General features: G+C 57.8%; 1 protein-coding gene and 1 long non-coding RNA gene across 2 annotated transcripts; one reads left to right on the forward strand and one right to left on the reverse strand.

Moving 5' to 3' along the window:
• Nucleotides 1-6,509: 6,509 nt before the first annotated feature.
• On the reverse strand, nt 6,510-11,977 carry LOC123632532. Its single transcript, XR_006733388.1, has 2 exons — nt 11,465-11,977; nt 6,510-10,044 (listed from the first exon to the last, which is right to left on the reverse strand). It is a non-coding gene; the product is annotated as an uncharacterized LOC123632532 (long non-coding RNA).
• Nucleotides 11,978-12,163: 186 nt separating this feature from the next.
• On the forward strand, nt 12,164-55,754 carry FAM20C (FAM20C golgi associated secretory pathway kinase). Its single transcript, XM_045542907.1, has 10 exons — nt 12,164-13,452; nt 15,159-15,337; nt 24,261-24,339; nt 49,809-49,901; nt 51,368-51,483; nt 52,620-52,800; nt 52,952-53,061; nt 53,337-53,418; nt 54,037-54,096; nt 54,752-55,754. The coding sequence occupies exons 1-10, from the start codon at nt 12,848-12,850 to the stop codon at nt 54,999-55,001; spliced, it is 1,755 nt and encodes a 584-aa protein (XP_045398863.1). The 5' UTR covers nt 12,164-12,847; the 3' UTR covers nt 55,002-55,754.
• Nucleotides 55,755-69,212: the final 13,458 nt, after the last annotated feature.

The raw sequence follows: 69,212 nt of genomic DNA on the forward strand, positions 1-69,212 counted from the left end.
CCTGCCTCCTGCGGGGTGGGACCCCCGTGAAGAAGGGTCCAGACCTCCTCACCCCTGTCCTGACTCCTGCTTCCACTCCGTCCCTCCCCAGCTCTTGACGTAGGCATGGTTCTTTCACTGTCACCTCCACCCTTGCTGCCCGACTCTCTGCCCTGGTGGCTCAGCCGGGGCCCGTCCCCGGTCCCCACAGGACACTGGCTGTTAGTCCCACGCTGCCTTTTCTTTATGCGCTTGGAGTGGAGTGGAGATGGCTTTCAAGGATGTTTCCTGCCTCTTTGGGCCAAATGCAGGGATTTCCCTGGGACTAAGAAATCAATCCTCCTTCTCAAATTCTGTTGCCAAGCCAGTGTGGGATGGGGGGAGGCGCAGATCTGAGCCACGATTAACTGGAGCCCAGAAGGACACAGGCTGTTCAGCAAGCACCGCTGGAGCCCGCGTTGGGAGATCAGACACAACAGAAGGAATGGATTTTATTCATCTTCTGATCAAGACAGCAAAGTGTGGCCAAGGAAACTCAGGCAGATGACTGCCAAGCCACGGAGGGGGAGGGACAAAGCCCTCCCATGCGGGAGCCCAGGACAGCAGCACCAGCCCCAGCCCCTTGGGGAGCAGCCACCCCTGGGAGACTGCATGGGGGAACCAGCCATTGTTCCTGCCACTGTGGCTTGGTCCGAGGGACATCAGTGTGAGAACTAAAGCCATGAGGCATCACACAGGGTCCCGACCTGAGGCCAGAGGGCAGATTTAGCCCAGGGCACCCTCAGGTGCCCACGTCTGCAGGGCGTCTGCACAGTCCTATTAACATACATGACAATGCAAAGGTGTGATAAAAACCATCTGTCACTCATGAAATGCGATGATGCCTTTCTGTAGAGCCACAAGCCACCCGGGGGCTCAGCTGAGAAATGCCCATAAAATCCTGCATAATGACCTCAAAGTACTTTTTAGTATAAAGAATGTTCCAGGCAGCTGTTTCCAGAATTTATCTCTGTGTAATAATCTCTCATCCTAAACTATACCTGTCCCTCTGTGGCATTCCCTCCCCCACCCATGGCACAGAAGTGTCTCTGACATGCTGATCAGTTTGGGGCCTTCTCTCTGGGTGACAAGAGGCAGCATCGTGTGCAGCTGCTTGTGGCTTTGCCTCGAAGTTGGAGGGTGGATAACCTGTGGCCTTGGGGCTACATGTGGCCTTCTGGATTCTTGAGCGCAGCCTTTTGACTTAGTCCATATTTTACAGAACAGATTTGTTCTGTGAAGTTTGCATTCGGTCGAAGGGCCGCATCGGCGTGCAGGTGCCTGGAGCAGCACCCGGCATGTGATCTCCCAGGTCGCCAGGAAGGAGGAGCCCATTCCTGTTTCCTCTGGAAGTGTTGGGAGAGCAGGTTTTGTGTGGCTTGGACCTGGACCCTGATTGGGGGCCCCCAGGGGCAGGGTCCTCCCCTGCAAGGGCTCGGTGAGGAGACCCGCAGGCCCAGGCAGACCCACAGCAGGAGGGGCCTGCGGGCGCCAGGGGCGGGCACACCTGGGCTCACACTGCATGGAGGACGTGGCGGGGTTTTCAGGTTGGCACAAGGGGAAACAGAGTCCCACCGGAACGGATTGATCCGGTGGGTGGGTCTGTAGCACAGCCACCGCGCTGGAGAGGGGAGGCTGGAGGCTGAGCGATGACCCGGCGTCGCCCACACCAGGCCAGACCAGCGCCAGGCTTTTGCTCCAGACCCAGACATTTGAGGGTCTGAATAAGAAGTTTCCTTGTCATTTATTCTCTCACTTGAATCTTGCAATTGCTTCTAAATATCCAATCTTATTTGTCTAATATTTGCATTTTCATCTCTAATCACCAAATCTGCAGATTACATTCATGCATAAACTAATGTTTGGTGAATACCTTTTAATTTGACAAAATGCCTCCTTCTGAAATGACTGCACCCTACCCGGGGAGAGACAGGATGACGTCGCTGGCAACTTGAAGAGGAAAGTATTTTGCAAGTCTTGCTAATGTTGGCTTTCTACATGAGGTTAGCCAGTGTTGATGAAAACCAGAGTGACTTCTGCCTTTGAAAGGAAAGAGACAGTTTAATTGGTGACATCTTCAATCCCTGTGTCCCCTCCCTCTCCCAGGCCCCTCTGGCTGTGGGGGGCTGTGGCCTCTGAGCAACGCCCCAGAACATCTTCACACGCCTTCCGATCTGGCTCTGAATGCGTCTCCAGTGTGATGTCTGCCTGTTCATAAGGAGGAACGTGCTCTGAAGTGGCCACTGAGAACACAGCAAGGCGGCTGCTCCAAGAGCTGCAGAAGCCGGAGCTCCTGGGAAAGCCGCTGCCGCAGACACACGAGGGTCTCCACCTCCACCGCGGAGGCCCATCCCGCCTTGGCTGTCCTTCGGGACTGCTCCCTGCCCCTCTGTGAAGGCTGCCCCGCCTCCTCCTCCCCCTTCAGCTTTGCACCCTCGGACACTACAATGTTGCCTCTGCCCCTCCGCTTTTGCCGAGGCGGAAGAGTCCCCAGGTGAGAGCAGGACACAGGGCTCCCGCTGGCCAAGTTCCCGCCCAGGACCTGGCCCTCGACAGAGGCTGGACATGCACTTAGGGAAGGACTGAACAGCCCCCACGTGTCCCCACTCAGCTGAGCCCTGCATTTAGGAAGAAGGAGAACAAGAGGCTGTCACTCAGCTTTTGTCCTTGGGGCTCTGGGCTCCACATGGTGGCTTAGACAGTGCCCTCTGCCCTCCTCGGCCCGTGGGGGAGGAAGGTACCCTCCAGCTGTGTGGCAGGGAAGCCAGGGCCCACGAAGGCCAAGCGCCTGGCCCCGCAGCTCACAGGTAGGGTGTGGCAGGAGGAGGGGGTGAGCCTGGCCTGTGGACGCCAAGGCCTGTGCCCTAACAGTCCTCCAGGCTCCTGGGAGGTGCTCAGAGCCACGGACCAGAGTGCTCAGGGCTTCACTGACCACGTGAGCAGTGACATGAGGCATGTTCACAGACGGCAGCCGATTTAGCCCTCACAATGTGGAAACCTCAGCTTGGGACAATGTAGACACACGCTCAGCATCATTTGGCCAGTGAGGGACTCCAAGCCCTCCCGGCCCCTCTGGGCACAGCCCTCCCTCGGGGTTTCCCATCCAGGGTCTCAGTCCCTCCTCTCTCCCCCGCATGTCAGGAGAGCCCCAGTGAAGGGTGGAGCCCCTGGGATGAGAATCCACGCTCGTGTCCAACACATATTCAGAATTTCCAGACGGCGTCAGTCCAGCTCAAACTGAGGACAGGGCACCAGTCCGTGAAGCTGGCTGGCGAGGTGCTCAAGTTTCCTTATAAAAATTAGCAACTGTAATAATAACTATTTCTCCTTTATAGCAAGGATGCAGCGAGACTTTCTGTGCAAAGTGCTGAGGGCCACACCCGGCTTGTGGCCCATGTCCCCGCCAGGTGTGCCTCACTCGGGCAGGTCCCACGTCTCGTCTGGGCCTGGTCTGCTGCTGTGGCCCTGGGGGGCCCCTCCGGGCGTCACCCGGGGACATGGAGCTGGCCGTGTCCCTGGGCTCTGAACGATCACCTCTGCCTTCCCAGGGGCCCCTTGGACCCGTCTCCTCGAGTCCAGGAGGGATTTGACAGTGTGATCCCCCCTCGAGGGCCCAGGAAGCAGAGGCCCTGGTCAGTTCTGAAATATTATACATAACTCTAATTTGTAGGCCTAGAAGTCATTGCTATAAGTGACTTCTCGGTAGAGAACCAAGTTACTCCAGCTGCAGACTTACGTGCGTTGGGGGCCTTGAGCTGGGGCTGCATGCAGCTCTTTCCCTCCCTCCCCTCTGCCCCTCGAGGGGGAGCCTGATGGGGTAGATGTTCAGCAAACGGCTGCAGAATGACCAGGTTTCTGGGTCCTTCTCTTCACCCGCTCCAGTTCCCTGGGAGAGTCGTGGCCGAGTGACTGCGAGGGGCTGGGTGATGCGGGTGCAGTGGACCCCAGGGTGCTCCGGGCAGTGACATCCCGGCCCCCTGCAGCCTCTGGTGGCTGGTGGAGGAGAAGCAGGTGGAGGTCACCGTGGAGAGTACGCTGTGGCCAGACAGCGCAGGGAGAGAGTCGCACTCCAGAGAAGGCGACATTGAAACTGGGCCTTGAAGAGAGAGGAGGAAGAAGCACGTCTGCAGCCAAGGGAACAAGGCCGAGGGGCTGGAGTGTGGCTTCCACAGGTGGACGGGGAAGGTCACTTGGGCTGGACAGATATCAGCGTGGTCTCCTGCCCCTGTGACCCGCCAGGCTCTTCCCAGCAGACTTGGCACAGACCCTGAAACACAACCCTCCCTCCCTTCCCTCCTGCAGACTTTACACGGGGCCAAGGATGACCCACTGGTGCCCGCTGGGGCATCACTAACGGCTACTAAGCAGGCACCGGACTACAGGGTAACACGGTGCTAGGGTTTTCTGGGGACTCCACCTCGCCAAGAAGCTGGTGGAACCCAGGGCTGGGCTGGGGATGGCTCTTTCCGCCCACTTGTGGACACTTAATTCTTGCACTGCCTGGGGGGAGGTCTCAATGTGGCCAGTTGGCCAACGCGGTCAGCTGATCCTGTTGTCCCTCTGATTATGAATTATGGATGCCTTTTTGCTTCATCAACACCAATTTAGCTTGTGAGAGCCATTCGGTGAACCCCTCAGGGAGCACGTTTCATACTTCTGACCTGCGCCTGCTACTCCACAGTCCTCTGACTGTTTCCAGGCTCTGTCCTGCTGCCTGGCGGGCCCCGGGTTGTTTCTGTGCAGGACGGTGCCCAGTGGTATGTGATGAAAATAAGCACAGAGTAGCAGATGGAGGAATATGTAGCATAGAAATGAAACGACGAAAATCACACAAGTAGTGTCAGGTGGTGGTGAGCGCCGAGGAACAGAAGCTGGGTGAGGGACACAGGGCCTGGCAGGGAAGGCGCCAGGGAAGGCCTTGCTGGTGGGACAGGGTCCAACATGGAGGTCTAAGGACCTGTGGGGACTCCCCAGCTGTGCGGAAGGACGGCTGTGGGCACCAAATTCCAGGCCCCGAGGAGGGAGCCTGGTGGCCAGGTGGGCAGAGACGTGGGCAGGTGCTCGGTGGTCTTGTAGGCCTTGGCCAGAAATGTGGATTTCATTCTGAGATGGGGAGCGACTAGGGGGGGCGTTGGGCAGAAGACCCACTCTGTTTGTCTCCACAGGATGACTCGGGTGCTGCGTGGGGCAGGGGACGCTGCCCTAATCCAGGTGAGAGAGGGCTGCAACTTCAGCTGGCAGTGGAGGTGGTGAGAGTGCTGGTTTGGGGACATATTTTGAAAACTGGGTTGAGAGCTGCATGCAAGTGCAGTGTTTCTGATTTCAGGTTTTTTCAGATTTTGGAATATGAGCATAGGCGTGATGAGATGCCCTGGGGCTGGGGTCCAAGTTTAAACACAAAATTCACTTATGTGTCTCGTACACTTTATGCACAGAGCCCGAAGGTTACTTTACTCAATCTTTTTAACAATTTTGCACACGAACGGGGTTTTGACTGCATTTGACTGCAATCTCTCACGTGAGGTCAGGTGTGGAATTTGCCACTAGTGGTGTCATGTCGCTCAAAAAGTCTTAGATTTTGGATTTCTGCTTTTCAGATTAAGGACGTTCAACCTGTGGTTCTCGAGTCAATTTTGGTAATTTGGCTTCTAGTTTAAAAATACCCATTTCATTTACGTTATCAAATCTTGCTGTGCGGGGTGGTAGGGACTGCTTTAATGTCCCTCTCATGTCTAGTCCTATTCCCTTCTCATTGCTAAAGACACTAATCTTTCTCTTACAAAGTGTTAATCTTGAAATGTGATTTATTAGTCTTTTCGGAAAACAACTTTAGTTCATTAACCAGCTCCACCATTGTTTGTTTTCCTTTGAACTCGTTTTTGGCTTGTTCCGTATAAATTTGTTTCTTCTTTACTCGGCTTACTTTATTCTTTTTCTAGTTTCTTGAACGGAAAGCTTAGTTCGTGTATTTTTAGTCATTATCTCATCATTTTCTGATAAATGCAGTTACCCCTCCAAGTTTCCTCCAAGCACCACTTTGGTGATATCTTGCAGCTTTATTATAATAGGTTCTCATTTGCGTTCATTTTAGAATAGTCTGTAATTTCCCTTTTGGTTTCCTTCATAACCCAAAATTATATGTGAGTTTATATTTGTGACATTAATTTCCAGGTAGAAATATTTTTAAAGCTTAGCTGTTGTCTTATTACCCTGCATTGTGTTCCAGGAGCAGACCGTGGATTGTGTGTGCACATACACCTGTACACACCTGCCTACATCTGCAGACCCAGTAAATGGACTGTGGATCATGTGTGCACATACACCTGTATACACCTGCCTACATCTGCAGATCCAGTAAACAGACTGTCAATATTTGCCTTTTGGAATTTCTTGACATTTTTCTTATGATCAAAATAATGGTCAGTTTTTGTGATTAGTTCATGTATGATAGAAAAATATATAAATCATGTATTTGAGGGATACAAAATAAGTCAAGCTTTTTAATTGTTTTATTTGCAGGTTTTTGGCTTGTTTATCTAATTAGTACAAAGAAATTCTAGTTTCCAAGCCCCTTCAGGCTGTGGTTGGGGAGGGAACAGACCAGAAGTCCAGGCAGGAGGGGCTCTGGTGGGTGAAGGGGCTGGCTGGCCAGAGATGGTGGCAGGAAGGACAAGTCCACTCTTGTTCACAGAACAGACCCCAGCTGTCCCCCGAGTTTCTCAGACGCAGCCCAGAGGACTCAGATCCTGCCCGGCTCCCTCTCCTGTGACAGCATTTCCTCCTGCAAATGGCCCCCTGACTCCCAGTGTGAACCCTGACAACCAGGCCCAGCCCCACCAGCTCCACGGTGGCCTTGGGAGAGGCCCTAATATTGTCACATTCCCTGGCTCCAGACAAGAATTAAATCACACGCCCCATAAAGCGCTTGGTCCAGCACCTGGCGCAGGGTAGATGCGCAGTAAAGACGCGATGGCCTGGCCCTCCTCCTGCCATCCAGAGCACCAGCCTCCTCCAGACCTCAGCCAGCTGCCCTCGAGCTCCCAGAATAGCCTGTGGCCAGGCCTGGCCTGTGGTAAACAGGCCGGAGCCTCCGGGTGGGTCCCGGATGAGTAATCCTTGGGAAAACAGCGCGGGATCCGGAGAGTGCAGGTGCCAGGCCTGAGCTGAGTGGGCCTCACTGTTCCACACTCCCGGGCCCTGAGGGTGGGCCGCTTCCCTTTCTACCCCCCCAGGAAGGAGCCCTGTCTCCCGAAGTGGTGGGTCCTCGGCGAGACCTGTGGGCACAAGTGTGGGCTGGGGTGGTGAAGCCTCGCCCTCCGGCCTGCAGTTCAGGATGCTTTTGCTCCGGCTCCTCCTCCTCCTAACCCATCATGCACCCACAAGTCGCTTTCCCACCCTCGCCCTCAGCACCGGCGCCCCACAGATGACCACCCTGTTAGCCTCAGTTCTGCTCCGACATCCCCCATGCAACTGTCCGCAGACGCGCTTCTCGTCCCCTTCCTCACACAAGGGCGGCACGTTGACTGCTGCTCTCACCTCCCTGTTTCTACTTCCTGCTGACCATGAGCAGCTCTCTTGGAAAGATCACCAGGGGCTCCCCCAGTCCGGCTGGGGGCTTTGAGTTCATTGGAGGGGTCACGTGCTTTCTCAGCTGCCCTCCATGGTAGCAAGTGGGTACCTTTCCTGGCCATGAGTCCCAGGGACCCACGGTGATGGACCCCACCCCTGCCTCCTGTGCGAGTTCCTCCTTCTGCCCTGGTCTCCTGGGGACTCTGAATGTGACTTTCTGGCCAAGTGCCTGCACACCCTGGGCACCTCATCCCCTCCTCCTGGCTGCTGTAGGGTAGCCACCGCACCTTGTCAAGCCCTGGTGTCCTGGGCAGGTTTCCTTGGCATGAGCTGGTGGTGGGATGATTCGATGGGGGCAGTTGCTCCCCCTCCAGCTTATTCATCCTCAGAAACCCCAGCAAGACTCGGGTCCAGGAGCTGGTGTTGGTCCTGCCCTCACCCCCATTTCTCTGCACCTTTCACACGGAGGAGACTAGCCTATGCCTCCCCAAAATGTGACTGCAGAGACCAGAATATGCCACCCCAAAATGTGACTGTAGCAGAGACTAGAATATGCCTCCCCAAAATATGCCTCTTTGGCATTAGGGTTATTTTGAGCTGCCTATTTTGAGAAGCCACAGCCGCAGGAGAAGCTCTGAAAACAGGATGGACGTGACCCTTTGTGAGAGAAATTTACATCTATAAAGGAAATCTCCACTCACGGTGTCTCCCACTCTGTCCCTGAATCAGCAGGGCTGTCACCCACGGAGAAGGCACCACTTATGTGTGGCAATTTCCTGGGCCCTCCCCACACCTCTTTCTCTTTGTTTCCGTTGAATGTGGCATTTAAGGCTGAACTCAGAGCCATGTCTTTGAGATGTGCTCACTTTTCCCTGAGAATCTGCCATGTATACTGGAGACACACAGCTTATTCAACTTGTTTTTCTCTTGTTAATCTGTCTTTTGTCACAGGGTCTGTGTCTGCTCAGACCTACCAAGGGAAGAGAGATGATGACTCTTGCCCCCGACAACACAAAGCCCTCTGCTCCCGTCAGGACCCCTTCAACGCCTGCCTATGCTACGCCAAGACCACCCGTCACGGCCGCCAATGACCTTGCATGGCCTCACCGGCCCGTGGTCAGCATCCTCCCTTCCCCCGGGCTTCTCACTGTCTTAGGGTCACTGTCACGGCTTCCTGAGCCTCCTGACCACTCAGGGCAGACAGGGCTCAGTTCTCAGGCCTCTGCACCCCTCATTCCTGGGGAGCCCACCCCCCCACAGGCTTTGCATGCTCCGAGGACACATAGTCCAGAGTCAGGTTCCTAATCCCCAGCACCCAAAGCTGCTCGTCAGAGAACAGCCGGATAATAGTGGCTCCTCCCCAGGGCTCTGGCTGGGTCACCTCCCCCTTCTCGCTGCACAGCTGGTCTCTTATCCCACCTCTCTTATTCCACCATGGCTGTGGCCCAGCCCCCATCCAGTCTCCCTGCGTCCGCCCAGCGGCGAGCCTCCCCCATCTGGGCCCATCTGCCTCTCCGTCCGCAGCCCTTGAATGGCCCCATCCCACAGCCTGGCCACCACGACCCCAGCCCTGTACCCCCCAAGTGTGTCGTCAGGCAGCCCCAGCCTGGGCCTTGGCATTTTCAGCTTCTCTGCTGAGGACACTGCCCCGCAGACCTCCAAGCCACTTATTCCCTCAGGAACAAGTTTCAGTTACAGCCACTCTCTGAGCCCAGGCTGTGAGGCTGCAGCGAGCTATAACGACCCACTGCATTCCCGCCCGGGCAACAGAGCAAGATCCTGTCTCAAAAAACAAACAAAAAAGTCACTCTCTCAGAAACCAACCGGTATAAAATAGCCATCTCTTCATACCCAGAATTTATTACCCTTCCTGCAGTACCCAATTTTATGTTTCTACATAATTCCTGTCACTGTCCGACATATTTTACATTAGCTTATTGGATCCTTTGGCAGAAAAAAGCCCCCAGAACCCATGTGGTCTCTGATGGGGGCCACGTGTTCACCTCCACGAGCCTTCCTGGACAGCCCAGCCTGGCCCGGGGTGGTGGGGCAGGGGGGGCTCTGTCCACGAAGCCACAAGGCAGAGGCCTCAGGGAGGTCCAGGCTGTGTGTGTGTCTCTGTGTGCGTCTGTTGTTTGTGTGTAGCACTGTGTGTCTGTGTGTGTGTAACCGTGTTTGCTCTCTGCAATTTCCAAATCAAATTACCGATTGAACCAAATCGAATTACTCCTCAGAGCACTGCACAAAGGAGCCAGGCAGAAAGATCCAGCCAAGGGTGCTGCTCAGTCCCCTCTGTGGGGTGTGCTCTGTCTTCAGACTGTTGTCACATGTCTTCCCTCGGCCTCTCACCCCCGGTCCCAGGGTGGATGGTGGCGTGTGGTCCCTCCTTTGAGTGCCTGTTCTGTGTTCAGCCCCAGGCATCACTGGAGGCTCCTGCCTCACTGAAGTGCATGCGTGCTGGGCAAGACAAACAATAAATGGGAACAGAAGAAAGTGTCTTCAGACACGGGGTGGCAGGGAGGAAGGCGGCACTTCAAAATGACCTGGTGAGTCAGCCAGGCTTTTCTAAGGAGGTGACAGCTGGGCTGAACCAAGAGCCACTCGAGGGAGCCCTCCAGTGGTGAGTGGCAGAGTCCAGACAGTCACCTTGGCTCCCACAGAATGCACTCTTGGGGGGGGGGCGGGGCAGGGCGCAGTAAAAATAAGTGTGCAGGGAGCCCCCCCACACCTGATGGAGATGGTTCATCAGGTCAGGCCACCCCCACGCCTGCCCCGAGGACACCAGCCACAGCTCTGCCATCCAGGGCCTGTGGACAGGGAGGGGCGGGAGGGCTGGGAGCCCACAGAACCCCAAGGCCAGCGGAGACACTTGCTGGCGTGGGGTGAACACCGCCTCAGACCCACCCTCCTTCTTGTCACAAGGCATCTGCCGCTGATCTTGGTAAAGGGTGGGGAGGGTGGGGGGCTTCCTTCCCATCCTCCATCATCCCCTTGGTCTCTCTGGGTAGCCCTGTCTACACCCAAATGTGTTGTCCATGTGAGTGGATGGAAGGAAGGAAGGGATGAGCTCCGCTTACACAGGTGACACTGTGTCTCCTCAGTGGCCACTTCCAGGTCAAACCGACCTTCCCCCTCCCCCCACACAGCCTCCAGCTACAGCTGCAGGAGTTCGCTGATTTCCAATGGCCTCAGACTGTCTGTTTCACCGCCCAGCTGCCTGGGACCCCTCTTCTTCACTCAGCAAGTGGGTACCACTCATCTAGTGGGCGCCTACTGAATGTCAGGCACTGGGCCAGGTACCGAAATTCAGTGCTAAGTCTGCAGGAATGATGTGCTCAGTGTCCTAAATTCACATAAGAGGAAACTGAGGCCTAGAGAGAGCAGTGAGGCCCGAGGTTACACAGCAAGTGAGTGACTGCAAGAGAAGGGGGCTCCACCCCATGCCCTCCCCCAGGACCCCTTCCCCTCTCAGTTCTGCTAGATGGGGCAGATGGGCTGCTGGGTGGGGAGGGGCTCTTCACCTCCCTGCTTTGGAAATCTGCGGGCACACTGAGCTGAGCGCCTGTCTGCTGGGCAGTGGGGGTGTGTGTGACCCCTCCTCCCACACGCGCCTTCCTACCTAGGATTTTAGGCTGACATTCACGTTAATTAATATTCCCTGCTGGAGGCTGGAGACCCAGAAGTGCCAGTTGCAGAAGCCACGTGTAGAGGTGTCGCTCCCCTGTGTGTGGGGGGGGACCGATTTTGCGCACTGGGAAGGGAGTTGAGAAACACACAGACACACACACACACACACACACACACACACACACACACACATACACACACACTGCCCCGCCCAGAGGAGGGAGGTGCTGCCCCCAGCACACTCGGGTACCTCTCAGTGCCAAGCAATCCCAGCTGCACTGCCGGCGCCGCCAGGGTTAAGGCGCAGGCGTGGTCCCCCTGGGGTGGGGTGGGGCCCAGCCGGGTGCAGGGGCTTCGCCGCCTGCTTGTGCCCTCTGGATTTGGTCCCCAAGTCGCGCTCCTCTGGCCTCTCCGGCGGCCGCAGTCCTGTCGCCTTTGCCTCCTCCTCCTCTTCCTCGCCCGCTGTGGGGCCGCGAGACCGGCCGTGGGGCACAAGGTCGCCTCCCGGCGGGGGCTCATCCGGCGGCGCAGACGCCCAGCGGCTCCGGGGAGGGACTTGGCCTGGGCTCTGGGCCTCGGCTCATCTGGGGAGGAGCCGAGAGGCTGCAGCTGGCGGCGGAGGTCCTAGCGCAGCGGCCAGGCCGAGAGCCGCCCGACAGGGCCCGCCCGCCTCGCGCGGGTCTCCGCGCTCTGCAAACCGCGGAGGAAGGCGCCCTCTCCTTAGCGGGCCGGGAGCTGCAGAGGCATCGCGGGGCGCGGCCGATGGGAGGAGAAAGGAGAGAGGGAGCGGAGCCGGCCCGGGCCCAGCCGTGACTCGCGGGGCTGCGGCTCCGCCAATCTGCGGGCGCTGACGCGGGGGGGCGGCTCCGCGGTGCTCGGATATCTGCCCGCCCGGGGCGCGGGGCGCCGAGGCTCGGCTGTGCGGGAGCTGCGCTCCGAGACCGCCGCTGCACCTGCCGGGGACCTCGCCAGCCGCTCCGTGCGCCCCCCTCCCGCTCCCCGCCCCCTCCCCTTCCTCTGTCCCCGCGGCCCTGAGCCCTCCCTGTCCCCATCTCCGGGCCGCAGCGTGAGGGAGCAGAGCCCTGCCCGAAGGAGCCGCCCCTTCTCTGCCCGCCCAGCGCCTAGCGCGGGCCACGAAGCTCGCGGAGAGTACCGCACTGTGGATCGGGTCGCCTCGCCCAGCCGCCGCCACCGCCCCTGGCCGGGATGGGCTGCCGCGTGGGGCCCCTGAGCGCCTGATGAGCGCGGCCGCAGCCCCGGAGACCCGCGCTGGCCTTTGGGTGCGCGGGGCCTCACCCGGCTGCTCCCCCTGCCTCCTGGCCAGCTGCTCCCCGGGCTCCCAGCTCCGAGGAGGACGCGGACCAGTGGGCCCGGCCGCCGAGGGCGCGGCCCCCCGGGAGAGACTAAGAGGGAACCGTCCCGACATGGCCCGGAGAGCCGGCGCTTCGGCGGCAGGCGCCCTGCACGTTGTCCGGGCCCGGGAACAGCCCTGGAGCTGGTAGCTGCCTGGGCGCCGGATGGACCTTGACCCGCGAGGCAGCGCCGCGTTCGTAACAAGCCGCAGCTAGAGGGGCGCGGGCGGAGAGCGCTCCAGGAGGTTGCTGGGGTCCGAGGCCCGCTCGCCTGCGCGGCCATGAAGATGATCCTGGTGCGCAGGTTCCGCGTGCTCATCCTGATGGTGTTCCTGGTGGCCTGCGCGCTGCACATCGTGCTGGACCTGCTGCCCAAGCTGGAGCGGAGCGCTGCGCGGCCCTCGGGGGAGCCCGGCTGCTCCTGTGCGCAGCCCGCTGCCGAGGTGGCAGCTCCCGGCTGGGCCAAGGCAAGGGGCCGCCCCGGGGAGCCCCCGGCCGCCGCCTCGGCCCCCGGTGACGCGGGCTGGCCCAACAAGCACACGCTGCGCATCCTGCAGGACTTCAGCTCCGACCCCTCCTCCAACCTCACGTCCCACTCACTGGAGAAACTGCCGCCCGCAGCCGAGCCGGCCGAGCGCGCCCTGCGGGGCCAGGATCCCGGCGCCTCGCGACCGCGAGACCCTGCGCACCGGCCGCTGCTTCGAGACCTGGGAGCCCGGCGGGCTGTACTGCCCTCTGGCCCAGGCGGGGACGGTTCCCTCTTGGCCAGGCTGTTTGAACACCCGCTCTACCAGGTGGCTGTTCCGCCGCTAACGGAGGACGACGTCTTGTTTAATGTGAACAGCGACGCCAGGTTTAGCCCTAAGATGGCAGAGAACCCGGTCTGGTGAGTGACAGTCCAGGGTATTGTGTACAACTGGTTCAGAGACCCCCAGGGCGGGAGCCCCCAGGCGAGAGGCTGGGGCAGGGGAGTGTTGGGCGGTTGGGAGCATGCCTCTTGCTCAGGGCCCTGCCTTTGTCTCCAGTCCCACCTCCTGGGAAGGGCTGCTGTTCCATGTGGCTTCTGCTGTGGGAGGCAGACAGGACCTGGGAGCCAGGGCAGTACTCGGGCCCCACTTAGAAGAAAGAGTGTTGGCCAGCCCGGCTTGGGAAGTGGAGTCAGGCAATGAATGAATGAGTTGGGGACTTGGGGAGTGAGTGAATGAGTTGCCTTTCCGTGGGAAGGTGCTGGCTGCCGGGCTTTCAGGTACTTGGCAATGTCAGTCTTGGTGGACTCCTCAGAGAAGGTCTGATGTGCCTAATGAGTCTTTTAAACCCTCACTGAGAACAGCACTAGCAGGGGAGTGTGCCGGCAGCAGTAAGTACAACAGAGAGGCTCTCCAACAAGGGTGCAGGCGGGGGTGCCCGCTGCAGAGGGGCTATGGCTTCAATAAATGGCCAGAAGCCACCCCAGGAGCATCTTTTTAAACTGTCCTGGTTCAACTCTTCCCCCCAAGGCCCTTCCCGCAGCTGCACAGATCAAAACGGGCAGATACTGCAACCCAGAATAGTGAAATATTAACTACCAGCAAGGTTAGAATAAATAACTACCTGCAAGAGGTTACCCAAGCAACAGAAGGGAAGGCCAGGCTTCCAAAACATCTCATTGGAAATCCTTTCTCCCCTGAAATTTGGCCAGGCCTGGTGTTTTCTGTCTGAGCATGCTGGGCTGTTTGGTAGCCTCTGAGCTGTGCCTGCCGGCCAGGTTCAAGGAAATGCCCAGAAACTTGAGAATTGGAGCAGTGGCCACAGCGGGAGATGGGCTGCCCCGCGTGGTCAGGGAAGTGGAGCCTGGAGGCTTCTAGCCCACTCTCATGTCCATTGCAGGACAAGACTTGGGCCGAAAGGGTCTCAGCTGCAGGTGAATTAGAGCCAGGACAAGATCCACTTTCCTTCTGGGCCAGCAGGCCAGAGGAAGGTCTGTCCTTGCTCCAGAGCAGTCCCTTGCCCCCAGAGATGTGGGGGCAAGCCCCGTGGCAGCAAGCCCTCAGTTGGAGGCTGGGCTGGAGAGAACGGCTGCCTCTTCGCTTGCTCCCCACCCAGACTGCCCTCATTAAAGTCAAATTTAGCGTCTTGCATCACTCCCATCCCTGGCTGTCGGAACAAAAGCAGAGAGCTTGGGCAAGGTTTCTGACAGACGGGGCGTGTCTGTGGTCAAAGACAGGTTCTCTCCTCTGCTCCCAGGAAGTGCTGACAGCCCCTCACATCCCCCGGTGACATCATACTTGCTGGGCAGTTTGGGTGACCCCAGGACAGACGTGGGGGGGTAGCGGGACGGTGCTGACGTTCTGGGATGAGTCTCGCTGTAGTTATAAGCTGTCCGTGGCGTCTCCCACGGGTAAGTAAGAATTACAGGCCTGTAGGTGTATTATTAGTTGGTAGAACAATAGCCACAGGAGAAAGTGCAGACATCGCAGGGCCCTCCCTGAGCAGAGGCACCTCCATACATCTGCACTCATTCAAGACGTTGGTGTCAGTGATCAGTCCCCTCATTCACCGAGCTCTTGCTGCTCTGTCCTTTTTGTTGACTTTGGATCGTCTCATTGTCAACAGGCCACATGAAGGTGCCGAAGGTGAAGGGCTCTTGAGCACTGGGGAGGCGGCTTCAGACTCCTATCCCAACTGGCTCAAATTCCACATCGGCATTAACCGGTACGAGCTGTACTCCAGACGTAACCCGGCGATCGAAGCTCTGCTGCACGATCTCAGCTCGCAGAAGATCACCAGTGTGGGTAGGTGTCCTTGGGGTGGGTAGGTGCGTTTGATGGGGGGTGTGAGTGCTGGAGACGGTGCCAGGGCCGCTTGGGCTGGCTTCTCCTTGTAGAGAGCTGGGAAGCTATCGCTCGTTCATTGCCGGAGCATCGGGGGCGGTTTGCACAGGTGGTGGGGGCTGAGGAGCCCGCGTGGCCTCTGAAGGAGGGACGGGTGCCTCACTCACGAGCTCTCCGCAGTGGGTGTGCTGCCGTTCTGTTGCAAGATGAGCGAGCGAGAGATGCCACAGCTGCCCTGGCGTTGAGCTCTGCTCCCTCACCTGTGGTGGTCCTGGGGGCGCCAACTAGACCCCAAGGTCTCCCCTCCGTGGGTGAAGGAATGGAGGGGTGTGCCTGGTGGCTGCCCTCCCTCAAGAGCCTGTGCATAGGGCTTTCTTTCTGCTTTTTGGCACACGCCCTGTTTGGTGGGGAGACATGGCTGAGAGCCAGGGAGGCTGCTTCTCGTGGCTTTGAACCAGTTTCCCATCAGAGCTCAGCCAGGTGCTGTGCAGCTTCCTGTGGACAGGACATAGCAGGGTCCACTCTGCGGGACGGAGGCCTGGCTGTCCAGGACGGAGTTGTTTGAAGGCAGCATCTCCAAGTACTTTGCGATCTGCTGACTCGGACAAAAAAGGGCATCCAATTGCTGATTTCAGGAAAATGTATCAGCAGCAGTTTCTGAGCGTGAAGTTTGGTGCCATTGTTCTTGAGCTTGTAGGCGATTGTGAAGGTCCCCATTAGTCACCAGTGGCTTGGAGAGGCAGTGGGGGATGGGCTGAGGCCTTTTGGTGGGAAGAACTGCTCCCCGAGGCTTTGCAGGGAGCTGCCCTGGGTACACACGGCTGTGGGGGTTGGGTAGAAGGGGCCAGGAGGAACCGGAGGGCAGGCACTGTCTTCATGTGTGGCTCAAAAGCGATTCTGGTGCTGAAAGGGTGCGGTAACCTGGGGTTCTGTGCAGTTGCTGACATAGGGGAGTCAGGTGTTACCTATTTGGCCAGCAAGTAGGTTTTCCCAAGTTCTTCTTCAGAGGCTATTTTTGGCTCTCCCTGCCCGGTGCTGAGCTGCTTGCTGGGCGCTCACCTTGCTGTGGGGAGACAGGAGGAACCTGCAGCTCCCTGGCCATCTCATGATCAGTGTGCCCTAGGGGAAGAGGGCTGGCTAGGACAAGGCGGTGGTCTTCCTCCCTCCTTACTTGCTGCCCAGGAGGAATCTGAATGCCTCCCCCACCCCAGGCCTCCCCATGAGAGGCTCTGCCTCCCTGCTGCCCCTTGCAGGGCTCAAGAAGGCTTTGGGCTGTACTGGGGGCTGCACTGGGGGCTGTGCTGGGGGGTGTGCTGGGGGCTGTGCTGGGGGCTGTGCTGGAGGCTGTGTTGGAGGCTGTGCTGGGGGGTGTGCTGGGGAGTATTTTGGGGGCTGTGCTGGGGGCTGTGATGGGGGCTGTGCTGGGGGGTGCTGGGGGCTGTGCTGGGGGCTGTGCTGGGGGCTGTGATGGGGGCTGTGCTGGAGGGTGCTGGGGGCTGTGCTGGGCGGTGCTGGGGGCTGTGCTGGGCGGTGCTGGGGGCTGTGCTGGGGGGTGTGCTGGGGGCTGTGCTGGAGGGTGTGCTGGGGGCTGTGCTGGGGGCTATGCTGGGGAGTATGTTGGGGGCTGTGTTGGGGGGTGCTGGGGGCTGTGTTGGGGGCTGTATTGGGGGTGCTGGGGGCTGTGCTAGGGGCTGTGCTGGGGGCTGTGCTGGAGGGTGCTGGGGGCTGTGCTGGGGGCTCTGCTGGGGGCTGTGCTGGAGGGTGCTGGGGGCTGTGCTGGGGGCTGTGCTGGAGGGTGCTGGGGGCTGTGCTGGGGGCTGTGCTGGGGAGTATGTTGGGGGCTGTGTTGAGGGGTGCTGGGGGCTGTGCTGGGGGCTGTCTCACACAGCCACAGCCGGAGTGCCTCTTCTGCTCTGAGAGTCGGTGTGCACATTAAGGGAATATCTGCTACATTCACCGGCTTGCCTGTCCCTCTAGCACATTTTACTGGGCACCGTCTGCATTTCTGGCCCCTTCTGGGTAGTGGGGAGTTGAGGGTGGATCCAGCCTCAGCACAGTCTGCTGCCTCCGTGGACCTGACAGTCATAGGAAGACACTGAGGTGCCGGGTGCTTTGGAGAGGAGAGGGCTCCGCGGGGTGTGGGTGAGGAAGCCTCCCCAGCGACAGGCGTCTGTCACAGGAGGCAGGGGATGAGAGCAGCACCGCACAGGTGGAAAGGACTTTGGGGAAGTGCCGTGCTCACACGTGCTCACACTAGAGCCTCTCCCCAGCTCAGCTTCCCCGTCTGTCAGTCAGTCCTGCTGCGCAGGGGCACAGAAAGGATGGGGCAAAACGGTGCACGTGAGCAAGCTTGTAAAACATTAACGAGCGCCCGTGCCCTGGGCTTCCACCACCACCCTCGTGTGTAAGGGCAGGGTCTGCATAGAGGGGGCTTTGTGGACTCCAAAGGTCACCAGGCCCTTGGCGGGCCCTGCAGTGTCCTGTATCCTTCAGGGACCGGTCAGCCTCCCAACGCACATGGGACAACTGCTCTGTGCAGAGATGTGGGAATTCTGTGCCCAGGAGCTAGAGAGCAGCTGCAGGGAGAGGACAGAGCCTCCTGGGCCTCTGGGCAGCTTTGCCCACCTCAGGGGTCCTCTGTCTGTCCCCATGTGCTGGCCTCGGGGCACCCCTACCCCCTTTGATCTGACTATCCAGGACAATGGTGCCCAGGCTGCCTGACTTTGAAGCACTGTGGATAGAGCTTGTTGCCAGGGAATCCCAGCCCCGGGGCGCTGGCGTGGCCTGGGCCTGGCGGTGTGCCCTGGTCACATCCTGTGCCTGTCTGCTTGCAGAGGGGCTGCCCAAGCTGCTCCCCTTTGATCTCTCAGACCACGCTGGCCCAGTTGGTTCTCATCCAATCTCCCTGGGGTGGGGCCTGTCTGAGGACTGGCTGGTTGTTCTGTCACTCTGCAGGTGCCCAGCAGTGTGGGAAGGCAGGGTGGCAGACGAGGCCTCTCGCTGAGGCAGGATGGCAGGATCTGCACCAGAGGGTCTGGTGTGTGGCCAGGTTGTAACAGTCACCAGCCAGAGCCACTTTGGGAAAATGGATTAACCCTCTAGTGCCTCTGGGTTCTCACCTGGAACATGGGGGTGGTTGTCATCTAGACCCCGTAACCTCTGACTTGCAAATCTGAAATCCCAGTGAAACCCATTTGACAGCAAAACCTGACTCACCCTGAACTTATTTGGAGGCAAAACCTCAATTGTCCAGGCTTGTTATAAATCTGTATTTCTCTCTCCTAGAGTGAATCTCACATGCTCCTCTGAGGAACAGGCGTGTGTTTGATTATGGGGTTCCGCCCCAGACTCCTCGGGGCGCTGCGTGGTCTGCAGCACGCGCACACCACAGGTGCTTTGAGTCATCTGGGATATTGGTAATCCCCAAACCCTTCTGCCCCCAAAGATTTTGAAAAAGAGCGTGGACCTGTGATAACTGCTTCATGGGTCATTGAGAGGCTGAAACTAGCAAATGACTAAGGAGGGGACAGCAGAGCCTGGCAGCCACCGCCGGGTGGGGGCAGTGTTCCTGGGTAGGCTGAGGCTCTTTCCCAGGGAAACCAGGGCTGGGTGGATGCCTGTTTCCTTGTCAGGGTCTCAGCCTGGACGCTGGGCCCTCCCTTCCCTGCTGCCTTGGGCCTGGGGACACTCACAGGTGAGTTCGTGCTTGTCCAGAGGCCTGTCTCCCAAGAAAGCAGGAAACCCTCACCTGTGAGCAGAGTGGGACAGGAGCTACTGCCATGTCGAGGCCCAGGTCTCCCGGTCTGCAGCTGCGATGTCCCCGGGGGGCGCAGGCTCTTCTGGAGGGGTTGCCCCCATTGGGTGTTGCCCAGCCGACCTCTGAGGGTCCTTCTGAGTGTGGATGTCCAGCTGGAGGTTTGGGTGAAAACCCGGCTGCTGGAGACAGCAGCCCCTGCCTCGGCCCTGGGCTTGGCTGAGCCACCAGGCGTGCGTGGAGCTGGTTCCCCTGGGCAGGAGCTGCCTGCTGCCCCGAAACCCCGGCACTGCTGTGACCCAGAACAGGTGGAGCCTTCGAAGGCCAGCCCTGCCTTCCAGCCACTGTTCCACAACTAGACAACCCCGGCCTCCAAGAGAGACTCGCCCTTGCTCTTGGCTCAGGGATCCATCCTCTTGGCCATCCAGCCCCCGGGGTGGTCACTTTAATCTTCAGTTATTTGTCTCACTATTAAACGTGCGCTCAGAAATATTGTTGTGATGGAAAGTGATGCCTGTGAGTTTCCAAAGCCTTCTCAGAATGGTTCCATTAAATCTCCCCTGTTCAGAACCACTTGATCCAATTCACAGAGCTCTGTGTGGTCCGCAGCGCGGCGGTCACGGCCAGCAGAGATTTATTTATAGCCGGGCTCCTGGCTGCCTGGTAACTGGCGTGGCCGCCTTTGAAGAGGCTCCCGACAGTATCTACCTCTGTTCAGCTTGGAGTCAGGCGTGTAGTGCCTTCGGCTGGGGCCGGTGATAATTAAATCGCTATCATGCACGATTATGGATGCAAAGAATAAATGACACAATTAACGACTCTCTACTTGGAATTACTTTAAAAAAAAAAGTCACACAGGCATGTGAGGATTTGGGCAGCCTCTGGCCTGAAACACAGGCTTCACAATTGCTCCACCCAGAGCGGACAAAGCCGAGGTTGGGAGAACGTGCCTGAACAAAGGGAAGCGACTCCACGGGACAGAAGTCCCTGACACTAATTGATCTGCCAAACGGAGAAGAATGAATCCAGCTAGAATCTGGGACTAATTGGCCGGCCGAGCTTTGAGGAACAAAGGCCTTCAGTGGGGGCAGCTGCCTGTGGGTACCTGGGGGGAGCTCCCCATCTAATTAGTCAGAGGCAGGACTTCTTGGAAGGCAGTTCCAGCCCAGAGAGGCCTCGGTCCCCTCCCTGCTGCCACCGCAGGCTACAGTTCCAGGACCTGGCTCCGCTGACCCAGAGAGCGAAAACTGAAGATGCCCCGTTAGCTGGGTGCCTGAGGCCCCAGTGCCGAGGGGCTTAGGTCGTGCCCAGAGGAGAGCGACCCCCCTGGAAGGGGTGATTTCAGGTGTTGCACGGAGAAGGCGGCAGACAGCTCAGCCCCTGTTCAACCCCCTTTCCAGCCGCTAATGGAGGAATAGGAACAAAAGCCCGTGCTGGTGAGGAGTGGGGTCCCCCCGGCACCTGCCACCTCTGGGTTGAGCAGAGACAGCAGCCGTGGTCGTGAGCACCCGGGAAACCACAGGAGGGCTCTCCCAGGCGCTGCCGATAGTCGCAGGGAGGGATGTGGTCCCCACTGTGGCGATGCTGCAGTTTCCCTTTTAAGTAAATATAATTCCAACATAAAAGGGACCTGCTTAAAGAAAAATGGGCAGTAAATACCAGCCCAGGCAGGAAGCTGCTACAGCAAAAGCACCCGAGGGTGGTGCATAATGGACGGGAGCTGGGGTGGCCTGACCTGGCCCCACAGGGAGCCCAGGGCAGGCGTCGGCTCCTGGTCAGCCTCCCTTGGCCCCTCACGCTGGAGCAGGTGCCCACAGCTCCAGCTGCTTCAATGCCAGCCCTGGGTGCCCCCCCTGACCGGTGGGCAGATACACCCTTTTCTATAGGACTGGGTCCCTCAATGCCCAAGGACAGTGGCACAGAGGGCTCTGTGTGGCACGGGAGCCTGGGGCAGTAGGCGGGCTTCCTCTCCAGCCCTGGGTGTGTGGGGCAGCGCAGGAGAGGACAGGGTGACCTAAGTCCTCCTGGAGTCACGTTCTCCAAATTGGAGCCATCCTTGGGCAAGGCCCTTGTTTCCAGCACAGACGGGGGTCCCAGTTAATCTCCTGGAATAATGGATGATGCTTCACCGTGACTCTCAGACAGTGGCATGGAAAAGTTGGACCACCTGACCATGACCCCCAAGGACAATCATTGGTTGGCTTCACAGATGAGATGACCAAGGCCAATGGCGGCAATGTTGGAGGCCCCCACTGACCACTGGGCAGTGTCTCACCACGGACACGTTTGTGTGGTCCATGGGCCTTTAAAAATGGAGTTTGTTAATTTAAAAGTCAGGGGACGACCCATCCAAATACAGGTGGGTTCTTGTTAGAAACGGGGAGACAGTTGGTGCTGGCCCAAGTTCCCACAGGAACCAAGGCTGAGTGGTGGCTGTACCCAATGTCCCAGGACCCAGTCACCCCCCGTGCTCCAGCTGCGGGCCACACACCTTTTCCTTCAGGGCCATCTCTCTCCTCCCAGGGCTGCTCTCGGTCCTTCCTTTGGGGAATTCCTGGTGGGTTGCAGAGCTGGCTGGGGGTCTGGGGACTGGCCAGGGTCACGCAGATTGGGGCCAGGCGCCAAAGCCCATCAACATTTCTATAATAACAGTCTTATTCTTTTATGCACGAAATTTATATTCATGAGAAACGTCACCATGTGCTGGGGCAATGACTGGATATTAGAATGTCCTCCGTGCTGTGCCGTGTTCCGGGGAAAGAGCAGAGCCCGCTGGCGTCCAGGTTGAAGTAAAAGCACGGGGCGCTCTGTTACTGTGCGTCCACACGTGTGGCGAGTGCTGCACGTTGCCAATGATTAGTGTTCCTTAGTCGTGTCTGCTCACGTCTGTCTGGGGACAGGATGCCAGGGAAGACGCAGAGCTGCCATGTTTGGCCTACAGATGGCAGGTGGCCAGGGAGGACACAGAGCGTGGAAAAGGCTGTGGGTCTCTCCCCATGTGCATGGAGCAGAGGTGTGGCCGTGGGGTGGGGCTGCACCGGGGAGCCAGGCCTGGAGGTTTGATGGTGACTGAGACTTGGTGGTGGCTGCAGAGGCATCTGGGGACGTGGGGAGCGGGTGGGGCAGGGAGATTCAGCAGGTGCTTCCCTGAGGGGCTCATAACAGAGCCTCATGACTTTGGGGGCATCAGGACAGCCCCTACCCCAGCCTGACTCCCTGGCCTTGGTGGGATTGCCCCTGAGTTGGGTCCCTCCTAGGCTGAGGCTGCCAGGCTTTGACTGACCCCTGTCCACTGGGAGGCACAGAGGCCCACAGGGGAACTGTCTCCACCAGCTGGGGCCATTGCTGTCATGCCTGGGCTTCTCCCACGTGACAGGCAAGATTCCCTCCACTCATGACCTTTGGTCTGTCTTTAAGAAGAAAATCCCAAATTGTGGCCTCATCCTTGAGGCCAGGTCTGTGTCCCGCTCTGCCAGCTGCCCGGGCCCCTTTCTGCAGTGGCAGAGTGGGGACTATCCGCTTGGCGCACAGGCTGAGGACAGCTGCGTCTCCCACCCACCTGAGGAACATGGTGGGCCTATGCCACGCCTCAGGGAAGCTCGGGGGTTGGCTTTTGCAGGGAGACCAGGACTGATTTTAGAGAATTCCAAATGTCTTTCGGCAGTAGACCGACTCGGAAGACTGAGTGGTGGGCCCAGGCAGGAAGTGTGGCGAGTCCTTAGTCCCTGGGAGATTTTGATGTCCGCTAATGTCTAGGCATGTGCTTTCTCCGTGGGAGAGGCTGGCAGTGCCACAGCGGTGGCGTCGGGGGAGGGCAGTGCAGACGGGACTCGCTTCCAGAGCGAGAATGACCACACTGACCACATTTGCACAATACTTCGTTATTTAGCAGACCGGGATTACGAGCCAGGAAGGAGCTGATGTGCTGTCCCCAGCTGTCCCAGGAAGGAACAGTTGACTCCAGTGACCCCACTTATTAAATGGGAATGGGGGACATCAAATGGAGCTTAATCGGGCCACAGATTGTTTAATGGTGACTTTTTAAAATCTTAATAAAAATGTGGTCAATGTTCATAGTAGAAATTTAGAAAGCATAGTTAAGGAAAAAATAGAAAATTAAAATCTTCTGAAGCTCTGCTCTCGAGAGGTAGCCGCTGGGCCTCAGGGGCCTGTTCATGCATCCCAAGTTTGGAAACCCGTGCACTTGTATCCGTGTTTTCCAGAAGGGAACGGTTCATAGAGTGTAAATGATCCATGGGCTGGCTTGCTTAATAATAAAATCGTAAGCAGCTTGCCGAGTCGTTCAGAATGCCTGGTGCTGGTTGAGAAGGGGGACAGCCTTCCTCTGCGTGGGGTCACGTGCGTCACTCGCCTGCCCCCAGGGCTGGGCACTCCATATTTCCAGTGTGCAGTGGAGTGAGATTTGTGTGCTGGCCTCCTTCTCCTGAGGAGGGCACAGCCTTGGAGAGTGTCGCCAACAGACCTGGCCACGTGGTGCTCTGGGGACACCATGTCCAACCCCAGCTCCTGGGCACTGGGGACAGCACTGTCAAGCATAGCACAGAGAGCCTGGGGCAGCAGCCGGAGCAGATACCAGCTCAAAGGGAATGGGACAGTGGCCAGGCTGGTGTCTGATCTGTGCACTCAGGGGCAGTGAGAGCCACTGGGAATGTTGAGGGCCTTCCTACTGTGTGGCAGCTGGTCCAGGTGCTCCCTTAGCCCTGGCAAAAGTCCTGGATGGAGCGCGGTCGCCATCCCACCCTGCAGGCTGGCCACCGGAGGTGCTGACGGGCTTTGTGATGCATGCGCCACTTTGATGTTAGTCCCACGACAGCCCCATGAGGGAGGCCGTGCAGGTGTCCTGAGCCCTGTTTAACAGAGGAGGAAACTGAGGTTAGAGCATTCTTGGAGAATCCAGCAGCCTTGAGAATGATTGGCGGCTCACCCAGGCCCTTCCCGGGTGTGTGTAGGTTTGTCAGGGTGTGCAGGTGTGTAGGTGTGTGTGGGTGTGTGCAGGTGTGTCGGGGTGTGCAGGCGTGTGCAGGTGTGTCGGGGTGTGGAGGTGTGTGTGGGTGTGTGGGGTAAGTGGAGGCGTGCAGCGCGTGACCTTTTCTCTCTCCCTCCCTGCAGCCATGAAGTCGGGCGGCACCCAGCTGAAGCTGATCATGACGTTCCGGAACCACGGGCAAGCACTATTCAAGCCCATGAAGTGAGTGCCCAGGGCGGTGGGGCTGGGTGAGGGGTGAGGCCGGCCGGGCAGGGGCGGAAAGTGCACGGGCCCCGAGTGTCTGTCGGGAAAGTGACCCGAGCCCCCACTGCCTCTCCTCCCCAACGACGCCCTCCCACCCTCAGTTACGGGATTGGAAACCCACTGCTGGGTCGAGCATAAGCATTTGTATTTTACACAAGGAACCTGGAATGCGGACACCAAAGGGTGCCTCTCTGAAAGAGGTGATCTTTGCGCCTTTCCCGTGCACCCAGGACCTGCCCACAGTACCGACGAGGGGCTGGACGGTAGCTATGCCAGGCTTTGAGACCACGTGGTTTCTCTCAACTGTCCAGGGGGCCGTCCTGGCCCCACAGCAGCCAGACAATGTGAAGTGATCGGGGGTAGGGCGGTGAGGTTGGTGGTGGGAGGGGGGGCTGTTCCAACACGGCTTATTCGTGGGACTAGATGACAGGCTGGGTTTGGCCACAGACCAGTTTGCCATACTCTGGATAAAACAGAAACTATGTCACCAAAATCAATACTGAAGCACTTTGTGACACGTGAAAGTTTGATGGAGGGAAATTTGAAAGCCACCCGGGAGACTCAGGATCTGCAGTGTGTGACGTGGGCTCGGGTACCCCAGGGTCCAAGGCTGTTCTGCCATCTCTGCCAGGCCCAGGCAAGGCCACTTTGTGCCGGTGAGGGAGTTGTCGCAAACCCAAACACCTGCAAGGACAGGCCAGTCGTCGGGAGAGGGGCTTGGCTGGGGCCGGCGGCAAGCTGCAGGGTGTGGGACCCGTGGTGCCAGCTGTCTCTTGGTTCACCAGATCTTGGCCATCTGGCCTGATTCCTAATTTTGAAGAAAAGCTAGAAACATGGATTATTTTCCCCCTGTTTAATCTTCAAATTTAAAAAAGGGTGGTAATTAATTCAGAAGCATTTAAAATAAATACTTTGCTGGTCAAACAAAATATAGCTGCTAGCTTGCGAGTTGTGGCTGACGGCGTGTGTTTGCAGCTGGGCTTTGTTTCCGGGCTCCCACTTCTCTGGGAAGATGCCCTGCCCCAGGCTGAGCGCGTTGCCCTGCCCCGCAGGTCTGAGGAGGCGCCAGGAGTGTGCAGAGGCCCAGAGCTGTTGGCAGCGGGTGGTGGTGGGCGTGGCCTGTCTATATCAGGCATGACGTTGCCGACGCTTCCTTTCCTGTTTCTGTGTGAGCAAGTGAAATTCATTCCCTCCTTACGCGTGTCTGGCCTGGGAGGGACACGGAGGGCTTGGCCTGGTGGGGGGGTGGACAGCTGGATGCTGGCCGTGTAACTGGCCTTGTGCACGAGCCCGCGCCCCCACCCGGTGGCTCTGAACCTGGGTGAGGGGGGTCAGAGTGAGAGATGGCAGCTCTCAGGCTCCTGCATATACGCAAAGGAGCTATTTTAAGAAACTCAGTATCAGGACGTGGTATGCGGAGCTCGGGGCAGGCAGGACAGGCTGCTGGTGGCCAGGCCCTTCCAGGGCAACCGCAGGAATCCAGACAATGGCCGAAGTGACAGTGTCTCCATGTCCCCTTCAGCCGTGCGTCAAGGGCACAGGCTCGGCTTCAAGAGACACTTTTATGCCTCTCATCTGGTGGATGCATTTTTCAAAGTCAGGTATATTCTGAGCTGCTTGGGAAAGTTGCCCCTGGCTGGAAGGGTGGCCCTGCTGCCCCGAGGGACAGGACAGTGCATCGTGGGGACTCAGGGCGCCCACCCAGTGGAGAGCAGAGCAGGCTGGACTCCAGTTCTGATTGTGCTCCTGCTGGGTTCCCTGTGAGAATCCCCGAGGCTCTGCTTCTCGCCTTTGAGGAGGTAGAATGTCCGGCTGCGGTTAGTAACAGCAGCAGTGACGACGGCGTCACATAAGCTGTGCCCTGGGCCGGGCTCCATGCTGAGGGTGCAGCACCAGACCCTCTGTGCTCCGTCACACCCTCATGCAGCGCTGTGAAGGGTGGAGCCCAAGGCCCGGCCCAGACTTCCCGGCCTCCCCACTGTGGCCACGGGAGGGACCGAGTTCTCCGGAGCCCTGCTGGGCAAACCCTGGCCTCCGCAGCTGGTCTGAAGTCTGGGGCCGTGGGCAGTCTGGGGCAGGGCTGTGCCAGCGCTCGCAGAGGTCTGTGTGAGGCATGGGCTGAGTGGGGGGGGTTGAGCTGGGTCAGACTGTGGCTGTGGGAACAGGATTGAGAATCCTGTAGTTGTTGGGGAAACTGAGGCCGGGAAGGGAAAGGAGGTGTTCAAGGTTGACCAGAGTCCGAGCAAGGCTGTGAGCGTCCAGAGGCCAGCCCGGCCACTTCTTCCCGCAGAGATGGGGGCAAAAGTGGGGACCCCACACCATGGGCCAAGGGCGGGCGTTTTACAAACCATCGACACTGCTCCCTCCCTGCCCCCCCCCCCACATGGGTATTTCCTGGCACCCGGACCCTCCTCCGCTGACCGTGGCCTGTCATGGATTGTGGTCCTGTTGCTGCAGCCGTTCACACCCGACGACCTTCGGACCGGGCCAAGGCCTGGGGGCCGTGCGTTTCTTGCTCCCCAGTGGCTGTGGTTTCAATACAGAAGCAGCTGCGGTTTATGACCATAGCATTAAGAAATTAAAGTCCATGATTAATAGTTCTCTTTAAGAAAGGACTTTCTTCTGCGAGCTCATAATAGCTTTGTAAGTTCTTAATACACTATTAGGAAATAATGAGATGCGCACAGTGTTTTTCCTCTGGGATCTTAAAGGATGTAAATGGAGAGTCTGAAGGAGGGGCCAGACCCGGGGGTCCCACAGAGTGTCACATATGTGGCATGAGGGCGACCGTTTAAAGTTTTAGTGGTTATATATTTTTATTTTATTTAAAAAATTTTTTTGAGATAGGGTCTCACCCTGTCGCCCAGGCTGGAGTGCAGTGGTGTGGTCGTAGCTCACTGCAGCCTCGAACTCCTGGGCTCAAGAGATCCTCCCGCCACAGGCCTGTGCCACCGTGCCTGGCCAGGTTATATATTTTTAATAGACATAAGAAAACATATATAATGAGCACATTAGCCCCTGAGTTCCTGGATGTTCTTGCTTTAGAGTTAAAGTAAATGTTTACTTTTATTTTAAAAACAGCTTTATTGAGATATAATTCACATATCATATGGTTCACCCACTGAAAGTCTGCGGTTCGACAGCTTTCAGTACACTGCCAGGGCTGCACACCCCGCACCACGGCCAATGCCAGCCAGGGTTCCTCACTCCAGAAAGAAACCCCTTGCGATTTAGCCATCACTCCTCAGTCCCCCACAGCCCCTCTGCAGCCCCAGATGGCCACTAGCCTACTGTCTGTCTCTCTTTAATAATAATTTACTTACTCTGCATTTTCATATAGACGGGATCATGCAATGCATAGTCCTCTGTGACTGGCTGATTTCACTAAACCTAGTGTTTTCCAGGTTCACCTGTGCTGTCGCATGTGTCAGTATGGCACCCCTTTTACTACTGAATAATATTCCATTGCGTGGATAGACCACATGTGTTTATCCATTCATTTCTTGATGGGTATTTGTGTTGCTCTGGCTTTTTGACTATTATGAATAATATTGCTTTGAAGGTGGTTGTGCAAGTGTTTGTGTGGACGTATGTTTTCGGGTCTCTTGGACGTGTACCTAGGAGTGGCTGCTGGATCATGTGATAGCTGTGTTTAACTGTTTGAGGGACGGATAGTCTATTTTCCGCAGTGGCCACACCGTTTTATAATCCTACCAGTAATGTATGAGGGTTCTAGTTTCTCCACACCTTTGCCAACACACACTGTGATCTGTATGTGTAATTACAGCCATCCTGGAGGGTGTGCAGTGGTCTCTCCTGGTGGTTTTGTCTTGGCGGCCCCTAGTGACTAATGATCGCATCTTTCCATGTACGTGTTGCCATTTGTACATCTTCTTTGGGAGAAATGTCTAATCATAGCTTTGGCCATTTTTTAGTTGGGTTATTTGTCTTTTTGTTATTGAGTTGAAACAGTTCTTTATATATTCTGTCTAAATCATTTCTTTCTATTTTTAGTAGAGATGGGGTCTTGCTCTTGCTCAGGCTGGTCTCAAACTCCTGACCTCAAGCAATCCTCCTGCGTCGGCCTCCTAGTCTTTATATATTCTGAATGCAAGACTTATCCCAAATATGGTGTCCTTTGAAGCACAAGCTTTGAAGTTTTAGGATGTCAGGTTTATTTATTTATTGTTGTTGCTTGTGCTTTTGGTGCAGTACTGATGTTTTAACATTGAAAAAATATATATGTTGGGAATATGGTGGTGCCGGACATGGCAGTCAGCAGAACAGGGCTGGCTTCTGGAAACAGTGATGCATCCACAGGACACAGGTTTGAGGCAGCCATCCCTGCCATTTGACCGCCCTGGGACTCAGTTTACCCATCTGTCAACAAGGGCATTGTCAAAAGAGGTCTCGAGGCCACTTCCAGGCCTGAACCCCACGGAGCTGGTTGAGGGAACAGCTCCAGCGATCTGGCTGCACAAGGCTGGGGGAGCAGGTGGGAGGTGGAGCTGGGTGGACACAGCCAACCCTGTGGGTTCTGGGCAACAAATTCCAACTTGCTTCTCAGAAAGGAACTTCCAGGCCTGCCCATGGCTGCTCCCGACGCTGGCTATGGCTGCCTCCTGGCAGAAATGTTCATTTGGCCATTCCGCAAGCACTTACCAAGCTCCTGGGCCTGGCCTCGCGCCAAGGGCTGGAATTGCAGACGTGACTCAGACCCGGCGCCCTTGGAGAAGCCGCGAGGGGCTCAGACCTCCAGACTTGGGCGGCCCCACTCCAGATGCGCCTAACATTCCTCACGATCACACCCTCACTGCTCAGCAGGGAGCTCACACAACGTGTGTCCGGTCTGAGACGTCCTAGGGAATGAGGGGCCGGCTTCAGAATTGGAGCCACAGGTGCACAGAGTGAGTGACACGATGAGCAGGTGGGGGGAGCACACAAGATATGCCCACTGCTGGGGAGGGTCCGGCTGGGGAGGAGGTTATGCTCACTAGGTGTTCCGGAAGACGTCTCAAAATCTTTCTGTAGCTGAGGACTGAGAGTCAGTGTGAAGGTCAACTGAAGGTCACGTCACCCTGGGCCAGAGGAGCACCCGATATTCGGGAAAGCTGGCTGACTCCAAAACCGAATGGTTTCCATGGGGCCAGGGGCCTCGCGGTCCCATACTGTGGGCTGTCTGCAGCCGGCACAGCCTGTGGCTATTTAGGGGGAAGTTGTTACAGTGTGGCAAAGTTACACTCCGCTCGTCTCTCTAGTGTCCACGAGCCTAGCGGTGCTGCGGCGGCAGATACGGGCACGCCCCCACTGCAGAGCGTGTCGGACAGTCCTGGGTTTGACACTGAACTCGCGGGAAGCGGAGGCGCGGCTGTCAGGGAGGGGCAGAGGCAGGTCCTGTGGGCGCTGGGGCCCGGGTGCCAGGAGTTTCCCCAGAGCAGCGCTGGTGCTGCAAGGGCCAGCTCCTGCCACCGTGCAGAACGGGCGGAGGCAGAGGCGGGAGGCTGTGTCGGGTTCAGGTGAGAAGACAGCGTGGACAGGCTGGGGATACGTAAGAGGCGTTGAGAGGAAGCACATCCGCTGGGTGTCGAGGGAGTGAGGGCTCCAGGCCACTTGGGATGTCCAGGCAGAGCCATGTGGCACCTGAAGAGTAGAAGACTGATGCCAGGTTACGTCCAAGGTCACCCATGCCATCTGTGCAACCTGGTCAGATCGCTGCCCCGTCTGGGCCTGAGGTTCCTTAGGCCGCACGTCCCTGCCGCCCTGTCGCATCTCAGGGGAGGAAAGATCGGGATTCCCAGGGTGAGTCGAGTGGTGGATTTGGCAGGAGCTCTGCAAGCCATCGTGGTTCCCTCCCCAGGGTTAATCCTTGTTCTTTGAACGTCTGGACATTCCTGGGCTTTAAGTTTCCACTTCCAATGTTAGCGGGAAGAGGGAGACCGGTGTCCTAGAGCGGTGGCTGTGTGGGATCGGGAGGCCCTACTGGGCTGGCCTGGAGGGTCTGAAGGCTCCTCACAGCCTCCTCCTCAGAGCGGAAATGCCCTCTGCCTCCGTGCACGGCCAGGATGGAACGTGTCTTCGGTGGGCAGTTGGGTGGCTGTGGGCGTTTGGTGGTTGACAGAGCTCTTTAGCACACATGATGTCATTTGACATTTGACGTTTATAACCACCCAGGTGTGGGTATTATTTCTATTACCAACTGTCCTCACAGAGGAGGAAAGTGAGGTTCAGAAAGTGTCGACATTAATAGTGAAGAGGCTTCAAGGGACGTGAGTCCAGGGTCCCTGACTGTGGGTCCAGGCCTCTGAGGGGACATTATGCTGAAGCCAGGCAGCCTGGGGCCAGAGTCAGGTGCTGGTCGGGCTGTCTTTTCCGAGGAGGCTCTTGCCCTTCCTGCTCCTTCTCGGCTGGAATTTCTGGAGCCACATCCACTGGGACATGCCTTAAATACTCTCATTTGTCTGGTGTCTGCTAAGCTGGCTGAGGGCTCCCAGGGCAGGGTCCCAGCCCCATGCCCGTCTCCCCTGACCTGCCTGTTCCCTGCAGGTCTAGCCCTTGGCCCAGCGTCTGAGTGAAACCCAGTGGAGGGTCCCATGGGCTGCCGGGAAGTTCCCTGCTGTCGTGTCTTCTTTTCTTTCCTTTTGCAAAGAATAGAAACGTGCATGTGTGTGTGAGTGTGTATCTGTGTCTCCCAGAGAAACCGCCATGAACAGCTGTTCCCAGGCCAGGATTCCTCTCAGCCAAGATGTATAAACAGAGGCAGCTGCAAAAAAATTTGCAGGCTGAGACAGTATTTCTAAATGCAGAAACCCGAGCCCTCCTTCCGGGCTGTCACTTGGGCAGCAGAGCGGGAGGAGAGCAGCCCCGTCCACAACATCATCCCCATAATATCTCATGGGTTTGAAGAGGCGCCTCGTTCTGCCTGAGTGGTGCCCCACGACCCAGGCATAGCTCTGGGGCCACGGCTGACGCCTCCCCTCCCGAGCTGAAGGGCCAAGAGGAGGGTGGCGGCTGGTTGGCCCCGGGGCTGAGCAGGTACAGCTGGAAGATGCAGGGAAGCCTGGCCATGGCTTCTGCAGGTGCCCTGGGGCCACACATGGGACCACGCATGGGGCCACTGAGACTACACCCGCCCATGAGACAATCAGACACAGCTTGAAACCACAGCCTGTACGTGGCTTCTGCAGGACCAGTGTTCAGCTGGGGGGTTATTTGCATCAGATGCCCAGGCCCCTCTTTGGGTCAGCATCCTGGCTCCAAGATCCCCTGGGTTAGTGACACAGTGGTCCACAGATAGCTCTGCCTGACCTGGACCCCTCCCTGGTGCCCCGTTGCACGGAGGAGCCTCGTCCGGCTGTTGTGAGCAGGGAGGAGTAACTTGCACCCGGACCTGGGGACCAGGTGGCAGGAGCTGCTCTGGGCTGTCACGGGATGAAGCTGCCCAACATAACGGACTTGGGCTCAGTCCCTGGAAGGACGTCTGGTGGCAGACAGCTGCCCGGTGCAGGCAGGCCTCTGGGAGGTGCGGCTTTCCCTGAAGCTGCCTCCTCTTCCCACACTTTGGGCTTCTGGGCAGGCAGAGGCCCTGCCAGGCTTCTCTGTGGTCCCACGTGGCCACCCCGGCTGCACGGGCATCTGGGGAGGGCAAAACGCATGCAATATTAGTAAGAAAGAAGGCTTGACGGTGACAGGGGCCCGCACCTTATTATAAAAGCTTGTGCCCTTGAGACTGTTTCCTCTCACCATTTTACAGGGAGAGGTGCGGGCGGAGCCGGTGCTGGGGTTGGAAGGGCCTGTCCTCCGCGGCGGGGGGGAGAGGGCGAGGTGGCCCCGCCTTTAATTGAGGTTCTGTTGATGTTCTCGTTAGATAAGCTGTGAGGGACTCTTGCAGCAGGGATGGGGGCTGCCCCCATTGGGCGCTCAGACGCTTTGCGGGGTGTCCGTGTGAGGCGGATCGGCGGGGCAGGGCATGGCAACTTGGGCCTACTGCTGCGGGCGCGGGCCTCAGTGTCCTCCCGTGTGAAATGGGTTGCACGAGTCACAAAGCAGGACGCGCACTTGTGGGCGGTGCATGTCCGCCACGCCGGCTCTGTTTGCCCTGCACCGAGGTAGTGTTGAAGCGTGGGCAGCGTATCGGGGGCCACCCCAGCAGCTCTTCTCCCACCGGCCTGGTCCCATCACTTCCCAGGCCACTGGCGCCCGACTCTGGACGCCTCCTGCTCACACCCTGCAGGGCTCCCACCACGGCCCCTTTGACACTACACTGTGACACGGCCGAGCAGAGCTGAAGGGACCTCGGGCTTCAGGACCCTGGGGCTGGAGAAGACATGTCCAGCCACCCACTGCTGTCCCAAGGGCTTGGGAGGCAGCGGCCGCAGGGCGGAGGGCCCAGGCACTGGGTGCAGGCGCGGTAACCTTGAAGGCTGACTTGGATTTCCTATCCAGCATGCGGGCTGGGGTGGGGGGCCGTGGGCCCCTGCAGGGCTGTCTGGGGAGAGGGAGGAGCAGGCGGTGTCCAGGGTTGGCCGGGTCCCTGCAGCGCGAGTGCCCCTCAGGAGCACTGGAGTGGACGTGGCCCCTGCCAGAGGCCAGAGCTGTGCAGAGCACAGCCTGGCGTGGGCCCAGTCCCAAAACAGGAGTGGCCAAAGAGGCGGGCTGGGAGCCATGCAGGCAGCTGGTGTCCGCCCTCCCTGGGCCTCCGGCAGGAATCTAGAAGGGTTTGGGGCAGCTGAGGGACACACAGACCCAGCTCCGAGTGCGTGTGGTGCGGTGGAGAGCCCTCAGAAAGTGCCGAACCCGCCAGAGATGCAAAGAGCAAATAGCCTGGCGGTGGACGCAGCTGGCGGCACTTGGGCCACAGACTTCCTCTGTGGACTCATGGTCCTGGGCCCGGATGCAAACCTGGAGAGCCTTGGTGGGCGCTGACACAACAGAGCCAAGGCCACTGTCACTGAGGCCATTCTTGGCACAGGAGGGCCCCCAAAGAAACGGGGGCCCAGAGGCCTGAGGGGGCCCTGGTGTCATGGATGTGTGCCGTGGTTGGGGTGAGGCCTCAGGAATGGGCCATTCCCGAGGATGAGCCACTGACTGCAACAAGAACCCGGGCCCGGCCCGCTCCTGAGTTCGCTGAGCAGGGTGCTGAGAATGGGCCTGAACACCCTGGGAGTGAGCACCCAGGCAGCAGGGTACCGGGACCCTGCAGAGGCTGCAGGACCACGTGGCCAGGGCTGTGCATGGTGGGAGGAAGGGAAGGAAGGTGTCTGGGGTGCTGAGCAGTGCTGAGAGAGGCGCTTTGAGTGGGTCTCAGAGTGAGTGGGGGTCCCTGAGTGGGTTCTGGGGTCAGCAAGGGGCCCTTGGGCAGGTCCCGGGGTGAATGGGGGCCCTTGGGTGGGTCCCGGGGTGAGCGGGGCCCTGAGTGGGTTTTGCAGTGTGGCCTGGAGTTCCCAGGGCAGCCGTGTGGAAAGCCTTCTAGGCACATGACCCTCAGGGTAAGACTTGGGGAAATGAAATGGTTTTGAGGCTCCGTGAGTGAATGGTTTGGAATTTCCAAGATTTGCTGTTCTGTTGATAAGTAATGTGTGTTTCTGTCCTCTGTGCCCTCACCAGCCCCCAAAGGCAAACAGATTGCCCAACAGGCGTCATGGGTGTGGGGCCAGCAGGAGGCCGGGCCTGACCAGGGGTGGACAAGGACCCTTTTGTGTCCACACTGGTTGTGGGCCGCCTCCACACCAGCTCCTCGCGCTGGCCCTGGCTGGGCGGGGCCCCCGGCTCGCCTGAGCTCCTGCTTCTTCCCTGTGGGGACACCCGCCGGGGACCCTTGGGCCCTGATGCACTCAGCAGGGGACTGCCTGGACCTCGCGTGCTGTCCAGGCCACAGTGGCATCCGCCCCAGGCGTACAAGGTGCCTCCTTGGTCCCGTTGGAAAAATGTTCCATAATGATCTGGGCAGCTGGATCCTCTGGCAGAGAGAGGCCAGGCCCACCCTCCCCTTCTCCCCAGCCACGGTCACTGCACGTCCTCGCTGAGCACCTACTGGGCAGCCAGGATTCCGCAGTGACCAGAGCACACAGGGGCCCACCTCGCATGGAGCTTAAATTCTGCAGGGACAGTCAACAAACTCGGGGACAGGTCGGCAGGAGCTCTGCAGAGAGGACACCCTGCGGAGCAGACTGAAGCCCAGGGCTGGGCTGCAGGCAGGTTCCCCTGAGCTGGCTCTGGCCCTCTGCAAAGTGGGTGCCGCGCCTCTCTGTGCATGCGCTGCTCCGGCCTCAAGCTGAGGCCCGAGCAGCAGAGTCGGAAGCAGAACATTCCTGCCAGGGGCCTGCAGCGCTGGAGTCAGAGCCCGCCGGAGGGAGGGCAGGAGGCTCCTGCCTGGAGTGCTCCCGCCTCTGGTGCTGGTAGCAGGAGGAGCTCAGGGCGGCTGCTTTGTTCACTCTGGCACTCCCCGGACACCTGCGGGAGTGAGCCATGGCGGTAGCTCATGAGGGAGCAGCATGTGCAAGGTGTGGGATCACACTAGGGCCTTAGGGTCAGGAACGGTTGGGGGTGGCCAGAACATGGGGCCTATGGGGCGGGCTGGAGGCTGTGTAGGGCCTCGTGGGCCACGTGGACGCTCCAGGAGGCCAAGGGGAGGGTGTTCCTGGGGCTGGGTGCGGGCGATGGTCTGAGGGCGGCCTGCAGTGGTCAGGGCAGGCCCGGCCCCGGTGCTGGCGACACGGTTGGAGACTAGGGGAGCAGGAAGTCTCAAGAGCAGCTGCTGCCGCCTGCAGCCTCCTATCAGGGCCACGTCCTGCAGGCCCTGGAGAAAGGAGCCTGCTGCCCTGTGCCAGTCCTGTGCCAGTACAGGGAGCGGAGGGCCAGAGGGAGTGTCCTGGGCCCCTGGGGCCCGGGTGTGGCATTGACACGGAGTGTGCAGTATCTTCGGGGCCCTGAGACCCTGGGGCCAGATCCCAGTAAGGGTGAAGGGAGGGGCCCCGCGGGGCGACCAAGGGATGGAGGACAGTCCAGTGTGAGGGGTGCACAGCAGTAGGTGGGTGCCAGGGGTGCAGGTGCATGCATGTGCATGTGTGCATGTATGTGTGGGTATGTGTGGACTTGGGGATAGACATGCACATGTATGCTTGTATATGTATGTGTGGTTGTGTGCCATGGGTGGGTGTAAATGTGTGTGGGAGGGCATGCACATGCATGTAGGTATGTGCACATGTGTACACATGTGCCCATGTGCCCGTGTGCATGGGCGTGTTCATGTGGGGGGTGTGAACATGTGTGCACACACATAATCATGTGGTGAGTGTGCATGTGTGTACATGTTTGTGCATGCATGTGTGCACACATGTATATATGCATGCATGTGGGGGTTATGTGTGTGCTCACATGTGTGTGCACACCCATGTGTGTATTTCTGTGTGTGCTTATGTGATGGGGAGTGTGCACGCGTGTGTGAGTGCAAGCCTGTGTGCGTCCCTGTGGGGGCAGTTAGGATGAGCTTGTCCCCTGATCCAAAGCAAGAGGCCCTGGCACAGGCTTCTCCTGACTTGAAGTTGGGGTTGTCCCCACGGCGCAATGACGGAGACTTGGGATTTAAAAGTTGTTTGCTCACCCGCTTGTCCATGAGCTCCGGGCCAGGTGCTGAGTCTCACTGTGGTGTGGGGCAGATGAGTCCCTGCAGGTGACATCTGCAGGGAGGGTCATCTGTGTGGGGGGCTTTCCCAGCAGCTGCTGAGTCTCTCGGGGACCCCGCCTAGTGCCTGCCAGTCTCCCGCACTGTGCAGTGGGGTGGACCCCGCAGGTGGTGCTGCCGTCACCTGCTGGCCCTAGGTGTAGGACACTTGGGTGTTTCTAGCTCCATGGATTATTTTTATAGTCAGGAAAAAATGAACTTTATTAATTTGAAAAACAAATAAACAACAATCCTGAAACGAGCTTTTGAGAGAGTCTGCTGAGCCCTCTCCAGGCGTCGAGGAAGCAGGAAGATTCCGGCCCTGCTGGAAGGAGGAGGCTGAGGAGGTGCCCCCCCCCCCCAGTGAGCCTCTGAGACCCCCTGAGCTGCCCAGCCTCGGCTCAGTACTGTCCTGCATCTGCCTGGGGCCCCTTGCCTGCCCGGCTCCCTTGGAGGACAGCTGTCAGCCCTGCGGGCGCCACTGTCACCAAGAACAAATTGGATTCCAACACGCTGATTGAGACAGGACAGCAGAAGGCAGCTGACCCTTGGGGCAGACCAGGGGTTGGGGGCTTGCTGGATCCTCTGGGGGGTCTGTTGCCAGGGGCGCCATGTGGGTGCGGCCCCTGGAGAAGGAGTGTCTTCTCCAAACTCGCCTGGTGCAGCCTGGGCCACTTCTCGCTGTAGGGGACACAATTCTGTGCCTCTCAGCCGCTGAGCTGTCTGAGTCCGTGGGAAAGGCTGGCTAGGAGCTGCCCAGCCCAGAGAACCCGGGATTGTTGGGGGCTGGGGCACAGCTTGGGAACAGTGACAGCAATACCAGCATCTGCCCTGTGCCCAGTGCTGATGCAGAGCCACGCGTTGCAAGGCTTCTCTCTGTCAACCCCCACAAGAGGTACAGCAGAGCCTGTCGCTGTCCGGCCACAGGCAGGACCCAGAGGCCCAGGGAGGGGAGTGCTGCCCACTGCCACCCAGCTGCAGAGCGGGGTCTGGGTCGTGGCCTGACACATGTAGAGATGTGCTTTCCCGAGGCTCTGGGTGGACGGGCACTGCAGTCACACTGCCCAGCCACTGCCAATTGTCACTCTGACTCGTCTAAACCTCACTGGTTTGCTGGTGGCCACAGCTGCATTAACTCCGGAAGGCCACCGAGGCTCGCCATCTTCTACCCTTACTTGGCAGCTAGAAATGTCTTTGCTTAAAAAGATAAAAAGAAAAGGAAATTATTAACAATTATGTAACAGTTTCAGAGAACCTGGCAGGGAAATGAATACAAATGAAGTAAAAACTCGGTAAAACCTTCAGAGAGCTGTAGGCCCATTTTACAGATGGGGAAGTTGAGGCTTATTCCTCCAGCCATCTCAGCAGCTGGCAGAGCCCCCAGGATGCCGCCCCCCCCCCAGCCTCTCCTGCGGCTCCTCTGATCAGATTGCTCAGCCTCCCCGGCCGGCCCACTGTGGGTGGGTCCTTGGGGGCTCCTTGTTGCAAGTCAAAGCAAGCCCATTTCCCCCCAAAATTCTCCTGAACATCATTATCAAGAGTATCTTTTTATGTTTTTTCCCAGGTATTATGGTCACGGGGTGTCTGCTGGTGTTTGGGCCGATGCTCTAATTGTCCCGAAAGGGGGGACGACTGAAGGGAGGGGAAGAAAATATGGTTCTCATTTTGCTGGTTCTGGGGAGGACAGTGGAAGTCGGGGGTCAAAAGCAGTTTGATGGGGTCTAGTTGTTTTCAATGCCCCAGAAGGGAATTTTGCAGATTTAAGATCTCCTTAAACAAGCAGAGAATAGGCTAACATGCAAGCCCCTAACTCTGAATTTAGTTTATTTTTCCCAATAATATTTTCTAAACACCCAGGGCGCCGTGGAGGAAAAACAAGATGATAGCAGTAACCTTGGTGCTAAATATTTAATCCCTGGTTTAGTCGTTAGTAGCAGTCTGCCTTTTTATTACTTTTTGATAAAATGAGCTACAGGGACTCCTGCACCTGACACAGCGTGTGCCTGTGTTTCGGGACACGCGTGTCCACTTCGCTGAGCACTGGATGGGCAGACAGCCGTGTTCACACACAGTAGGTCTTCAACTTCCAAGCTTGGCAATCAAGTCTAAGCCATCGCAATGATTTTTAAATGGCAATGACGTCAGACTTTCCTCACCGTTACGAATCTTTGAACCATTTTAAAATTGATTTTCTTTAAATTGACCACAAGAGGCAAAGAGGCTCTTCTGAATTGATTTTCCACCGAGCCAAGGAAGTGAGAGATTTTCTCCCTTTGCATCTCGCGTTGAAGAGCTGCCGGCGGTTTCCTGTGTGGCCGCGCCCTGGGCGCGACTGCGGCTTGGTGCCTCTGCACCGTTGGCGCTGGAGAAAGTGGGTTCGGTGGAAAAGCTCAGAAATCTCTGAGTCCTTACACGCTCTGGGGGGCTCTTAGGTCAGTGTGGCTTAGCTCAGACTCGGTGAGGACTCGGTGAGGACAGAGCCAGCACCATGGCAGGAGCCTGGCCACCCAGGGCCAGTGCCACAGCTCAGCGTGGGGGTCAGGTGGGTCTGCGTCCCCATTGCCAATCCCACAAGATGCCCGTGGAGGGCCGGGGGGAGGTTGGGGCTGATCTTCCCAGCCAGCTCTCGGGAGGGCGGCAGCTTCCTTGGAGCTGGCGTGAGCGGGGAACGAAGGCACCCTAAGGCGACGTGGCAGGTGTGGGTGACCCACTGTTGGAGCCCAGGTCTTTAGGGTCTCGGCAGAGCCGCCAGCCTCTGCCGCACTGGACCAGGTCCATCCTGCGTCCTCACCAACAGCGGCCCAGCTGCGATTCAGGCAGCTCCCGCCGAGGCACAGGTAGCGTCCCGGGCGGCGTCCTCCTCAAGTTTACAGTCCTGACTTAGAATAGCTCCGAGCTGGGGACGCCCCACCCTAAATCTCGGCCCTGGAAGCTGCTTCCGAGCCCACCTGCCAACCGTCCCATCTGCAGACGGGATCAGAGCCGGGTGAGCAGTGGCCTGGAACACGCGGTCAGACCGCACCCCGCCCGACACCCCCCCACCCCACTGCCACGGGGCCCCCCATAAGGACTCTGTCTTCTGGGAACCTTACTGTGGTGTCCTCTAGCAGGTGTGTAGGTGCCCGGGTGCGTCACTGCCCTTTCAGCGCCGAGTCCCCTGTGACTTGCTCACGCGGCGGGTGAGAAGCAGCCCCCGTGATGGGCAGTGGAAATCCACTGGGGTCCCGTCTGTGGTGGCCAGGGCTCAGGACCCCTGTCCTGGCTGGCACGACACGTCCAGGTCACAGTTGAGACAAAGGATCTCACCCCTCGGGCTGGAGCGGGGGATGCCAGAATTAGCGCGGATACTAACAGTGCACTCCCAGACCATGAAAGGTCACGCTGAAGTCACTGTCGGGGAGCCCCTCACCTTCCAGAACATCTACCAGCTGAAAACCTGGTATTAAACAGCTTAATATATCTCGTTAATGACAAGGTGGCGGTTTTCTGCTGTGTGAGTGATGGGAAGGTTATCCAAGGGAGAAAGGCTGAGTTTCGCCTCCCACCTTCCTCTGGTGAGTCAAGGATCCACTGTGTGTCTGGGAGGAAAAGAGCCTCCGTCTTATCTGGTTTCCTGTCTCCCCGAGGTTGGCCCGGGAGGGGAGCGGAGGGCACAAGCTCGCTGGTCCGTTCTGTGACAGTCTGGGAAGTGCTCCCGATATATCGGGTCCCAATCCCTGCAACCTGTAAATCCACCTTGTTTTGAAAAGGAGTCTTTGGAGATGTGATTAAGTTAAGGATTTGGGACGAGGAGATCACCCTGGGTCACCCTGGGCCCTAAATGCAATCGCGCGTTCTCATGGAGGGAGGTGGAGGGAGGTTTGACAGGAGGAGGAGGCCACGAGCTCAGGACCACCGGGAGCCCCCAGGAGCTGGGTGAGGCAGCAAGGACCCTCCCCCAGAGCTTCTGGAAGGACGAGGCCCCATAACACCTCAGTGTCAGACTTCTGGTCTCCAGAGCTGGGCTGGGATTAATCCCTGTGCAATTGAGTTCCCCAGTTTGTGGCTCTTTGTCACGACAGCCACAGGAGACTCATGGACGGACCTTCTGTGTCCCACTACTCGGAACGCAAGGAGCTACTCACCAGGCTCCAGTGGATGGCAGTGAGCGGGTGGAGGGAAGCTGGGCCGTCCAGGCAGCAAGCCTCAGCCCAGCCAGTGACCTTGGGCAGTCCTTGACTTCTCCCAGCCTCAGTTTTGTCATCTGTAAAATGGGTCTGGGAAAAATGCCTGTCTCGTAGACTGTGAAATTTCCATGAGTGGGTATATATGAAGCACTGAGAACAGAGCCTGGCACATAAGAAGTTCTGTGTAAGAGTTTGCTATTATCAATAAGATGTAGAACAATGTATATATTGATAAATGGATGGAAATGGACCCACCTCCAGACCCATGGGTGGTCCTGGCGGGGTGCGGGCTGGTCCCCGGCCAGGTCCTCCTGCCCTCCCTCCAGGCATCGCTGTGTGTCTGGCCCATCCCAGTCGGGCCCCAGAAAGGCCATAGACATTCAGCCCTGTGCTCAGACCAGGGCTGCATCCAACGGACGCAGCACGGGTTGGGACCTAGAGGTCGGGGCTCTGAGTGTCACCAGTGCTGGGTGCAGATTTCGTCTGTGCCTCTTACTAGCCTTGGGCAGGTTACTTCATCGCTCTGTTCCTCAGTTTTCCCATCTGTAAAATGGGAGAAATGACGACATCCTGTTCCCAGGTTGTAAGTATTTAATGAGACAAAGTAAGTGTTGTAAGTGTTTGATAGTGTTGCTACTGTGGCTGTTACTGTGACCCAGGTACCTGCTGGAGATCTTACAAACCCCAGTGGCCCCTGCCAGCGGCGTTCCTGGGGACGGCGGGGCCCTACAGTTAGCAGTCACTGACTGGCAGCAGGATGTTCCCACAGTGTCTGTCTCGGAAGCAGTGAGCTTTTTGTTGGAATCCATTAGGACTCATGTTCTTTGATGAGGCATTGGTGGGAGTTGGAATAGCCCTTGACAAACATGTATCGATGTTCATCCATTCAGCACACTCTCCCTGGCCCCTGCTGCGAGCCAGTGACACTGAGCAGCATGTCATCTCAGAGGGGTTGGCGCTAAGATGATAAACCCCGGTGGTGGCTCGGAGCAGGTCGGCGGACTCATGCTAAGCATGCGGTGGTGACTATGGCAGTTTTGCAGGCCAGACTGTTTCCATCACAAGTACTCGACTCTGCCATGGTGGCACGAAAGTGACCACAGACGACAGACAGACCAGCGAGGCTGTGTTCCAGTGAGACTTTACTTACAAACCAGGCATCAGGCTGGCTTTGTCCTGCGGGCTGTGGCTGGCTGACTCCCGGCCTGGACCTGTGATGGGGGCAAGTCTGTTCTTCAGGAAAGATGCCAAGGGAGAGGGTGCTGGGCGACCAGCGTCAGAGCATTCCTGGCTAGGGGGCAGCAAGTGCAAAGGTCCTGTGGCAGGAACAGGCAGGTTCCAGCAGGTTCCTCCCATTTAAGGAGCAGGCAGGTGGAGGCCCTGGAGGGTGTTAACAGAGCAGCTTCACCTGGTGAAGGCTGGCGTGGTCAGGGCCGGAGGTGTTACCTGCTAGGCAGGTGGTGCTGAAAGATACGCATCAGGTGGGGTCAAAGCCCCCGGAGAGGTCATCCCGCAGCCGCACTGCACAGCCTGGGCCGGCGAGGGTGTTCCTGGGGAGCCCTGGCGTGGTGGGAATTCACCTGCCTGTTTGAGAGCGAGAGTGGGCACGGTGGCCCTGGGACAGGTGAGCACCTGCAGAGGCACGTGCGTCTGGCCGAGGGTGCCCGGTGACGTGTGCAGACTCCCCAGCTCTTAGGGCCTGTTGAGTGCCTGCTTTTCCTTCTGCCTGTGCTGCAGGGCTTGGTTTGGCCGCGGTTTTCTCTCGGGAACAAAAGGTTGATGCCTGGCCCACCCCTCTCTGGCCTCAGTTTCCCATCTGTGCCTGGGGCCTTGGGGCTCAGGGCTGTGGCCTCTGGGGATGGCCCTGTGACTGCTCTCTGGCCCTGGCGTAGCCCTGGGGTCCACCCTCCCATATCGGCTTTTCTAGTGGCCTCTAGTGGGGCCCATCCAAGCAGGCAGAGGGTGAAGCTTGTGGGGCCTTCCTGGGACCTGGCCCTGCGGAGCCTCACCCAGCTCTCCTTTCCCTTCACCCTTCACCGAAATGGCTGCCTCAGAGCTGTGGCTCCCACCTCGCTCCTCTGCGGTGTTTTACCAGGATGGGAACAGCCCCGCGGGCAGTTTTGAAGTCAGCCTTTAAACTTCATTTTCCTCCTGCTCAGGACTGAGCCAGGTGGGGCCAGGTGGGGCCAGGTATGGCCAGGTACGTGTGCTCTGACCTCAGAGGCAGTGGTGCGGGGCCCTGGTGGCCTGCGTGAGGGGCGGTGGGCCCAGGGCCAGGTCTGGTGCTGCAGGACCCAGAGTCTCCTCCTGAACGGGGTCTCCCCGGGGGTCTTGGCGGAGGGTGCAGGCATTTCTCATGTCCGTGTAGGACTCTCGGGGAGCAGCTGCTGTGCCCTCCCTGCACCCCCGGGCACCAGCCTGGTCCCCCGCCCCCAGGCCTAGCATCTGCCCAGTGACCCTTGGCGTGTGGCCCTTCGGGCACAGTTGACCTACAAAGAACAGAAAGGCAGCATTGAAAAGCCTCCCGCCAGGCTCTGCCCTTCCTGAGGCTCCTTCCTTCTGGCAGAGCCACGCGGATGTCCTGTGGGGCTCTGGGAATGTGACTTTCAGGGTGAGTGTCCGACTCCTGTCCTCAGTGGGCCCACGAGCTGTCGTCATGCCGCAGGGCTGTGGAGCCCAGACCTTCTCCAGGAGGAGAGAAAGAAGCCCCTGGCACCCACCCCAGGACACCCCAACCAGCCCCCTCCCAGGGCCTGCAGGGCCAGGTGGGCCACGCCAAGGATGAGCCGCAGCCCGGGCACTCGATCCTCAGAGCTTCCTGGGTCGACAACGGGAGAAACATCAAAGCCGGGTGGTGCAAGCCAGATTTGAGCCACGTGCACTTAGCACATTGGTGTCTCTGCCCCGCACAAGCCGGCACATCTGCTCCTTTGCAAATGCAGAATGTGCGTGAATTGCTGCTTTGGGGGGCTCTGTCCTGCAGCCCGGGGGAGCCTGTGCCCTGCCTGTGGCTCTGCTAATGTGAGCTTCGGGTTAAGTCCTCCCCCAACAGGCCCTGGCAGGGGCTTCTGTTTATGTCCACCCTGTACATAGTCAATCTATTGATTTATTTTTACGTGTTTCCTTCTCTGAACTTGATGTTTTACTTATCCCCCAGAAAGCAAAACCAGACTTTGAGTCTGAGTCCTGCAGCGAGGGGGTCCTGGGTGGGTGAGCTCTCGTCTGGGGTGTGGGGGGGAGTGGTCACATCTACAGCCCGAGAGGCCAGTGTGGCTTGGGCTTGCTGGTCAGCCCAGCTCTGTCTGGACCCGCAGTGCCACCTGCTGCCTCCCTCTCTGTCTCCCGGGTTGCTGGCCACGCTGGCAAGGACTGTGCCTTCCAGGCCTGGGACCCGGGCTCCCAGGGAGCTCGGAAAGACCCTTTCTGTTCCAGGAAATGTGCGTCCTCAGCTGCCCCGTTCCCCCCCCCCGGTCAGGGCAGTTGCGTGCTCTGGTGCTCTGCCAGCCGCAGGGCCAGATAACATCTTTCCACATTTCCATTCCCCACCACCCCAGAACAAAAGCGCCAAGCCCTGTACCTGCCCTCCTCACCAGGGCACCTGGGCACACCTTCCATCTGGATGCCCCAGGAAAGGAGGGGCTGCCAGGTGACTGGTTCGGTAAAGTTCACCCCTGCCTGGCCTAGCGGGTTTGGTACTTTTCCAGTGTGTTCTCCCCAGTGGCCATGAGTGGCCGCACCTTCTGTCATGTGCACAGCAAGGGCCAAGACCTCCCCACAGGGGGAGAGCCAGCCTGCCCGGGTCCTCGGGGCCACCCCTCCTCCTGACCTCCACCGTCCTGTCCCTCGCCCTTGCAGGTGTGAGGAGAAAAGCCCCAATCTCCCAGGGTCATCCCGGCACTCTGGCTTCTGACAACTCTAGAGACGTCCCGTGCCGCTCCTGCTTGGTGGCCTGGGCCTGAGAAGCCAGTGTGGCCGGGCAGGCGTGACTCTGGGCCAGAGACACCTCCCCTGTAGCAGAGACACAGCTCTGAGACTCTCGATTCTCTTTTCAGACGTTTCCTGCTGGTAATGACAGCCTCTAGCACCCAGCAGACGGTGGCACGGAGGTTGTCCTTTCACCACATTACGTGGGCAGTTGGGGGACAGAGTGGACTCCGGCCTCCTCTGTCGTCACTGGCTATGCACAGTGAGCAGTTTTGACACCCTTCATCTATTTTGGTGCAAACCTTAAGCAGTGAGGGGGGACCAGCCTCTTTCTCAGCGTCGTGCACATTCCCGGCTGGCCCTAGGCGGGAGTGTCCAGGCCCTGCCCGCCTGTGGATTCCCTGGGTGCCCAGCTCTGTCCACAGGGCCTCATCGGGACTATTAAATTTGGCCCCTGCTTTGAGGCGCTCACAGCTCATAGGAGCCTTAAAACAGCTCCCAGCAGCACCGAAGGCCTGGAGGAAGAGGGGCCAAGTGTCCCTGTGGAAACGCAGAGGAAGGGTCCTCCTGCCCCGTGGGAGGGAGGCCACACAAAGACCATTCCAGAACCCGAGGAGACACCCCCTACCACTGGGACCTTACCTGGGGGATGTCAAACCCCGTATGTACATCTCTGACCCTCTGTGCTAGGGCTCCCCCCACAGATCTAGGACCAGACAGACGCAGGAGTTGCACGGATCCTCTCTGAGCTGGGGTGATCATGAGCTATTCTGAGGGACAGGCCAAGAGCAGAGGTCGGCCCAGGCAAGATGTCGGTGCCCAGGCAAGATGTGGGTGCTTTGGCTCTGGTCCCCAGGGTCTCCAAAGGGTGAAGCAGACCAGCCCCCCAATTCTGAGCAAGGCCCCTTGCCTGTTGGAGGCTCCTAGTGGACACTGTGCCCCTCAGGCTCTGACGCTACGGGCTGCTCTTCCCACGCTGGCTCCTGGGCTGTAGGCCACGTCTCTGGGTTGATCGTGGGGACCCCTGGGGGTTCAGCTGCTACTTCCGTGAACAGCCCTGGGAGGTAAGTCGTTGGAAAGCCCCGACGTGTGAGATGTGGGAACCAGGAACTGTTCTGGAACTAGGTCAGCCTTGAGGAAGTACCTGGACCCTTCTCAGAGCAGCAGGGCTTGGAACCACCTGGACTCCAGGTGTATGAACTGCGCAGAGCAGTAGGCAGGGGCAAGGGACGGAGAAACAAAGGCCTAATCACTGGCAGATAGAATTGCTCGGTTTTTATAATAGCATCGCAAATATCGCCACTGTCCATCTGGCAGTGAGAGCTCAGGATGAATTCACAAGGAGATAGTGGCAGTGACAGTGGTGGTGATGCTGACAGTGGTGATGGTGATGATGGTGACAGGTTGAAGAAGTGAGAAGCTAGGGCTGGAGGCTGCAGACAGATCTGGGCCCTCTCCGAGTGTCTTCCGTCAATCCCCCATTCATTCGCTTGTTATGAAACACCTGCTCTGAAGCTTGCGCTTGGCTGAGCGCAGATCCTGAGGACAGAACACTCCTGCCCCCAGGCCCTTCCCCCAAGTCCGGCGAACAATGCTGCCCAGTGTCACCCATGCCAAGTGCTCCTGGGGGCAGCTGCGTTCTGTCTTGGGCCACCAGGGGAGGCCCCAGGGGGCTGGGACAGATAAGGGCAGAGCTGGGGGGAGAGTACAGGTGGGGCGCAGGTGGAGGCCAGGGCCTGGGCATGCGCCCAAGCGTGTCCTCCCTGGGAGAGGGCAGCAGGGTGAGGTGGGGGCGGGTGCAGGGGAGCTGCCCAGTGTTACAGAGCGAGTGAGCAGTAGCCTTAGGCTACCGTGAGGGTGTGAAGGGCAGGGGTGAGTTTGGGGGGTGAGACTGTCCCCCACCCTGTGGCTTCAAAGGGTTGGATGGTTGGCAGCCTCTTTCGTCCTCCACCCTCGGGGCTGCCCTGCTTCCCTCCTGCTGGCACCAGCATTGCCCAGAGGGCTTGGGCTGGAGCGGTGGAGCCTGGCCCCAGAGCAGGGGTGAGGCTGCCCCCCATTCTCTGCCTGCCGCCCGTGGCCCACTGGCAGGACATGGGGTTGGGCAGCCACTGCCAGGTGGGATGTGCTTTAATGACGGGTTAGCGCAGTTTGCTCAAGTCGGCAAGTTGCTCATCTGAGGAAATCAAACTCCATCTTCCTCGGCCACTGAATGCTCCGCCCCAGCCCCTCTGCAAGGGTATGACGGGAAAAATCAAAGGGTCGGAGTCCTGACCCCTCTCGCCAAGACCCATCTGACAGCCCAGCTCGGCTCGGCCACTGACCCTGCCCAGCCCAGCCCCAGAGGGGGAGGAGGGGCAGCCGCCTCCAGGGCTATCGTGGGGCGAGGTGTCCACGCACATTCCGTGTGCAGCTGCACCTGCTGTCACCAGCAGCCTCCTCTACCCTGTCCATGGCGAAAATGCATGATAGCAAGGACCCCCGGCTTGGCGAGGTGACTGGGGGAAGGTGGCCCTCATTCATCAACGTGGCACCTGCATTCTACTCTAAACAGCAAGCGGACGGCCCTCTGGCCTCACATGGGGCCGGGTGCAAGGCCAGAGCCTTTCCTCACCAGAGTCCTGTCAAGGCGAGGATGGCGTGTCACAAACGGTCTGTCCCCGCATGCCCAGCATCCCAAACTGGTTCCCAGCAGGGCTGACGGATGTCCTTTATTGGGGTGAGTAACATTCAGGGAATTCAGAGAAGAGCCGGCAACAGCTTTCTGAGAACCCTGGGAGGGAGGGAAGGATCCGCCGGCCGACCGGGCTGGATCGGCCCGAGGCCTGGACGTGGTCCTGCCCCAAGGGCAACGCACCTCCAGGGGAAGGAATCCGCCACTCCGTACCGTGCGCCAGCCCGGTGGTTTGTTTGGCCATAACGTTGGCTGGTGATGGGGGCTGGGAGCTCAGAGGGGCTCGGCTAACCCTAACCCTAACCCTAACCTCAGCTGCACGTTTGGAAGGAAGGACCCAGGCCGGGGAGGCTGAGGGCAGGGAAGGGTTATCGCTGAGTGTCCTGAGCCTCCGTCGTGGGAGCTTTCACTCAGGCCCAGAGCTGACGGCCGCATGTCGCTTGGGAAGCCTGGGCTGGGCCACGTGTGGGGCCGGGATTCTTCCAGATCTGTGATTCCCAGCACTGGGGAAGGACACCAGCTTTTCATTCTGGTAAATTCGTATTGGGTTGAGGGCTGAGTTCCCGCCCTGAGCCTGGCCTGGGGGGACCTCCTGGGGTGCACTGTCCCCTGCAGGTGGCAGCAGGGACACAGAGTGGACGCGGAATTCATGCAGGAAGGACTTCTGCTGTCAGACGTGACTTTGGACAACGCTACGTTAACATTTCCAAGTTTTTAAGGTCAAACGCTTGCGTGTATGGAGACCTAAGAGTGTCCCTGCTTCCCCTGGAGTTTGTTGAACATTCTGGAGCCTGAGATAAGGGAGACCTTCAGGGTTTACAGAATGGTGCTGACCTTTCAGAAGCAGTCCTGCGTGTGGCTCCCAGCCCTCGGCAGGGGGACAGGGACAGGGAGGTGCCACATGAGGTCCCTCCTGGGCTGTCTGTGCCCACTTGGCTGAAGGCAGAGCCTGGGGGCCCTGAGTCCCTTCTGGGGGGAGGTGGAAGCCTAGGGAAGGTGGCGATGCCAGGGGGGACACAGAGGGCCCAGCCTGCACCCGCCAGGACACTTGGGCTCGGGGACTGGTAAAGCCTGTGAGCCTCTCTGCCAGCCCTGCCTGCAGCCGCGTCCACTGTCCTGAAGGCTCAGGGACCTTCAGGAGGATGGGGTGCCACCCATTTTACAGACGAGGAAACTTCTCAGCAGATAAGACAGGTTCCGCCACTGTAGGGGAAGGTACGGGTCATCTCGGGTCGCTGCAGTGAGGGCCGAGGAAGCCTGTGGATTTGAGTAGGACCCAGTAGAGTCCAGCTAAGGCCTGCGGGTCCAGACGTGCGTGAGTGCACGTGGATGTCGAAATCATTGGTGAGGAAACGCACAGGAGATCGGCATCCGCTGGCCTGTTTTCCTGATTAAACGCAGATTTCCTTCCCCTGGGTGCTGGGTGGCTGCTTCCTTGCTGCCCTGGCTGGACAGCCCTGGCTGGCCTGAGCTGCCACCAGCCCCATCCTGCTCTGCATCCGGGGGCCCCCAGCCCCGTCCTCTGAGAGGGGGCCCAGGCTGGGTGGGTGGGTGGTCCGGACACCCAGCTTGAGGCTCAGTCTCAGGCATCCTGGCTTCCCCACCCTGGGCCCCCACCGAGTCCAGGGACTGTGTGAGCAGGACCTCGGTGGTGGGACAGGGACAGGGAGAAAGTGAAACCGGGCACCTCCCACTGCCGGCTGGGACCCTCTGTCTGGCCAGGCCGGGTCGATGCCAGCGCCACCCAGCACTAGGCCTGTGCCGCACTGATGGACGGGGGCCGCGCAGGCAGGAGCCCTGGGCTGGGTCCTGGCTGTGCCACCTGCAGCAGGGGGCTCAGAGGGTGTCTCCCCACCCTCTGGCCTCAGTGTCCCCATCTGTGAAGTGGGGGTTCATGGTGTCATGGATTCCTTTGTCACAGAAGTGTCCCCCGGGTTTTGAGGCCTGGGTAATGGGAGCCAGAGTCCCACTGGGCAGCGGGTGGGCTGTGGGGTGGCCCCAGGAGGAACTGGCCAACTCTGAGAGCAGCTCACGGGGCTCGGGCCCCCGGCAGTGCATCCACCTGCCCCATGACTTAGGGACTCCTTGTGTGCTGGGAGGTCCTGGGCCGCGTTCCAAGGGACACACATTCGGAAATGCTGACTCAGCCATCTGGAGATGTGACGGGAAGGGTGTTAGGGAAGGCGGAACAGTGTGAGCAGAGACAGGAGCGTGGAGGACCAGAGACCAGTGTGGGAAACAGCAGCTGGTCACGACCGAGGCCGGGAGGGGGACCCGAGGCAGGCTGAGCAGGCCAGAGGCTGGTACCCCTGTGGGGCAGGAAACAGGCAGGCCTGGAACCTGGGTCCCTCTTGTCCACTTCAGACATGCAGAGAGCCCTAGCCTCCCTCGCGTCCTGCGGGGGGGTCGCTCCCTTCCAGGGGGCGGCTAAGGGCAGGTTTAAGGGACAGTTTGTCCAGCCTGGTGCCCACCCCTAGGTGCACCCTGCTCAGCTGAGGGCGAGTCCTCCCCTCTCCCACAGCCATGCTCAGCTGCATGTCTGGGCTCTGAGAGAGGCTTCTGCCCAGCAGCCTTGAGGGGGTCGGGCTGGTGGCACAGACAGCGGGTGGGGTGGTGGACATGTGGTAACCAGCTCCCAGGGACAGGCCTGAGTCGCGGAGTTTGCTGGTTTGTGGGGCAAGCACTTCCTCCATGGCCGGTGTCACGCGGGGCCACCAGCGCGAAGTTGGGAGGACATGCTCGCGGACACGAGGGGTGCGAACAAGCCCATTAGGAAGCGACGAGACTTGAGTACCTCTTACTTTTAAAATATAATGGGTTTAATTGTAGGTTTATATAAGTTAATGTCTAATGATGACCATGTTTAAATGGTTAGCAGAATTATTGGAAATTTAACAGACGGGTCTCGAAAGCTGGTTGGAGCTGGAGCCAGCACACCAGGGCACACACCCTGCACCCGGGTTGTCTCGGTGACAAACCCTTCCCGGTTCTGTCCCATTTTCTGTAGGCAAACGAGGGAGCAAGAGACGCCCCCTGACTTTTTCTACTTCTCGGACTACGAGAGGCACAATGCAGAGATCGCCGCCTTCCACCTCGACAGGTAAGCTTTCTACCTTGAGAGGTGAGCCTCCTTCCCTCCCCTCCCCCTGAGGACCGTTGCCAGTGCAGGGGTCACACGTCCTTCACTCAGATCCATTCTGGGCTCCTCCCTGAGCCGCAGGCCATTTTGGATGGGGGACAACAGCGCCCAGTGACAGCAACACTAATGGGCACCTTCTCCCAGCAGCTGCCCTGTTCAGGGCACGGTGTGTACCTCAGTCCTTCAGCCCTCACAGCACCCACTAGGTAGACACTATCTGTGCCCATTTCACAGATGGGGAAACCGAGGCACTGTGAGACACTATCTGCCCAGAGTCCCACACTCCTGACCATGCCTCTCACGCAGTGGGAAACGCCCTGCCCTTGAGGCACTTGCCATCAGACAGGCTCCCTCCTGCACCCAGCACCTGTGATGGTGCCACAGAGACGGCAGCCGTGGACATTGGGAACAGGGGAGGGAAAGAGAATAGGGAGGGTGGAGGGAGAAGCAGTGACCAAAGCAGACTGCCTGGAGGCAGTGGTGTTTGCGATGAGAGGCCCAGACGGACGTGAACTCATCCTTAGGCTCTGCTTGAGCCTTGTAGGGGGTGCAGGCATCAGGTGACCCTACTCATGGACGTCTCGGCACCCCTGGGGCTCAGCGTTCTGTCCCTGGTCCAGAGGGTTGAGAGACGTTCTGGGCACAGTGGAGGGGTAGGTGCCCGCTGGCCTGCACCTTGGGACCCTGACGGGACAGCGTCTTGCCAAGGCCAGCAGAGGTGGCCTTTCCCGGGGCTGGTTAGAATACAAAGTCACATTGAAGTTTGGCAGCTTTTTGTAAGATCAAAATCTTATGTGGCAACTACAGAAATCCCCAGAAGTCAGATTTTTAACTATCTAGAAATAGCCCGAACCCAGAAATGGGCCTTTTGTGAAAAGATAAATAGTGGCCATGGAGCCAGTGAGGGTCACTCCTCAGGAACCGTGGACCCCTTGGTCGGCTTGTGCGTGAAGCAGGACAGCCCGGTGAGCCTGCCGGGGCAGAGGTGGCGGGTGCTCCATGCCGAGGGTGGATGGCTGCGATCCGGCCACCCCTCCACAGAGGTCGACTGTGCGGGGCCATCACAACGTCCTCTGTCAGCAAGAAAAGCCCACTTCCCACGTCTCTGTGTAATTAAGCAAGCGGCAACAGGGTTCAGAAAGAGTTCCATTAAAAGGGGTTAATTTAATTAAATCGTGTTTTAAATTCAGCCCTGTTACAGGGGCATGTTTTAGTTATCTGGACACTTGGCAAGGCTGACGCCAGTCTTCGAAGCGTGGCCAGCCCCGTCCTTCTGGGGTGCATTTCTGCCCCCTCACTGAGGATCCCGGCCCAGCCACTGGCCCCCGCGCTGGGTTTAAAGGAGGGGGAGAGAGGCGCGGTGCCCCCCGCCTGCTGCCGGGAGCCGCCCAGAGCACGGACGCCCTTCTCTGCCTCTCTCTTGCCAGGATCCTGGACTTCCGTCGGGTCCCTCCCGTGGCCGGCAGGATGGTCAACATGACCAAGGAAATCCGGGATGTCACGCGAGACAAGAAGCTGTGGAGAACCTTCTTCATCTCCCCAGGTAGCCTTGCACAGCCCTCCCCAGCAGATTAGTGGACACGGAGGCTGTGGGCTCCGATACCCCTTGAGCAGGAGGTGCAGAGCTGCCCCCAACCTGCCGCCCTCACCCGCGGAGGCACGTGTGCCCCTTCCACGGCCACGTGTGGCCCTGCACACAGGCTTAGGGCTGTCAGACTGGCAGTGTAGTCATCCTCTGTCCACTCCCCTGTGCTGGCAGGGAGGCCACTTCTCTTTATTTTATTTATTTATTTTACTCATTTATTTATTTTGAGACAGAGTCTCACTCTTTTGGCCTGGCTAGAGTGCCGTGGTGTCAGCCTAGCTCACAGCAACCTCAAACTCCTGGGCTTAAGCGATCCTCCTGCCTCAGCCTCCCGAGTAGCTGGGACTACAGGCATGCGCCACCATGCCCGGCTAATTTTTTTCTATATATACTTTTAGCTGTCCAAATCATTTCTTTCTATTTTTAGTAGAGATGGGGTCTCGCTCTTGCTCAGGCTGGTCTCGAACTCCTGACCTTGAGCGATCTTCCTGCCTCGGCCTCCCAGAGTGCTAGGATTCCAGGCGTGAGCCACCGTGCCCGGCCTCTTTATTTATTTTAAAAGGCAAAATGATTTGCTTTTGGAACCTCCCAGCCTCTCCAGGGAGTCTTCTCCAGGTAGCGTGGCCAGCGGGGACCTACACCCCTAGACTTAAAAACACTCCTGCAGGATCCCCCTCGCACAGACGGGGCTGGGCGGTCTCCCCTTGCTCGGACAGTGGGTGGCTGGGGGGTGAGCACAGAATGAGCCTGTTAGTGGACTTTGTTACTTGTATTCCCTTTTCGGGGTGCATGTGTGGTCCCAGCACTGCCAGGCCAAGGGGAATGAAGCTCTGCCTCCTCGTGGCGGGTGACCCTGGGGGTCCGCTGTGCAGGGCTCCGTTTTCTGCAGCGCAGGTTGGTGGTGTTTGCTGAGATGGGTGTGAGAGCTGTGGGCGGCTCCTGCCCCGAGAAGCACCAGGCAGAGCCGGGCATGGTCCTGGGAGAGCGTGGGGTGGTCCCAGCAGACGGGCCTGGCCTGGACAGAAGCTCTGGGAGGGGCTGCCTAGAGGGTGCTGAGTGGCCCCCAGTGACCTGACCGATGGTTTACCCGACAGCCAACAACATCTGCTTCTACGGGGAGTGTTCCTACTACTGCTCCACCGAGCACGCCCTGTGTGGCAAGCCAGACCAGATAGAGGGCTCGCTGGCGGCCTTCCTGCCCGACCTGTCCCTGGCCAAGAGGAAGACGTGGCGGAACCCCTGGCGGCGCTCCTATCACAAGCGCAAGAAGGCCGAGTGAGTGCAGGGGCTGTGGGCACCGGCAGGGCTGGCTTCTGTCCCTAGGCGGTGACGGAACAGGACGGCCAGGGAGGGGTGTGGGATCTCTGGAGGCCACGGGCTGGAAGGTGGCAGGGCAGGCCCCGACGCCTCACGCGGCTCCCTGCAGGTGGGAGGTGGACCCCGACTACTGTGAGGAGGTGAAGCAGACGCCACCCTACGACAGCCACCACCGTGTCCTGGACATCATGGACATGACCATTTTCGACTTCCTCATGGGTACGTCTGGAAGCCATGCTGGCTGCCCTGTGTGCACGAGACGCGTGGGTTCCCACGGACCCTGCAAAGACCAGATGACACCCAGCGCTCCACGGTGGGCTGCTGCCTGGTGCCACCCATCTGCGGTCTCGTGGTCCGAGGAGGGGTTAGGGTTGGGGTCACTGCTTTTGCTGTGTTATTACGGCGCAGAGGCCCTGTTCCAGGAGGGAGGGGAGATGCGACTTTGCGGAGAGCAGAGGCCTCTCAGCTGCCACCGTTCCCACTTGTCCCCACAGGAAACATGGACCGCCACCACTACGAGACTTTTGAGAAGTTTGGGAACGAGACGTTCATCATCCACTTGGACAACGGCAGAGGGTGAGTCTGCTCTTGTTCCCGCAGACCTGTGAGGGGCTGGCCACCACCTCGCCCAGACATGGGGACACAGCCCACGGGGGAGGGACATGTGTGGCCCCAAAGGCCCCGTCTCAGTGCGAGATACAGGGAGGGTTTCCCCACCTCACAGTAAGCCTGTGTTACCCGGGGAAACTGAGGCCTAGAGAGGCCGCTGGCTAAGGAGAGCAGGGCCAATGGGGCTGATGGGGCCTCTACCCGCACGCGGGACCTGGCACTGCCAGCCACGGACAGACATCCTCCCTGCCGCTGCAGGAGACCCTGGTGGCCCCGATTCACAAGGCAGGGAAGTGAGCGATGCAGGTGCAGAACATCCACGCCAGCTTCAGGCGCCCGGATAGTTTGCATGTGGGCTGCCATATGCCCACTGGGAGAGACGCTTCTGCGACTAAACGTGGGCCGACAGCCCTTCGTGCTGTCTGGACACAGCTGCCCAGGACCCCTCCTCTGAGGGTGTTGGCCCAGACAGGGGGCGGTCAGGACCCCACAGCAAGGGGCTGGACATGCTGGCCGGCCTCCCAGGCCCGCAGCCCCTTGGGGACCTGCTTTGGCCCTTGGATGACTCTGCTTCCCTTCTGGCAGGTTTGGGAAGTATTCGCACGACGAGCTCTCCATCCTGGTGCCCTTACAGCAGTGCTGCAGGTACAGCCTCCGCCCCGCCGGCCACCCCTGCCCCGTCCCTGTGCAGGGACAGATGAGGCCAGAGCTTGCCCTGCCCAGGCTGTCACACCGAGAGAAGAAAGGCAGCCTCAGCCCTTTGCACAGGGCTCATGTGCCCTGTGCACCCCCCAGCTGTCTAGCTAAAGCCTGTCATACCTCGGCTCCTGGACAGTGCTGACGTCCCGTGTACAGGGAGGACACACACGGTCCTGCTCTCCTGGCCACGGCTGCAGACTGTGCCCCCTGCAGGGCTCTCTGACCCTCCTCCTCTCCTGCTGTGGTTGGGGACACAGGCTTGCAGGGCACCCCGGCTTGTGCCTCTCTAAGAAGACACCTACCCAGACAGATGAGCTGGGTTGGGGACAGTGATCAGGTGTCCTCCTCGCTCCTCCTGGGCCCCTCTGGGTGGCACACAGGCCCCCCGCTCATGCAAGGTGGCACCCTGATCCCTCATGCAGGTGAGAGGCAGGGGCCTGGCAGCTCCCACAGCTTAGCGCTGAGGGGGCATTTGATCTCCAGCCCCGCTCTGTGCATCTCTCTGTCTCTGTCTCTCCCCACTCCCACCACCCCTGTCTTTCCGACGGCCAGGCTTCTTCCCTCTCTCCCGCGAGGGCCTGACCCCTCTTCTCCTCCACAGGATCAGAAAATCCACCTACCTGCGGCTGCAGCTGCTGGCCAGGGAGGAGTACAAGCTGAGCCTGCTGATGGCGGAGTCCCTGCAGAAGGACCAGGTGGCGCCTGTCCTGTACCAGCCGCACCTAGAGGCCCTGGACCGGCGGCTGCGCATCGTGCTGCAGGCCGTCCGCGACTGCATCGAGAGGGATGGGCTGCGCGGCGTGGTGGAGGACGACTTGGACACCGAGCACAGAGCTGCCTCCGCGAGGTAGTGACCCGCCGGCTGCCGCTCTGCCTGCCTGGACGAGAGGAGAGAGACGGGGCTCGGGGGACCCCACGCACCACGTCGTGAATTCAGTGAATTCAGAGGCTGGACAGACGGTCCCCAAGCTGTGAACTGCGGCCCTGGATGGCTGAGGTCATTCCCTGGAGGGTCTGATGGGTCACATTGTGTCAGCTGTTGAGACCAGGACAGGTCGGGAAGGAAGTGCTGTCTGTGCTCGAGGACAGAGGCAGCTGGTGGCAAGGTGCTCCATCCCTTTTGTAGGGAAAGGAAGCCTTATTTACTATTTTGTATTTATATGCGGTGGATGTGTATACAACAGGCGCACATGCAGACACAGGCCTCCTGCCCAACTGACAGAGAACCGTCCTCCCCACGGGCTCCGCGGGGCCCCTCGCGGCAAATCCACCTGCCAGTGCTCTCCCACTCTGGACCTAATTTAAAATAAAGACTCTTCTCCGTCCCACGACCTCAGAACTTACAGAGCCGGAGGGTCCCGAGGGACGTCATGGCCTGCGTGTCCAGGGACAAATCCGTGAATGTGGGTTTCAGATGACAAAACGACCGGTTACTCTACTTGTCTGTCGCGGCCAGCAGCGGCCCGGCCTCTGGCTTTGCTCTGGACAGTGGTGTTGACACGTCGCGCGGGGTCCGCTGGGCCCCGCAGCAGTAGGCTTGCCTTCGTAGCATTCTGTGGAATAGTTTGCAATGTGCTAAATGTGCAATAAAGATATGGCAAGTGTGTTGGCAGCGCACTGGGACCGGGCCCCTCGTACCCCGGCATGTGCCCGCCTGCCTGCCACAAAAGCGAGTCGTGGCACTGCACGTGGCCAGGCCCTGGCTCTCTAGGGGGCCTGGGTGTTTGGAGCCCAAGACCCACTGGGGCCCTGGAGGGAGCATCCGCCAAGCCCCGGTAAGCAAGCTGGACAAGGCTGAGCTCTCCAAGGCGAGGGTGGCACCCTGTGGACACAGCTCCATGTGGTTCCATGTCCTAGTGGGAGCCAGGCACCAGCCCTCGAGGGAGAGGGGGCTCCAAGGAGAGCTTACGGCTGAGGGCGCACTGCAGACAGATCTCAGCGTTCTAGAGGCACGAGAGTCCCGGGGTCAGAGTGGTGGAAATCGCAGCCCCATGGGCCGTGGGCTCCACATGATCCCACAGTGGTCGCTTTATGTGCGCTGGGTCCCCCTGCAAAACAGTCAGCGTAAACCATTTCTAGTCTCTAAAGCAGAACTGCAAGGTCAATTTTATTGCTCCCATTTTACAGATGGGGAAACTGAGGCTGAGAGAGAAAGCCACTCAGCTGTGAATCAATGTAGTTCCTAGAATGGCAGAGCTTGTGCCAGAGACCCCATGTACCAGACCCCAGTCCTAGGCAGAGCCCAGGATGAGGCAGGCTCCCCACACACGCAAACCGAGGGAGAACCTTGGCCCACGGGCGATGCGACACAGTGGCCCTGAAAGCCGACTCCAGCGCCCCAGGGCTCGGGCTCACTTGGTCACCTGGGCCTCCTTCCTGCCATCTGCCAGCTGGACCTGGGGCCAGCACACGCTCTCTGCCTCTCTCACCTCTCCTCCCGAGGGAATCCTACCCCACAACCCCCTTCTTCCCAGGGAGGGCTGCAGAGGTGGGGGCAGGGCCTGCAGGGTCCTTTGGTCTCCAGCACCCGGCACTGAGGGAGCGGCCGGGGCAGAGCTGGGTTCAAGGGCTGGGTCGGCAGCCCAGGGTGGCGCGGAGGACCCGTCTGGCCCAAGCAGACCAGAGGGGCCTGGAACCCCCATCTCAGGCTGCCTGGGCAGGATGGGGCACGGGTGTCACAGCCTTGGGCAGGAGCCTGGCTGCCACGTGCCCAGGGCCACACAGCCAGGGAGCCCCAAGAAATCAGACTCGGTGGGCTGATCACTGTCACCCTGCCCACCTTCCGAGGCCCCGTACTCACTCCCCTGTCCTTCAAGGCAGACACACTGAGCACCGATTGTCAGGCCGGGGTGCAGAGAGACCCCACAGTCAGGGCTCTGTCGTCATCACAGCAGCTTCACGATAAATACAAATTAGCCACAAACCAGTCCACTGCACACAGCAGTGAGGCTGCACAGGGACAAGGACAATCCAGGTGGACCCTTCATGCAGGGCAGGGAGAGAGGTGCCAGGAGCTTCCCAAAATCCACGGCGGAAGCCCAGCCCCCGGTGTGACTGAGTGTGGAGGCTGGGCCTTTACGGAGGCGATTAAGGTAAACCGAGGTCAGTGGGGTGACCCCTAATCCCACGTGGCCAGGGGCCTTAGGAGAGAGGCGAACAGGACACAGACACACACAGGACCATACAGGAGGACACGGGGGAGGGGGATGCCACCTGCCCTGCCACACCCTGATCTACGCCCAGCCTGCAGGACAGCGAGAGACACGTGCTGTCCCAGCCCCATTTGCAGCTCGCTGGCAGCACAGGGGGTCGCTGGGAGGTGTTTCTCAATGCCTGAAGCACACGGGGCCAGGATGTTGTGAGTGGGGCCGGGCAGAGAGCAGGTGGAGAGACACCAGGGCCACCTGCCGCGCCCACAGCCACCCAGTGGCAAAGGTCCTCACGGGCCACAGGCCGCGGGAAGGTGGGACCTTGCGTTGGTGTTGAGGCAAGTGTTCTCCGAGCTCGGGCAGACAGAGGAGAAGGCTCGGCGGGCGCGGGGAGAGCAGAGGCCAGCGCAGTGCAGCTACGGCAGGTGGGGAGGGGCCGGCAGGGCGAGCGCAGGGGGGAAGAGCAGGACACAGACTTCCAGAACCACTCGGGCCTGGGGGCGGGGTGCCCCAATGTGATGAGGGCCAGCCACAGGGCCACACTGAGCGGTGTCTGCCATACCTGTTTGGCGTCAGTGACAACGGGATGATGGAGGCATCTGAAGGCCTTCAACGGAGCTGGAGTGAAAAGCTGCGGAGGACCAGCCCTTGTGGCAGGAGGGCAGGGGGGGTCCATTATGGTCTGCACCTGGCTCACCTTGATGCCTGGAGCCGGGGTAGAGGGCAACCTGAAAGGAGAGGGGATGGCCAGAGGCTAGGGGTTGGGGATGGGGGGCCAGGAGGTCTCAGGGAGGCTGATCGAGGGGACCATGTGCATCCTCCTGTCAGCCATGAGAGGACGGGCAAGAGCCATCGCACGTGCAGGCTCCAGAGACAGAGCCACAGGGACACAGCAGTTGGAAGGCGCCCACCGAGGCGGGAGCCTAAGGACCCTGGGGAGCCCCAAGACGAGCACCGAGGTGGGAGCTGACCCCCCGGAGGAGCAGGGAGCTGACGGGGGGTGCGGAGAGGGCCGGAGGGTGGGGGTTTCGTGTCCAGACGATGGTTTAGAAATCGGCAGATGGAAAACTCTACAGAGGGAACAGGAGGTGACGCTGAGGCCTCCCAGGGACAAGCAGGGAGACCGAAGCTGGAGAACAAGACGACAAAGAACAAACTGATCTCGGGCCAGGAGGCCCCTGTTAACTAGCAGGAGAGACACAAGAGAGAAAATGGAAGTGAAGAAATAAACAGGAAGAAACAGAAATAAATGAACTTAGTCTGGACAGAAAGACATAAACTCCCGACCAAATTGTCGTGTTGCCACAGAATAAAAGGAGAACAGCAGAAAGGCCCAGACATGGCCAAGGAACTTTAGCGCCTGGAGAAGGGAGGTTCACGCCCCAAGCACACCCAGGACCCAGGTTGGGGCTCGAGGACACGCATCTCACCTACGACGCTGGACACCATGGTGACACTGTCCCCCAGAGCCCTCGAGGCACACAAATTCCAGGCAGCGGCAGCCCACGTGCCCCCCACCAGGACGTGATTGAGGCAAAGGGGGGCAGAGGCGGGTGGTGAAGGGCCCCGAGGACATGGGTGCCCTGGGCTCCCGGACACAGCAGGCTCCGGGGAGGAACGGAGCGCGTCGAGTGTGCGGCAGAGTGCTCGCGCCTACCTGGGAAACCGAGCCGGGACGGGGGAGAACTGTCGTGTCTGGGGAGAAGAGAGCTGCCAGGGAAGGAAACGCAGGTGCAGGACACCCAAGTCGCAGCGTGAGTGACGCTCACAGACACAAGGTCATATCAGCCATCGCCACCACCCTCCAGAGGGGAAACTGCGCAGTCACTGCCCTGGGGAAGGCAGTGCTGGGGGAGGACGTCGGGTGAGAACTGAATCCTCGTTCAGGGTGGAAAGTGGATGCATATTGTGCAAAGCTTCAAAATAAAAAGTCACATAGTTATTTAGAAACAGGGAGATAAACACAAAAACAAAACACAGGAGTGATTTTCCCTGGGACCCCACAGGCAGGAGGGGTGGGGTCCGCTGTTTTCCCTGATCTGACCTGTGGTCTCACTCGAGACTTTCTGAACAGATTTCTCTATCGCTTTGATCAAATCCAACATGGAGTTTGGTGCAGTCGAGCAGGGGTGACGGCCCAGGCTGGGACTCGCCAGGCCCCACGGCCGCAGCACCAAGCCCAGAGCGGTCGCTTTCTGTGCTCCTCACGGCTGCTCCACGGTGGGCTTGGGGGAGTCGCTACCCCATGGCGCCCACCTCGCCCACTTCCCAGCTGTGGAGACCGAGTCTCAGAGGGTGCAGTGACTTCTCAGTAGGTGGCCCAAGGGCCAAGCTGTGTCTGTCACCCCAGAGTCCTCATCCTCCCACCTGCCCTCAGAATCTATGCCAGGCGCCACCCTGCTGGTGACACAAGTCCACCAGGGACTCCCGCAGAGACCGAGTGGAGAGCAGGCGCCCAGGCTCTCAGCCACATCCCCTCGGTGACAATTTGAGTCCTGAAAGAGCTGGGCTGCCTGGCTTGGCTGCAGGGGCCTATGAGAAATACTGGATTAAAATTCAAGCTTTTTTTTTTTTTTTTTGAGACAGAGTCTCACTCTGTTGCCCGGGCTAGAGTGAGTGCCGTGGCATCAGCCTCGCTCACAGCAACCTCAAACTCCTGGGCTCAAGTGATCCTCCTGCCTCAGCCTCCCGAGTAGCTGGGACTACAGGCATGCGCCACCATGCCCGGCTAATTTTTTTTTTTTTTGTACATATTTTTAGTTGTCCAGCTAATTTCTTTCTGTTTTTTTTAGTAGAGACGGGGCGGGGTCTTGCTCTTGCTCAGGCTGGTCTGGAACTCCTGAGCTCAAATGATCCGCCCACCTCGGCCTCCCAGAGTGCCAGGATTACAGGTGTGAGCCACCGCGCCCAGTCTCAAGCATGATTTTTAAAAAACTGGGGAAAAAAAACAAACACAGCACCACTTTGGCTCAGCCTGGGATGTCACTCGGAGAACAGAGGGGCAGGAAGGGAACAGCTCCCAGAGGCTCCTGCCTGGGGATGGGCCAGAACGTCAAGCCAGGAAGAGGGGTCGCTGCTGAGGGCGGGGCACCTCCCTGAATTGAAATACAAATGAGCAGAGTGTGTGGCCCTCACGGCCCATAAGGGACAAAACGTGGGAAAAGGGGCTGGGAATGCAGGTGGTGGGGGTGCCCCGACTTCCCTGCCCCCACCCCAACAGAGAGAGGCTCCAGAGCCACTCCATGGAAGGCAGGACTGCTGGCCCTCGCAGTGGTCCCCAAATGTCCCTGCTCCGTAGCCACCAGTAGTGGGTCCAGCACCCCCCCCCAAGTCCAGGTGCACGGGGCAGATGGGCAGACGCTTTCAGCTGGCTCCCAGGTGGCCTGGAAACAGGGGCTCCCAGCTCCGCCCCCACCTCCCAGGCGCTCACCTGAGCAAAGACTCACCCTCAGCACATGCAGCTCACGCCCTGCCCGTAATCCCAAGAGGGCCTTGGCCAAGGCAGGCATGCCCAGGTGGGCGTGGAGAGTGGCAGGGGGAAGACAGGGTCACCCAGTCGGGCCTCTGTCAGAAAAGCAGAACCCCAAAGCCCCTGTGTGTGTGTGTAGGGGTCCTCATACGCCCAGGGGGTCTTTCTTACCCTTTGCAGAGCTGCGTTTGGAAGAAGGGGCCGGCAGGCTTGCTGGGTGCTGCTGGGAGGGCGTCCTCGGGCAGGGGTGGGGTCTGCTCCTGGCCTCGCAGCACTGCCCTCAGGTGATGAGGGGAGAGGCCCAGAGGCGGGGCCCTGGGCCAGCTGCCCGGCAGGGCCTGGGAGTGGAAAGCACACAAGCATTGCCCCCAGCCCGCCTCGGCCCAGGTTAGGGGTAGCCCAGTGAAGTTGCTGCGGGGGTTTGGGTGAGCCAGCCCCTGCCCAGAGTCCCCATTCCACCTCATCTCTGTGGGTCCCAGGGCTCAGGACCCCTCCCCCTCAGCCAGGCTCACTGCAGCCAGGCGCGTCTCTGGATGGTCTACAGGTGAGTCCGCAGGTGAGCCCATTCTCGCGGGGACGCCTGCTCATGTCTGATCCCCTTGCGCCATCTAGAGGACATCTGGGGGAAAGCAAGCACCTGACACCACCCACACCAGGCTGTGCAGCAGAGACCAGGGGGCCTCACCCTCTCCGTGCAGGGCTTCAGGGTGGCCCCACCGGCCTCCCACAGCCTGGCCGAAAGCCCCAGACAGGGGCCCTGTGAGTCCTGCCCTCCAATGTCTCCCCAGGACCTAGCATAGTCCTGGCATTCCACAAATACCTGTTCTCCATACGTACGTTCTTGATGGGTGTTGGTCACAAGCTCTGCACACTGCACACCAGCAAGTGTGCAGCACTCTCCTTTAAACAGAAGGCAAGAGAAAATTTGGAATTCTTTGCAGAGGCCCTCACTGGACACGCTGAGCTGTCACCTGGCCTGGTCCCTACCGCCCTGTCCTGCTGCCCTCCTGCCACAGCACTGTGGAGCCCCACCGAGGCACGACCTTGCAGGCCTGAGCTCTCGGGCAGGCGGGCAGGATGGTGGTCCATGCTGTCTTCTTTCATCATCGTGGTGCTCTGTCTTCTGCCGGTCCTTTTCTTCACCCCATTCAGCCCCCGCCCCGCAGTGGGCATTGGAGGGCTCCTACTTCCCGGTGCAGGGTAGTGGCCCCCAGCTGGCCTCAGGGGTCCACGCCTCCTGGTATTCACACCCTTGTGAGTCCCCGAGTTGCCCCACACTGGTCTGTGAGCCCAACAGGAGACACATAAGTGGTGGCCGCAGTCAGAGCTGGGGTACAGAAGGCTCTGCATGCCCCCCCTATTGTCCCTCGGGTCTCTCGCTATGGGGATGTTATTGGGCGCGTGTGAGCAACTCCGTGGAGAGGCCCATGGATGGGGAGACACATCCTCCTGCCCCAGTCAGGCCCTCATGACTGCAGCCTCATGAAGGTCCTCAAGCCAGAGCCACCACCTAAGCCACCCACGAATCCCTGACCCTCAGAAACCCCATGAGACAACAAATGTGTCTCCATTGTTATTTTAAGTCACCAAATTTGGACAGGCTCATTCAGGCTACACTTCTACACCTTAGCTATCTCTGTTTCTAATGAGCTACTGCACAGGTCCATGCAATGACTGAACTATAGGACTGTTTGTTCTCCTTCACTGCACACCCTAGAGGCGCCCCTCTGCCTTCCAACATGGCAGCTTTTGTATTAGTTTCCTGGGGCTGCCATAATAAATGACCACAAACTTAGTGGCTTAAAACAACACAAATTTATTCTCTCACAGTTCAGGAGTCCAGAAATCTGAAGTCAAGTGTTGACAGAGTTGGCTCCTTCTGGAGACCGAGGGGGAGAATCTGCCCCAGGTCTCTCTCCGGCCTCTGGCAATTGCCAGTGACCCTCGGTGTCCCTGGCTTGTGGCAGCTTTGCTCTGTCTCAGCCTCCATCACCCGGCCTTTTTCTCCAGGTCTCCGTCTCCAGTTCTGCATGTTTCTCTGTGTCCAATTCTCTGCCTCTTTTTTCTTATAAAGACTCAGTCCTTGGATTAGGGCCCACCTTAATCCAGGATGATGTCATCTCAAGATTCTTAATCAATTACATCTGCAAAGACCCTATTTCTAAACAAGGTCCCGTTCTGAGGTTCCAGGTGAGTGTGAATTTGGTGGCACTAACTCACTGCTGCCCTAATCCAGGTGATTGCTATCTCTCCTTTTATCACACCTCAGTCAGTTTTGTTTTTAAGTGAGCTGCGAATCTTAACTTGGATAACAAGAGCCACTCTCCACTTTCCCATTTCAGGGGAAAATGTTCACAGGAGACACTGGGTCAGATATAAAAGCTCAAAGATGTTTGGATGAAAATGCACCATAAACACACATTAACTCTTCGAATCACGGCTCACATCCGGCGTAGACTTCCCGAAGCGAAGGTCCCTGCTAACCTGTCCTTTAGAAGCTACACGTTTGTCCTGGCGGGTGTTTGGGTATGAAACGTTTGTTAGTGACTGATGGCTTTGGTGACTCTCTGATTTTGGCATCCCCTGGGGCACAGAAATCCTTATTTCTGAGAAAAAGCTCAGACCAGCCAAGATGGCTAAAAATCCTGTCCTGAAAAGTGGGTCCAGCATTCCCCTTTGCTGCAGCCATAAAGCTTATAAAGTCCCCAAACAGAGCGCTGTGTGCTGGGGTGAAGGCCACAGCTCTGAACCTGAACACCTGCTGGCCCTTGTGTGTTCTGCCTGGCCCTGTGTTGGTCCGCTTGTTCACTGGCCATGTGCTGACATTTCGCAGCGGTTGAGAGACACTCGTTCCTGCCCTCAATGCTCGGGTACCGGGAACTGTCCTGAATGGTCCCCTGGAGGTGCCAGACAGGGCAGGGCAAGGGCAGGACCGTCGTGGGCTGCAGACTGTATCCGACAACAGCGGAACTTCACTTTCTGTCACACACTTCCCTGCCGCCAGCCCCTGGATTCCAGCCTCCAGAGCCGGCTGATTTCTCAGCTTTGAGTCAGTGAGACTGTGGAGTCCAAGACATGAATCGGCACCCTTGACCGTGGGTGACACGGTCCTCTCCCAAGGCCAAGGCTGCGGGGCATCTCTGTTCTCTGCCTCCCAGGTTAAGTGGGGGAGGAGGGCGTGGCTGGGCTGAGCTTTCAAGCTGGCTCCGCGCTCTGGTGCTGGCAGGTGTTTGGGAGATGCTTTGCTTTCGCAGAGCCACTTTCCAGCTCTTTGCGCCTTGTCCCTGCGCAGGCACCCAGGGCTCACCCCAAGCCTCACGCTGCTTGGACTTGCGGCTCTCAGGATCCTGAGACAGCCACTCCCCTGAGTCTCCCATGTCCTCCCTCTCCCACAGGTATCCGTGGGACACACTCACACAACAGCTGCCCACCCCCTCCTTGTCACCTTTCTGGGCTCGAGTAGGGTCTTGTCCGCGCAGGCACCAGAGCCCTGGGGGTGTCACCTTGGCGGGCATGGGGGAAGGACAGGGATTCTCCCACTCTCTAGGGGGCTGGGGGCCAGGCCATTCTCCCAAACACCTGTCGCCAGGTCTCCAGCTAACTCAGGAAGGTCCCTGCTCTACAGCTGAGCCCCAGAGAGGGAAGACAGGGGAATGACTTGGTCTCATTTGCGGGCCCTTCAGAAGTTTCCATAAGGATACAAAGCCTACCTGACCCCCAGGAGCTGGCAGAGCGGAGGAGGGGTCTCTCCTGCCCTCCAGCCTGCAGGCGGGACTTCCCAAGGCCGCCAGAGCTGGCAGCTTGCATGCGTGTCCCCAGATACCTGGTCCGCACAGCCCAGTGAAATTCATTCATTCTTTAATTCCTCGGGCCTGAAAGTTTGAAAGCCTGCAAATTCAATTCACCTGCTTCAAGACCATCACCAACAACTACAGACAGATTTTACAAAGTGTTAGGGCAGCAGTCCCCAACCTTTTTGGCATCAAGGTTTTATAAAAGACAGTTTTCCCACAGGAGTGGGGGGCTTGAGGAGGCAGAGCTCAGGAGGTGATGCGAGCACAGGGGAGCGGCTGTAAATACAGATGAAGCCTGGCTCGCCCAACCCTCACCTCCTGCTGTGACCCCCCCCCCCCCGTTTCTAAGTTTCATGGAAGACAGTTTTTCCTTGGATGGGGGTGTGACATGGTGGAGCTCTGCAGCCCGGTCCCTAACAGGCTGCGGTACTATGCGATCCGTGGGCACCTGGCACTGAAGTATTAATACAGTAACGATAGTTACAAAGGATATGTTGGAAGTCACTGGGCAAACCTGCCTATGGGCTATGTATTTAATGATATTGTTGTACCAATGTCACATTTCCTGGGCGTAACACTTAGGGCGAAGTGTCATGGTGACTGCAGCTCACTTGGAGATGTTCCCGCAAAAACACTCGCCAGGACTTCAAGGAGGCATCTGAATTCGGCTCTGGGATAAAATGTCACCGCAGAGTATAGTTAGAAAAAAATATATTCATGCAAACGACCCTTTTCTTCCTCCAAGTAAATGAATCAAGATGTTAACAACTGGTGAATCTAGAAGAAACAGCATTTCTGGGGCTCCTGCTGTGCACAGCTGGTGTGGGTCATGGTGTCTCATGGTCTCCCACGATTTGTTTTTTTCATTATTTTTTCTTTCTGATCTTCAAACTGGATTATCTCAATTGACCTGTCTTTAAGTCACTGACTCTTTTTGTATGCCTGCCCCAATTGGCTAGTGAATCTCCCTAGTGAAATTTCCATCTGTTATTTTAATTTTCAGCTCCTGAATTTCTGTTTGGGTCCTTTTCATAATTTATGTCTCTTTATTGATATTCACTATTTGTTCAAACATTATTCTCCTGGTTTTCTTTAGCACTTCGCCCACTGTTTCCTTTAGGTCTTTGAGCATATTTAAAGTAGTTGATTGAAAGTCTTTGTCTAATAAATCCAATGTCTGCTTCCTTAGACACAGGTTCAATTAATCTTTTTTTAATAACATATAGGCCATATTTTCTTATTTCTTTGCATGTTTTCTTTGCATGTAATTTTTGTTAAAAAGTAGACATTTGGAATATTATAATGTAGCAACTATGAAAATCTCCCTCTCCAGGATTTTTTGTTGCTGTTTTAGTTGTTGTTTATTTACTTAGTGACTTTTCCAAGTTAATTTTATGAAGTTTGCAATTTTTTTTTGTTTTTTGTTTGAGACAGAGTCTCACTCTGTTTCCTGGGCTAGAGTGCTGTGGTGTCAGCCTAGCTCACAGCAACCTCAAACTCCTGGGTTCAAGTGATCCTCCTGCCTCAGCCTCCTGAGTAGCTGGGACTACAGGCATGTGCCACCATGCCTGGCTAATTTTTTCTATATATATATTTTTTAGCTGTCCATATAATTTCTTTCTGTTTTTAGTAGAGACGGGGTCTCACTCTTGCTCAGGCTGGTCTCGAACTCCTGAGCTCACACAATCCGCCCGCCTTGGCCTCCCAGAGTGCTAGGATTACAGGCGTGAGCCACCACGCCCGGCCTGCATTTTTTGTTTTATGTGGTCAGGGAAGTCTCTGTTCTGTTAGCTTAGTGGTCAGCTAATGATTCAGCAGAGATTTCCTTAAACACCTGGAACGCAACACACACGGGCAAAGCACCTCCCAGCCTTTGAAGAGGGGCTGTGTGTGTGTTTGGGGACATGCCTGCAGCACCCAGCCAGGCTGTTACAACTCTGCCTTAGCCTTCAGTTCCTGTTTGTGCAGAGCCTGCAGGTCGGCAGAGGTAAGTGCTCAGAGCCTTCTCAGGTCCCTTCCACACTTGCACATGGCCCTGGGTACGCACCTTCTAGATTCCCAAGAATGGGTGGGGCTTTCCTGTGTTCTCCAAAGCATCTCAGTGTCCAGTCTTTCCTCCCACACTTCCTGGTTAATCCTTTGCCACATCTGTCATTCCTGGCCCCAGGCAGCAGTGACTGACACATCTGACCTCAAACGTTTTGACAAATGCCCCTAGAGTAGACACCCGAATCCTTAGCGAGTTCCAGGTTGTGAGGACTAAGGCAAGCCCTTTGAGTAGGCCCAGCAGGGAGCCACCAGACAGGTCACAGCCACCATCTACAGCTCTTTGAGGATGAGGTCCCTCCCGCTCTCTCCGGGTGCTGGGTACATGTGTCAGGAACCTGTGCTGTTGTCCTCAGGGTCTCACCAAGCTGGGGAGTGGGAGACGGCTCCAAGGCAAGGTTAAATGCCACAAAGCTCTTGCTGAGATCCAGCTATTTTTTCCTGATTATACATTCCCCTGGTTGCTGCGAGCTTTCGATTAGTGCGCAGAGTTCTAAGGAAGTTGGTTCTGATAGTTTTTGCCCATTTATTTATTGCTTTTGTGACTAGATGCATTCTGGAGTTCCCCACTGCATCACTTTCACTGATGTATCTATTGTGAAAGTCCTTTATAAATTCTAAAAACAAGTCCTCTATCAGATACACGCTTTTCAAAGATCCTCCCAGCTAATGGTTTGTCTTTTCGTTCTTTTTACAGTGTCTTTTGAAAGCAGACTTTCTAATTTTGATAAAATCCAATTTATTAATGTATTCTTTTATGCATTGTGTTTCTCCTATTTCCCCACTGCCCACATGCTCTTATTTTATTTTGTCTGTCACAATTTTCTTTTCACCCAAAAATTAGCTATTTGACTCATTTATTGATTCTCTAGATTTTAAAAATTATTAGTTTTTGCTTTGGTCTTTTTTTCCCTCCTTTCTATTTTCCTAAGAGTTGGCATTTTAATTATTGAAAAATATATATGTATATGTATGTGTTTTAGTTCAATGTTTAATTAATTCGACATAATACTTTCTTATTTAATAATAGAAGCATTTAAAAATCTGAGCTGATCTTTGATAGAAAATATTATCACTTATCATATTTGCTAAAGAGCTTTAAATTGTATTTTAATTAGCTCCTCAATCCAAGTGTTGTTTAGCCAAGTATCTCTTCATTTCTAGTTTCATAAGGCATTTTTAAAATTAAACTTTTATCACCAATTTCTAGGTGATTGCACTGTAATTTTAAAAGATGAAACACATTATTTTTGCTTTGGAGACGACTGAGGTTCACTTGGCTTTGTTTGTTATTTTTGGTGATTTAGCTGGTTCATCATCTAATATTATAGATGTTTCAGGAATATTTGAAAATACTATTTTCTTTGTAGGTGACAAAATTCTCTAGATACCTATTAATCCAACTTGCCATGAACCCTTGGCAATAAGAAATGTGCTGTGTGTAGGGGACAAAGTTTTCTGTGTGCCTAGTTATTCAAATTTATTAATTATCCAAATAATCCAACAATAAGGTTTACTGGGTTTTGTTCAATTGGCCCGAGAAAGGCTGAGAAAGACGTGTTGAGGTTTCTGCACCATAAATGCATCCTGTTTATCTCTTTCTGTATCTCTTATCATTTTTACTTCATCTATTTGGGGACTAAATAATTCAGAAAAAAGTATGCGACATGTTTTCTCTGAAGAGTATACCTTTTATGAACATAAAATGACTCCTTTCTTTAATATTTTTATTTTAACTTTATGCTGAGGTTGAGGTCAACAATTTTACTTTTTGTTTATTTGCATTTACCTGGTAACTCTTCCTTCATTCTTTTGTGCCCCAACTCTGACTGCCGGCCTTAGTGGGCAGGGACCCTCCTGCCTGTCTGTCTGTTTGGCTACGCTGTTAACCCCACCCTCCATTGGACTGCTCTGATGCAGACAGCTGTCCCTGCGCCCCGACTCCAGTAGCCCTGCCTGTGCCCTCTCGTCCCTGTGCAACAGACTCCTTCGGATTCCGTCTCTGAGGGGTCCATGGTTTCTGGGCCACGGGGTGTACCTGTTGTTATGTACAGCCAAGTACCATGTGTAGTGACGAGTGTGCACTAGATGTTTATGTGTGTTTTTAAATGGGTTTATTGTATAGCCATGCCACATTGTAGTAGAGTCAGTGCTTTTAAGTTTTTCCCGTTATTTCTAAAGATTTGGTAAAGAGAGGGAAATGAACAGTAGGTGCTGACTCTAACTCTAACTGCCTGGACCCTTTCAACCGCAGTAGCTCCACTTACGCACTCATCTGCCCGGAGACTGCCCGGGAGGGAGGCGCGCAGCTACTCCAGTTTGGAAACAGCGGACTTAGGCTAAGACAGATCTCTATAAACGCTGTTTCTCTCACTTAATTTTGGGCAGAGGGAGCGCACTCCCTGGGCACGTGGTCTGTGCTGCCAGCTGAGAGGGGCAGTCACTGGTTTCCAGTCACTGGTGTGTTGACGTGTGACGTGCTGACACACACCATCCTCTCTGAGCCGGCAGTGAGGTGGGCAGCCTCCTGCTGGAGACTGGGCGGTCGGTGGATTCCACAGCCCTTTAGAGAGAATCCTTAAATATCTGCCCTCGTATCTGTTT

The sequence above is a fragment of the Lemur catta genome, chromosome 2, assembly GCF_020740605.2.
Source record: "Lemur catta isolate mLemCat1 chromosome 2, mLemCat1.pri, whole genome shotgun sequence".
Lineage (NCBI taxonomy): Eukaryota > Metazoa > Chordata > Mammalia > Primates > Lemuridae > Lemur > Lemur catta.

What these genes read in the sequence shown, in the direction of transcription:
- FAM20C (XM_045542907.1), top strand. Translation starts at nt 12,848, where the DNA reads ATGAAGATGATCCTGGTGCGCAGGTTCCGCGTGCTCATCCTGATGGTG. An exon ending in GCAGAAGATCACCAGTGTGG is followed by an intron (nt 15,338 to 24,260) that starts GTAGGTGTCCTT and finishes CCCTCCCTGCAG; the next exon opens with CCATGAAGTCGGGCGGCACC. An exon ending in CCCTTACAGCAGTGCTGCAG is followed by an intron (nt 54,097 to 54,751) that starts GTACAGCCTCCG and finishes TCTCCTCCACAG; the next exon opens with GATCAGAAAATCCACCTACC.